This window comes from Raphanus sativus, chromosome 5 (genome assembly GCF_000801105.2).
Source record: "Raphanus sativus cultivar WK10039 chromosome 5, ASM80110v3, whole genome shotgun sequence".
Taxonomy (NCBI): domain Eukaryota; kingdom Viridiplantae; phylum Streptophyta; class Magnoliopsida; order Brassicales; family Brassicaceae; genus Raphanus; species Raphanus sativus.
Genome location: NC_079515.1, coordinates 16,423,994 through 16,495,676, shown reverse-complemented (window position 1 = coordinate 16,495,676; position 71,683 = coordinate 16,423,994). Strand labels below are relative to the sequence as shown.

General features: G+C 35.7%; 8 protein-coding genes and 1 pseudogene across 8 annotated transcripts; 4 read left to right on the top strand and 5 right to left on the bottom strand.

The window, feature by feature from the left end:
* The first annotated feature begins 12,997 nt into the window (after positions 1-12,997).
* Positions 12,998-13,276, top strand: LOC108831039 (ananain-like). Its single transcript, XM_018604610.1, has one exon. The coding sequence runs from the start codon at positions 12,998-13,000 to the stop codon at positions 13,274-13,276; it is 279 nt and encodes a 92-aa protein (XP_018460112.1).
* Positions 13,277-26,933: 13,657 nt separating this feature from the next.
* Positions 26,934-28,441, bottom strand: LOC108831043 (bet1-like protein At4g14600). Its single transcript, XM_018604613.2, has 4 exons — positions 28,255-28,441; positions 28,052-28,175; positions 27,784-27,840; positions 26,934-27,339 (listed from the first exon to the last, which is right to left on the bottom strand). Exons 1-4 carry the CDS (start codon positions 28,299-28,301, stop codon positions 27,178-27,180), a joined length of 390 nt encoding a protein of 129 aa, XP_018460115.1. The 5' UTR covers positions 28,302-28,441; the 3' UTR covers positions 26,934-27,177.
* Positions 28,442-46,617: 18,176 nt separating this feature from the next.
* On the top strand, positions 46,618-48,024 carry LOC108834575 (uncharacterized; annotated as a pseudogene).
* Positions 48,025-48,137: 113 nt separating this feature from the next.
* LOC108831037 (protein trichome birefringence-like 38) lies at positions 48,138-52,719 on the top strand. The gene is made up of 5 exons (XM_056986102.1): positions 48,138-48,540; positions 49,864-50,035; positions 51,485-51,663; positions 51,773-51,931; positions 52,157-52,719. Exons 1-5 carry the CDS (start codon positions 48,200-48,202, stop codon positions 52,443-52,445), a joined length of 1,140 nt encoding a protein of 379 aa, XP_056842082.1. The 5' UTR covers positions 48,138-48,199; the 3' UTR covers positions 52,446-52,719.
* Positions 52,720-52,785: 66 nt separating this feature from the next.
* LOC108831038 (uncharacterized) lies at positions 52,786-53,577 on the bottom strand. The gene has a single exon (XM_018604609.2). It carries the CDS (start codon positions 53,439-53,441, stop codon positions 52,944-52,946), a length of 498 nt encoding a protein of 165 aa, XP_018460111.1. The 5' UTR covers positions 53,442-53,577; the 3' UTR covers positions 52,786-52,943.
* Positions 53,578-56,526: 2,949 nt separating this feature from the next.
* Positions 56,527-57,648, top strand: LOC108831041 (uncharacterized). Its single transcript, XM_018604611.1, has one exon. The coding sequence runs from the start codon at positions 56,527-56,529 to the stop codon at positions 57,646-57,648; it is 1,122 nt and encodes a 373-aa protein (XP_018460113.1).
* Positions 57,649-59,138: 1,490 nt separating this feature from the next.
* LOC108831042 (uncharacterized) lies at positions 59,139-61,613 on the bottom strand. Its single transcript, XM_056985716.1, has 8 exons — positions 61,068-61,613; positions 60,787-60,990; positions 60,629-60,718; positions 60,454-60,561; positions 60,127-60,375; positions 60,006-60,044; positions 59,635-59,934; positions 59,139-59,547 (listed from the first exon to the last, which is right to left on the bottom strand). Exons 1-8 carry the CDS (start codon positions 61,611-61,613, stop codon positions 59,308-59,310), a joined length of 1,776 nt encoding a protein of 591 aa, XP_056841696.1. The 3' UTR covers positions 59,139-59,307.
* A 183-nt stretch (positions 61,614-61,796) lies between these two features.
* On the bottom strand, positions 61,797-65,509 carry LOC108838550 (uncharacterized). Its single transcript, XM_056985715.1, has 6 exons — positions 65,481-65,509; positions 63,727-65,389; positions 63,021-63,646; positions 62,669-62,953; positions 62,516-62,567; positions 61,797-62,396 (listed from the first exon to the last, which is right to left on the bottom strand). Exons 1-6 carry the CDS (start codon positions 65,507-65,509, stop codon positions 61,797-61,799), a joined length of 3,255 nt encoding a protein of 1,084 aa, XP_056841695.1.
* Positions 65,510-68,236: 2,727 nt separating this feature from the next.
* LOC108835731 (uncharacterized) lies at positions 68,237-69,647 on the bottom strand. The gene is made up of 4 exons (XM_018608952.2): positions 69,339-69,647; positions 69,174-69,250; positions 68,879-68,990; positions 68,237-68,629 (listed from the first exon to the last, which is right to left on the bottom strand). The coding sequence occupies exons 1-4, from the start codon at positions 69,590-69,592 to the stop codon at positions 68,500-68,502; spliced, it is 573 nt and encodes a 190-aa protein (XP_018464454.2). The 5' UTR covers positions 69,593-69,647; the 3' UTR covers positions 68,237-68,499.
* Positions 69,648-71,683: the final 2,036 nt, after the last annotated feature.

The window sequence follows — 71,683 nt, the reverse complement described above, 5'->3', positions numbered from 1 at the left end:
CCACCTGCTCCGGTTTCACCTCCGAATCTGCCTTTGGAATTTTCCACAAACACTTTCGCCGGCTACGGAGTCCGGAATGTTCTCCTCCGCCGTTATGCTTCTTCGGTCTCCTCCATTGTTTCTTCACCAAAAGCACCACCAATCTTCTTTATACACCAACGAAGAACATCATAATCTTCTGCCTTCCTATATCCCAAAAAACAAAAACAAAACCAAAATCATAGTCAAAAACAAAACAAAAACAAAATCATAGTCAAAAACAACACAAAAACAAAAACAAATCATAGTCAAGAACATCATATTATTCTGTTATCTAATGTTTTGTCTTCGACCTGTTTCCAAGTGTTTTTATTAAAATCAGTTGAACTGGACATAAAAATCAAGAGAAGATGAAGTGGTGGTGGAAGATAAAAATTAATAACATTTTATTAGAACTCACAGTACAAAACACATATAAGCAACAGTTTTCATCAAAGTTAAAAAAAATGAAAAGGCATGCATATAAATTTAATGTATCAAAGTTTTAAAATATGAGAGAGAAATCTACGTTACCGACTTGATGTTTCAGAGAGTATACTCGAGTTTCATTCTTGCTTTGGCTGAACATTGAACTGTTTTCAGTGCTATCCTAAATCCGTAACCTGACCAACAACACCTGCAATAACGATTTAAAATTTTGAGTTATTTAAACTATTGCAAAAATATTATGAAATCGATGTAATAATTAACAATGAGGAACATGATTAACAAAAACTGTAAAAGATCATAAAGACTAAACAAATCGAAATACAACAACAACAAAAAACTAAACGTATGTATTAAGCACTCATACTCTCATCTAATAAGAGGTGATTTGCATAATAGAATATTTTTGCTTGGGATAGGGAGGTGAAAAAACTTACGGTCACTATTGATGTATATATAGAAGTTAGGCAAGTCGGTTTCAAAGTTCTTAAATGAAAAATATATTCGATAGAATATACCCAATTGAGCATGAGATTTTATTGGTGTGACAAAATCCAATTAAATGACCCGATATATTGTTAGAAACATATAGTTAGTAATATCTCCTATACGCACGATTGTTTTGCATTTAAAGAGGAGTAGTTTAGATATTTTTAAAAAACGAACAGTATATAGTAAGGAATATATTTTAGGAGATTCCGAATATTAAGTGTTTTACAGATCGTTTATAGTTGCCAAAATCTGTTGGGATTGGTATTTGGAAATCTTAGTTAAATCACAAAATCTTATTTCTATATATTATCTTTCACATTTATTGTATCAAATATTCATGGATTTGTTTTGATCTCACCCCGAAAATATGTGAATTTAAACAGAATATATAGTTAATAATAAATATAATTAATACATTTATTGTATCAATTCAAGAGAATATACTCTTTTTAGAAATATCTATCAATAGCATTAAAAAAATATAGATTTTTGTTTCTGTTTGTACCAATTCAAGAGAATATACTCAATACCAACTAATATTTCGATTTTGATTTTGAATTTCTGTTTCTATAAAACATTCCATCGAAATATAGATGAGTTATTAAAAATATTGAAAGCCCATTCGTTGTGAAATTAGAAAAGCAATGTTTTTCTTGGGCCTGCGATTTAGTTGTTACTAAATGAAAAGTCATGTTTTGTAATTAACTTAAGAATGTTAATGAAAAGCCATGTTTTGTAAATAACTTAAGAATATTTCGTAATTTCCTTAAGATTTCAGGGGCAAGTTTCAAAAGTGTCAGCTACTTTAATAGTATAGATTATATGTTACCTTATTATAGGGCTTGGTAAAAACGCTATCATATCTTGCCATCTTATTATAGCGTTGGCTGTAATAGCATTTATGAAAACGCTATAATAATAATAACATAGCGCTAATCGTCTGCTATCAATGGCCATATTTGTTGTAGTGACATTTTGATAACTTATCGGATTCATACACTTGTTTAAAAGCACACTTATTTAACACACTAACGAATACTAAGTTTTTCCTAATTTTGGGTTCATGAAATACATCCGTGAGATCAACGGGTTTTCAAAAACTAAACTCTAACATCACTTTTCCACGACCTAGGATATAGACAGTTGACTTATTTAGTACGAATCCATATTGAACTCGCTCTTTGTCATGAACCATTCTCGATCCCTTTATCAAATTCATAAACTTGTTTAAAACCACACTTATTTAACACACTAACAAATACTACCTTTTTCCTAATTTTGGGTTCATGAAATACATCTGTGAGATTAACGGGTTTTCAAAAACTAAACTCTAACAACACCTTTCCACGACCTAGGATATAGGCAATTGGCTTATTTAGTACAGACCCATATTGAACTCGCTCTTTGTCATGAACCATTCTCGATCCCTGCATATATATCTTGTTGCACCCGAGTCAATCCACCATGCCACTTCATCATCATGCACATAAATATCTCTGAAATATTTGATACATAATTTACGTTGAAATATGATTCAAAATAAGAAATCTGACCTTTGTAAGTGGTGGACTTTTTTCCTAGACCATCGTCCCAAACAGTTTCTCATGTTTTATTCTTATCATTCCCTGCCTGACAGTCACGTCTTAAGTGATCCTGCTTACTACAATCCCAAAAACAACACTGTTAAGCATTTTGGTAGATCCTTCATAACTGTTGTCATTGTAGGAGCGTTTCCTCAAATTATTCTTCTTAGAAATCTCACCTTCTTCTAGTTGTGTTCTCACCCTCTTCTATCATATTGATGGAAGAAGTACCAACCTCTTTATTTTTGTTCTCCTGTTTGCGCTTTTAGAGATTTCTCTAAGCGTAAATAGCTGCTAGTTGTACAAGAGAACCATTTTTTTGGTGTTTCAACATGTTTTTGGAATTATTCCATGAAGGTGGTAACTTATCGATGATACTCGACACCGAGATAAAGTCATCCATCTTCATGTTATGTTGGGCAAGTGAAGAAGTGATTCACTGCATTGCCGAGTAACTGTCCAAAATCAGACATCTTGTAATTATTAAAATTACTCACAATGAACTACTTACTAAAAACATCCTCACCCATGTATTTTGATTCCAAAGCATCCCACAACTTTTTCCTGGATTCAACATTCTGATAAACATCCAAGAGAGGAATTTGATGTACCATTGAGATATGGCCACGACAAATGCAATCACTGTTTTCCCAATTTAAGTTGCTTCATTGTCTATTCCAAAGACTCATTCTCAGTATCCTCAAGTACAATGGGCATTGGCATGCTTATAACATACACTACATTCAGTGTTGCGGACAAAATGCATCTCATTTTTCCATCTCCAAAAGTCTACTCCCTCAAACTATCTAACTTTCCAAATTTTGAAGTGATCCCTCAAAATAGACCATCCATAATTCAAAAGAAAATACTCTTTAATATTGTTGGGTATTTGGGTTTGTAATCCGAAAAGTGTGAACTATGAACTTGGATAGTGACTGAATAGTGCACAATACTTAAAGGGTATTTTAACCATATTCCAAACCTTAAGTTATACGAAATCTCATTGTAGGACAAAACAATTAAAGTCTAATTAACTTTTGTTCTAGGCTAATATCCAAGAGAAACAAATAGAGCTCTAGTGTGCTTATCTGTGTTTCTTCAAAAAGTTATTGGATGATATTGGAGCAATCTCTCTCTCTCTCTCTCTCTCTCTCTCTCTCTCTCTCTCTCTCTCTCTCTCTCTCTCTAACAATTAATTTTTGATTTTATTATGAATTTTCCAATCCCCATAACTCTTTATATATAAAGTTAGAGGTTGCAGTGGTTAACACCCCTGGTTGCAATGGTTACCCAAAAATTACAATGGTTAACTGCTTATGCTTGCTGTTCATGTTGCTGCGCAGCGAGAAGAGCAGCTTGTTGCGCAGCTGCTTGCTGAGCATGGATGGTCTGCTGCATTTCTGCATTTGCTGTTGCATTGCTGCAGCGAGATCATCCTGATTGCCGTGATCACCAATAGTGGTGTTGGTCGGCCTTGGCTGTTGACTATTTTGTCTTTCTAACCTTGCTAGCTCATGGTTGGTAAGCGTACGTAATTCTCCTTGTGCGTTTCTCCGAGTATGTCTACTGGTCATGCACTGGAGCATTAGCTGCAACAAAAAGGGTAAAGTAAGTCAGAGATCTTATACTAAATAAACTAAGATAAGATCAGCGCCTTGCGCGGTATTAGAGTTTATTTAAAAATTATTATGCATTTAACAAATTCTATATATTTTTCACAATTATGACTGATAAAAATGTTTAATATGTCGTGTAATATTGATAAATCAAAATAGTAAGTTGTATTTTCCATCGGTTTGTGTATCGTAAAATTTATTGAAAACAAACTTAAAACTAAACCAAGTTCAAAATTTATAAATTTTACAAAATATGTGTTTCGCTACTTTGTACTTTCTTGATTAGTGTTTTTATTATTCAAACAAAAAAAAGATGAATTATATATACAAATATGGAGACAAAAAGAAATGAGAAAACAAAGATTTATAACTTAAGGCGATAACCTAAAACTTGACTTGAAATACCTCGAATCAGAGATATTATTCATGGCAGCCATTTTTTGTTTTTGAGTTATGTTGCTCAGGTTTAGCGAATGAAGAAATCACTGTGATCGTACGTGAAATCTAAGACAATAAATGGAATAAATTTAGCTTGTCAATCACTTAGAACTCGTCCTTAATATATTATCTGTTTACCATAGATTGGTCATTGATTAAATATTCTCTATAAATTTAGTATTGACTTGCGAAATCAACATAAAGGTTTTCATATATAAGGGATACTAGATTTTAACCCGCGCTTTAAAAGCGCGGGATTACTTTTTGATTAATTTATTTCAGTTTAGAAACTACTAATATTGACTGAATTTTATATTTTAGTTTGAAGTTTATAATTAAAAATAATTTATCTTGATATCTCTTATTAGTTTGTTATCCCATGTTTCATCAAAATTATTTATGTACTAAATTTCAGAATTTACTTTCTAGTTCAAAGGATATACCTGATTAGTGAACGTCATATTTTCGTCATATACCCTACAAACATTTTGCAGTATATACAATTTTCCATATTGATTATTGAAAGTAATATTTCTTTGATAACCTAAAACGGTAACACACATATCATTATGAAAAACATATTGATTATATACTTCTAATTCTCAAACTTATTAAAGAATATACCCCAGTATAATCTATTTATTTTCTGTAAATTTATCTAAAATATATCTATTTGCAATATTTTAATGACACTCCACAATTTTGTAACCACACTATTTATTTTGATTTGAAAGTGAGATTTATATATTCCTAATATGTTATATAGAAAGATACTAAACTGAAATAAATTATATATGAACAAAACAGCCATATATCGATTTATTAAAAGGATTTGAATATTTTTGGTAACAATATTTGTGTCAATAGTCGACAATGGTAACTAATATCTTCCTCGTTTCTACTTTGTCATTAAAAGCGAAAAATACTTTAATATTTTTTACAGTTGTTATAAAATTTTAATATTTATATGGTAACCAAAATTGTTTTATTCATATTATTTTAAGTGACATGATTTAACTTACTGCAATTATAAATATAAGAGTATCTTATTGCAATTTGAAAAAAGTCATAACCTAAAATATATGCTTAAAATATAATTTTATGGATTCTTTTTGATAAAATCTTAATTTTATGGATTATTTTTGATAAAATCTTAATTTTATGGATTATTTTAAATAAATTTTAATTATATGGTTTTTTTTAGTTAAAAAAATAAAACCCTAACTAACCCGAGGAGCAAGACGTCGCCAATATACTGCCGCCGAGATCCCCAAAATCACCATCCCGCTGTTTCCACCGGTTTTCTCAAGTTTTTTCCCGGTCTCCACAAGTTACTTCGGCGAAACTAACGACTGATCGTCAGGGAACACAGCCCAAGAAAACCACCTTCAACAACACTGTGAAACCCACTGGTCTGAGATAGCAGTGCAAACTCACTGTCTTATCAGCTTCCTTGTCGTCCTTTAATGGGGTCCATGCTTGAGAGGAGTAAAGGGTCTCGCACACCTCATCATGGGAGAAGGGAAAAACAAAGCAAAGCAATAACTTGAACTTGTTACGTATAGATAATGAAGAGATATGTTAATTTTGTTTGTATTGTGATGAGTATACACCGTTAGTTAGGGACTATCAGTCGTTGATTTATTAAGGGAAAGGTAAAGCATAGCACATCGTTTAGTATTGCTAGAGAATATTCTCTTGTTCAATTTAAATAAATAATATGGAAATTAAAATTAAAAGAAATGGCATGCCATTGTAAATATTTTGAAAAATCAGTGGCAAAAAACTATTAGGTATTTTACTTTAATAGTATAGATTATAGTTTATAAATAAACAATCTAGTGAATAATATATATACACTTACATAAAATAAAAAGACCACATCGTTCGTATTTAACTGGCATACAATCTAAGGCAATTAATGGAATAAATTAACTTGCCAATCACTTAGAACTCGTCCTATAATATTCTCTATTTACCATAAATAGATCATATATTTTCTATATTAGCATTGACTTGCGGAATCAACAAAAATGTTTACCATGTATAAGGGATATTGTGGTTATAACTAATTAATTTAGTGAAGAATATATATACACTTACCTAAATTAAAAAGGCCACATTGTTCGTATTAAACGGATCACATACTTAGGTAAATTATTAGGCTAGATACATTTTTATATTAATTGCATAAACCGGCCTACAATTGTTTTGCAAATTCAAAGAAAGTGGTTCAAATTCTACCAATTAGGTTTGCGGTTCAAACTTAAAAAAAACTAGATTTTGACCCGCGCTTTTTCGTAATAAAATCTAACTAAAAAGATATATACTGACTGACGATGCATTTGTACTTGGTTCGGATCCAAACTCAAAGCAAAGTATCTAATAAGTACTTTTTGGACCTCCAGGTTTCTGTTTGTATTCAGATCTTACCAACATTCGATTGGGTATCCAAAGTATCTCAAATGTTTGTGTATATTAGATATATTTGGGTATTTCAGATATTTTTCGCACTACAAATATCTTAAAGACATAAGTTTATTTATTATCACTATTTTTTTTGTTCAGCATTTATTATCATATTTTTATGTTTTACATGTCACTATTATTTTTTAAATGTTTTTTATGTCAATATTATATATCATATATGTCTCATCATATTTTTATAGTACTTTTACGCATTATCATATAATTAAATACACATATATATATATATATATCTATATTTTGAAAAAATTGAAATATAAAAACTATATTTAAAATTTGTTTAGAAATTGGCCTTTCTACTGTACTTAATGTTGTTTCTCTTATTTGCATATGATCAATCGGTTTTTGTATATATTGATTTTTGTTTTCCATGTGAATATTATATATTTTAGATGCGTCACGATTTTGTTAAAGAATATAATCGCGTTTTTATTATTAAGTTTTTTTTAAGTTTTATTTGTTTTCCATTCAAAAATGTCTTTTTTACAAAATGTTACATTAAAATTTATATATCATATATATTGAAATGTTAATAGTTTAGTAAATACTTATATGATATAAGTTTTAACGATTTTATGTAAACAAAGTCTATATCTTCCAGATGAAATTAATGTTTTTACAGAAACAAAGAAGAAAAGTATTTTTAACCATATGTATTATATTCCCTAAAATCATTTTTATAAACGATATATTAATAAAAAATCTCAATGAAAAGGAAATTAACATTGTTATTTGGACTGGGATGTTTTTAATGTGATTTGGGCCTAAAAAGCTTTTGTATCAAAACAAACCCATTAGGTATCTGTTAATTTTTTTTCCAGGAAGAAACCAACGGTTTCTTTGTCACCGTCGAAACACAACAGACATGAGTTTTTCGATCAAAACAAAGCTTAGATCAAAACGACATGTTCTTCTGATTGTAAGTGGAAAAGGATATTTATAGCTTATGTTTTTGAGAATCTTTTGGATTTGTTTTATTTCTATAAAGCTTCTGTTTTTGATGTTCTCTAGGTTTGTTTGATTTCTTAGACATAAATAGTTGGCGATCTAAATCAATTAGAATGGGAGGACGGGTCAAGCTAAGAAACTTACTATAGAAGATCTGTTTATAAAAAATCATGTCTTCGGAGGAGAATAAGAACAGAGAAAAGGCCAGTGGCTTTGAGATAGTCGGAGTCTACCTGGTAAGTATTTTTTTTGTTAATTATTCAATTAATTAGAGAATTTGGTAACTGTATATTCATTTGGTGATGATGTTTCTTGTCAAATTTCATTTATGTGTTTGCAAATTCAGCTCTTGGCGCGCCTTGAAAAATCTGTAATTGCTAGGAGGAAAGGTGTTTCTGATTTTTGTTAATTGTTTATTTAGTTTCTTTGTGTGTATATTAATTGGAATTGGCATAACAGCTTCTGTAGAATTCCTGCAAACATAGAAGCAGTTTGTGTAGCTGTAGTGGAGTTGATAGCTCGGGAAGTTCTATCAAAGGAGTGTCATCGGCTTGCTTTTACAGAGTATCGTCTCTTTGGCAAGGCAATGGAGCAGGAAGAAAGTATTTTTGTGATCAGAGCTCAGCTAAGTTGAAAAAAGTAAGTAGAGGTGGTTTTTAATATGTGTATTTACTTATCTATCAAAGTTGCAGAATTTTTTTGTTTATAATGAAAACATGTTGGTGAAGGAACGATTTGAAGCTGTGAAGAAAGAAGTGTCTCTCCCACGTTGAGCAAGCTAGTGCAAGAAACAACAACTCACGGTTAGTAACTATGATCTTAACTCAGATGAAAGCAATGTAATAGGATGTAGATTTAGTAATAGGATTGAACCATTTCCTTAGATAGTACTATATGGCTTTAGTATTGATTGAATAATGATGCATATTTGGGTTCTTGCGAATGAATGTGTTATAAATAACAAAGTCGTTCTAAAGTATATTACTTCAAGAAAAATACAAAGTATAACACTTAAAGAAAAACACTAATCTGTCAAACTAAAACGACCATCTTCTGAACCACACTTATAAATAACATGTTTTCATTAGAGAAATTATAAAATAAGAAACTTGATACCTCGCAGGTACTGAGACAGGAACTGGTCACAATGGAATTCCCTGTGATGGAGATCTTGAATTTATGGCTGGTTGGTCTATCCATCACGGTATCTGTGTAAACAGAGAAGTTCTGGAAGAACCTCCATTGACCAACCTGCAATTCATTAACACGATCAAGGAAGACCCTATTACAGGTATAATGTATCTCGGATCCCTACAATAACAAATAGTCATACATTAGTTTAGTCAAACAAATAACATAAAGTTGTAGAAAACTAATAGTTTAAAATGAAAGACATACCATCTTATCTTCGAGTATGAACTTGAAAGTGTCTTCTCCAGAATAGTTTGAGTTTTGTCCACGAATGAAGAACTTTCACTTCAACCTTACCGGTAGTCTTATAATAGTCTATTTTTTTATGTTTCTGATGCGCAGATAAGTATAGATTATATAGGGAGGCGAGTAATCTAGGTTATTTAGAGATGATTGCTTGCCGAGATATTCTTGTGATAGTCATATATTTTGAATGAATTTTGGATTGTAAAATCTTTTTTTTTGTTATATTGTTGTCTATATTTTAGGTAACTAATTAAGACGATTGGGAAGAATCACGGTCAAGTTAGAGAGATCTTGTGCGCAGAAACAAATGACGTGGGAAGCAAGTTTTTAAAGAAAATCAAGGTTAGTTAAAACAAATGGTTTAGAAGTTAAATGGGCCACGAGATTTTGAATGATTGATTAAAGCCCTATATTTGACAGTTTAATAAGATAACTCTAATTATACCTGTTTCCAAACAAATATCATTAAGAATCCTATCCTTATATCCAAACATCTCTATTTTGTACTACAACTTTAATAATATAGATATATGAACTCTATTAGGCAAGATACATTCGTATCAGTGCAGGCCCGGAATATCTGGTGGCTTAAAGCAACATAAAAATGTAGCCTTTAATATTTTTTCAGAAATTTTGAATTTTTTTTATCATTACTATATTTTTTAACATGAATATAATTTTTTTTTATATATGAAAGTGTATTGTATTGAATCCAAATTTCTGTTATCTTTTAAAACAAACAAATCTAATAGTTTCGTAGTGTTTGCTGTAAATTTTAATCTGGGTTTTTATTAATTTATTTACAAATATATAAAGAACCAAAAAAATCATAAAATATAAGAAAAATGCATTACTATATGTGTTTGAAATATAAAATACGACTGTCTTTAACTATGATAACTTAGATGACAATAATAATTGATAGTTAAAATGAAATATACATGGTTGTAAGTTAAAAACTCATACATATAGATTAGAATTATTTTATAGAAAAAAACACTAAGAATGTATGAGAAAAAGGAAAATAACTAAATATTACATCTTATACCGAAGAGATATAAAACGAACACTTATGATCATTATAGATTTAAAAATTTGTGGCCCTAAAAACGTTAAACATAAATGTGGCCTAAAGCAAAAGCTTTACCACCCTTATGGCTAGGACCGGCCTGATTCGTATGAACAAAAGTTATCTAGTTAAAAATTTATGTTAATATGACAAAGAACAAATGAACGATGAATTTAGTTCGGCCAAATTTGACAAAAAACATTGTGAAGTCATCGTTCTTTCTAAGTACGTTTGTCTATTTGATTATTTTAGAATAAATATCTATAATATATAATATGGCCGCCATGCTAAAGTGTGTAGGTGAAACGGAATACATATGGCTGTGATGGAAGTAATTTTTTGGGCTTTGAATTGTACGAACACCATCTTATGAAAGGAGAATACTCCTCTATTTAAATTCTAATATAAGATAATGTTCAAAAGAAAAAGACCAACGATAATTATATATGGGAATGGCATTGGATGTAATTCCTCTAGTAAATAATGGATAGTTCAATATGTATGCTGAGAGTGATCGTGGTGTTGCCACGCCAGCATGACACCCATGTAAATGTCCCTCTATTAATAATAAAGGGATAACCAAAATGGTAAGAAGTTGTTCTCCGCCGCAATGGTGCCAAAACTTGATACACTAAAATTAAGTATTTTACTACTGTAAAATAACAGTGTAGATGTAGTATTTGAGATTCAATTCTAGAGGATCAGTTTAGACTTTATATCTATGGGATCAAAATTAAGTTAAAATAATATGGTGTTTTTAAGAATAAGGTAGCGTAAAAAGAAAATAACATATTGGTTTTAAGTTTTCAGATAATTAGAAGTTAACCTAGGGTGATTTCAACGGACACTTACAATCATGAGCCAAACAATTATTCAAGTTCGATTAATGAAGCATTCTAGAACTCGGAACACAATGCTAGATCAACCCGCTGTCGTGGTGTTTCACCTTTCATCGATCAGCCTCAAAGACTAAGCTATCGTTTGGTATGAGAGTTGATGATGAACATTAAGAGCAGATCCGATCAGTTCACAAAACACCCTAATATCTACTTTTGCTGATTAGGGATGCAATGCTCATTCATAACATGTCTAGAAACCTATTACACGGTTAATGAATAAATTAAACCTAAGTTCATACATTAAGCGGCCAGTTTAATGCAAGCAATAAGAGCAGTTACGAATCAAGACAATCGATTGATACTTATCTATATTTAGCTCACGATCTAACACCCTAGGCTAACTAAGCTGATTACTCAGACATGATACAAGAAAATAGAAACACCAATATTGAATAATACTGCATGCAGATAATAGAAAATAAAGAGGGTTCAGAATGATCTTCTCTAGGTGAGATAGATGGAGCCGTCTCCTTTTACAAAGTAGCAAAATCCCAATATGAAAAGCTCTCTAGTCTGTTTCTCTCTGTAAGATATCGTAGAATATTATAGAAAAATAGGAAAAACAAGATATATGGATGTTGTTGGTGGCCAAAGAGAAAAATGGGACGATTAGGTCAAATCCCGAAATAAGTTGTAGTTTCCATAAAAATATTTGCTGCTGGAACATGCACTTAAGTGTTTCGCTCGATCGGGAATAACCATCAAGACTGCTCCGCGTGAAAATCATCAAATTGCACTCTTTTATGCCTCTTTTGCTCCAACAGGTCAATCTTCCATCATCCAGTGCAACTTCAAACTTGAAATGACTCAAAAAGAACCGGGAAGACTCGATAAAGATTTGAAAACTAACTAGAAAACATATATACAAGATGTCTAAAAACCATATATCATAGACAAACCTAATTCGGTCAATAAGAAATATACTGTATATTTTAACGATATAAAATATAAGTTTGTCTATAATATTTCAAACGTTACTAAAGTAAATTAACAACCCACTGCTATTCTCACTTTTAAAACTTTTGCCAATTTGAAAGAAAAAATTACCACATTACCATAAAATTTTGAATCTTGCACCTTTTTTGTATACAATCAGTCAACCAACAATGCAAAAGTGATGTCGTTTCCCATTGTTTTTTTTTTGTTTCCTACTCATCATATTTTGGTATAATACAATTTTTTTGTCTCTCTTAGGCAGTACAATTATATTTACACTGGACTGGTGTGAAACCAGTAAAATCTTCAACTATTCAGTTCATTTGTTTCCTCTAAAACCACAACCAGTCAAAGCCAAACATCTTACCAAACGCTTTCATACTTTTTGTGTAAACTTGAAATTTTCATATATTCTTACTTATCCTATCTATCAATACCAAAAAAAAGGTGGTAGTAGCCTATGTGTTCTTGGTTCTAACTATACTTTTCATGGATCTTGTTTTCATGGATCTTAGGATCTCTCAACCCACATCCCGTGTCACTTTTTAGGAAAAAACCACTACTGATTACCACCAACAATGGATGATCCAATTCTCTCAAATTTATAGCGATGGATTAGAGAAACAGATGAGACTTAAAGTATTCAAGAAAAACTTGGAATACATTGAGAACTTCAATAACAAGGGGAATCAAAGCTACAAACTTGGTGTCAACGAGTTCACGGATTTGATCGATGAAGAGTTTCTAGCCACCCACACCGGTCTCAATGATATTAGCGTAACTTCACCATCCGTAACGATGCCACCTAGGAATTGGAACGTCAGTAACCTCGTTGGTGAGAGCAAAGACTGGAGGAAGGAAGGAAGGAGATGTAACACCTGCCAAAAGACAAGAAGGATGTGGTAAGCTTGCTGGAATAAAATACTTATTATAACCAGTCTCTAGGGATTGATAAGAATGTCATAATTTAACTCCACATACAAAATTTAATACCCATGTCCGGGTGATCATTCTAGGTTATAGGGTAACAGATACTAGATTCTCTTCTTTTTTTCTGGTATAAAAAGAGGATACATGCAGCGCATACTATGGACCATGGGCTTACCGGATATATGTTTATACAGTTTCTATTTTATTTAGCCATTATATTAATTATGAGGATAAGTACTAACTTGTGTAGATTAGAATGTAGAGATATACGGTTACGATCTAATTAGCGTAGTATATATAGTTTGAGAAATACTTGGGTTCACCCCTAGAGTGAACCTTTAGGATCGTCCAGCCAATAAGATTTCACTATTTCATATTTATTATTTTTTTAAAACAGAAACAAAATATTGTCAAGTTTTATTATGTTTTTAAAATAAAAAAATAAATAGAAAATAATAGTAGTCGCAAAAAAGTTTTATATTTAAAATATTGTCACCAAAACACTAAATCCTAAACCCTGAATAATAAACTCTAAATCCTTGGTAAATTCTAAACCCTTGGATAAATCCTAAATCTTTGGATTTAAAAAAAATATATATTTTTAACACAATCAGCAAAACACTAAACCCTAAATCCTAAATATTAAACCCTAAATACTAAACCCTAAACCTTTGGGTAAACTCTAAACCCGTGGATAAATCCTAAACCCTAAAGCTTTAGAATTTATCCAAGTGATTGGGATTTACCAAGGGTTTAGGATTTATCCAAGAATTTAGGGTTTAGGATTTCGAGTTTAGGGTTTAGTGTTTGGCTGACGGTATTAAAAATAATTTTTTTAAAAGTGTTTTTGTTTGCAATTAGTATTATTTTTTATTTATTTCTATTTTTTAGTTTAAAAATAGAATATAACTTGACAATATTCTATTTCCTTTTTTAAAGATACTAAATATGAAATAATGAAATCATATTGGTTGGGTGAACCTAAAGGTTCACTCTAGGGTGAACCTAAGAATTTCTCATATAGTTTGATCTATAGCTTTGTAAAGAACATCGATTATTGAATTTATAAAAACCCTAGAACTTTCAGTTCTTCTTTTCTTGTCTTCTGTATTTTTTGGAATCAACGATTATCGTTGAACGGCCATTCTTCGAAATCAACGGTCATCGAGTTCTCGTCGAACGGCCATTCCTCTTGGAATCAACGATCTTCGAGCTTATCAAGCTTGACGCTGCGCCAGTTTAGTATCAGAGCAAGCACGTTCCTGTCCGAATTTTTCTTTCTTTCTTTTGAATCATGGTACATATTGATTATCCATTCACAATGGATCGACACAACAGCGAATCAATAGATGAGTGGACTGAGTTGCATCTCAAACTTCATGAGATTCATCAAAGGTGTCAATCCTCCATTCGCAGATCATTAGATGAAACTATCAAACGAGTTTCACAACATGGAGATCAACACCGAGAGGAGATCTTCATCGTCGGGGGATCAACGACGAGCAACCATATCCCTTTTCCACAAGAGAAGATCATCTTTGGAAAGATATCGAGATCTGGAAAAGATCAAAGCTTTTCCAGCAGCTTGAAGGGGAGAGATGTTGTTGTTGTTGAACATCATCGCCTCAAGTCTGTCAAAGCGGGTGTTGAGCGAGTCGTGTTGGGATTTGACCTCTGCTGCAAGGATGTCATGGAGAGAGCGGAGCTCATCAACTTGTTTAGTCAAAGAGCGTTCTTGGAGCCGTGTTTCCACCATAGCGCCGAGGAAAGAGTAACTTCTGATACCAATGAGACAGTAAAGGTGAGTATGGATGATAAGTCCCGACTATAAGCTATTCTTGATAACTCTAAGAAGGGTGAATGCTAGCCTAGAAGGAGATTATAGGTTTTAGAAGAGTCACCTTGAAGGTCCTAGATCTTTAGTATGTAGAACAGAGAGTTTTGGAGGTTTATGAGATGAAAATGATTCTGATTAAACGTCTGCAAATGCAGGAAAGGAGTACAAATACTAAAGTTTGACGGTCACACTAACGGTCCAAACAATGACATGTCAATGATGACTAGAAAGCATAAAGTGAAAGTAGAAATGAGATAAGCATATCTGCTGAATATGCTTTTGTGATAAGTTTGGCGAGTGTGACTCAGCCTGTGACAGTTTATGACATCTATAAAGATGAACCGATTAATGTTTTTGACCATGAAGAACTATCTCTTAAAAGGGAAGAATTTCATACGGAGTCCATCTACAGTGGATTTTCAACATTTGATGTTGAATATGAAAATCACAATGAAAACGTACACCGGTTATATGTGGTTAATATCGGTTAAGTACAATAGAAGTTTCATATAAATAGAAGTTGTTGTAACAGAATACAGTTTGAGAAATCAATAACAAACTTCTTCTTTTCTCGTTTCTCTCTCGTTTCTCTCTGAGCTCGAGCTCGGTTCACTCGATCTAATATCGTATCAGAGCTCTTGCTCTCTTCTTCCGCTTCATCGTGATCGATTCATCGTTGATTCGAGCTCGACTTCTCACCGCTGGCGAGTCGCGATCATCATTTCTCCGATCATCTCCGATCGCTTCTGATTCATTTTTTCTTCATCGATAGCGTTATCGACGTCTCCGATCATCTCCGATCATCTTTCCTATGCCGATATCTTATGCAAATGCGGTTAACTCAACTCCGAACTCGGCGTCGTCACAGAATCCAACGACGGCGAGAGTCGCAACGGCATCTCTTCAGGATCCGAACTCCAATCCTCTGTATGTTCACACATCTGATCATGCTGGTATCGTTCTTGTCTCTGATAAGCTTACTGGCTTAGCGAACTTCAACGAATGGCGTAGATCTATGATGATGGCATTAGGAGCTCGGAATAAAGTTGTTTTCGTTGATGGATCTTATCCTGAATTAGAGAAAACTCATCCAGATTATGCTTCTTGGTATCGTTGCAACAGTATAGTCTGCACTTGGATTGTTAACTCTGCCAACAAAGCGATAGCCAAAAGCATTATGTATCTTGATACTGCAAGACAGATGTGGTTGGATATCCATGATCAATTCAAGCAAAGCGATGGACCTAGGACGGCTGAGACCAAGCAACAAATATTCTCTGAAGTTCAAGGTTCACAGAGTGTTAGTGAATACTACACGAAACTCAAGCAGCTTTGGGAAGATCTTAAGAATCATGAAAGTTCTTATCGATGTTGCTGTGGTCATGAACACTGTGATAGCTATAAGAGACTGATAGAACGTGATGAACAAGATCATGTCTTGAAGTTTCTTATGGGATTGAATGACACTTATACTGCAACACGAGGTCAGATACTCATGATGGAGCCTAAGCCTTCTCTCAACAAGGGTTTCAACCTTATTTCACAAGAGGAAAGGCAACGTTCTATGAAGCATGGAAACACGAGTGCTGTGGCTTTTCAGACTTCACAATCATCTGCTCCACCTGATCAACTCATTGCAGCTTATAATAGCGGTTACAACAATTCCAAGAATCGTCCTGTCTGTTCTCACTGTGGAGTTGTTGGCCATACTGCGAATAGATGCTACAAACTTCATGGATATCCACCAGGCTATAAGCCTCCTTCTACAAACTATAGAGCTCAGAATCAGCAGAACAACAACAACTCTGCTAAACCACCTGATTCATGGCCTCCGAAGAAAGACAATGTGACCAGCATGGTTGTTCATGATTCTGGAACTCACAACAATCAACGGGATATTATTCTGGACAACCTCACATCAGATCAGCTCCAGCATCTTCTAACATTTCTGAAAGTCTCTCCACAAGTTCAGAATACAGTCTCTCAGGTTTCGGGTTCTCAGTTGACTCTTGCAGATGGATCTACTTCAACTTCCAAACCTCAACCACACCTTACACCACAAATCCAAGCCCCATCTGGTAACTTTTACCCTCTTCCTTTACTTTCTACTAGCGTTGAACATAGTTCTAGTCCTAGAAATTATGCTTGGGTGATTGATACAGGGGCTAGTTGCCATGTTAGTTCTGACCTGAGTCTATTCACTGATACCCAAACCATTAGTAATACCATAGTTACTCTTCCTGATGGGACACATATCTCGGTTACTCTTTCTGGAACAATCAAGTTTTCATCAACTCTCACTCTTCACTCTGTTCTTTTCGTGCCAAATTTCAAGTTCAATCTTCTCAGCATCAGTGCTCTCACTCGAAAGAGTTCAATCACTGTTCTTTTCTCTTCTGATTTTTGCTATATCCTTCCTTATAATCCTTTTCTTTCTCAGGAGTATATTCTGGACTCTTCGATTGGGAGGGGTAGTTTTCGAGAAAATCTTTATGTCTTGGAGTCTTCTCTTTCAAGTTCAGCTCCTTCTTCTTCTCAAATTCATTCAGCTTTTCAAATTTCTTCTGAGGTCTGGCACCGGCGCTTAGGTCATCCTTCACCAAATAAGATTCAAGTCTTGGCGAAAGAGCTTCACATTCTTATTGATAAACCTGTTCATGACTCTGTTTGTAAAGCCTGTCCTTTGGCAAAACAGAAACGTATTTCTTTTTAATCTTCAAATAATATGTCTCCAAACCCTTTTGATCTTATTCATCTTGACATACGGGGACCGTTTCATGAACCAACATACGAAGGATACAAATATTTATTGACCATAGTAGATGATTGTACACGAGCAACTTGGGTTTATCTCTTAGAAAATAAGAGCTCTGTTTCTTCTATCTTCCCTGAATTCATTCAACTCATTGAAACCCAATACCAAAAGAAAATCAAAGCCATAAGATCAGATAATGCTCCTGAACTTTCTTTTACCTCTCTTCTCAAATCAAAGGGCATTATACACTATTTCTCTTGTGCTTATACTCCACAACAGAACTCTGTTGTGGAGAGAAAACACCAACACATTCTTAATGTGGCAAGATCTCTTCTTTTTCAATCAAACATTCCTTTATCATACTAGGGGGATTGCATTCAAACAGCTATATACCTTATAAACAGAACCCCTTCTCCTCTTCTTCATAATAAAACACCTTTTGAGCTCTTAAACTCTAAACCTCCTCTGTACAATCATCTACGGGTCTTTGGTTGCTTATGTTTTGCTTCAACCTACACCAAAGATCGACACAAGTTCTCTCCAAGAGCAAAACCGTGTGTGTTCCTCGGCTATCCTCATGGATATAAAGGATATAAAGTCCTAGACCTTGATACAAATACCATTTCTATCACCAGAAACGTCATCTTTCATGAAACCATTTTTCCTTATGATAAGTCTCCACCAGTCTCTGATATTTTTTCACAGGATGTCCTTCCTCTGCCGGTTCCAGACTCTCTCTTTCCTGCTTCTTTTGACATTGCTCCTGATCCTATCTTTCCTGATTCATCTGTTCCTTCTCATTTACATGACTCTCCTTCTCCTGATTTTTCATTTCCTGAACAGCGTGATTCTTCATCATGTTCTACACCTGTTCAAAATTCTTCATCTTGTTCCAATACTGAGTCAGTTCCATCAGGAAGGATAGATCCTAATCATAGACCTAAGCGTCATACTAGAGTTCCTACCTACCTAGATCAGTATCATTGTTACCTTTTAGATAAAACCTCTGAGTTTCCTGCCCATCTAAACCATACTACTTCCTACCCGATATCATCCGTACTATCTTATCAAAACCTTGAACCTTCCCATAAGAACTTTGTCCTTAACATCACAACAACCATGCCACCCAAAACCTTCCTTGAAGCGATCAAATCTGCAGATTTTACTGAGGCTATGAAATCTGAGATGACTTCTTTGGAAGATACTGGAACATGGACTGTATGTGAGTTACCTCCAGGCAAACATCCGGTTGGTTGCAAGTGGGTTTACACTATCAAGTTCAACCCTGATGGTACCATTGAGAGGTTCAAGGCACGTTTAGTAGCTAAAGGCTACACACAGATTGAAGGTCTTGACTATATTGACACGTTTTCTCCGGTAGCAAAGATGGGCACTGTTCGTCTTCTTCTCAGGCTAGCTGCAAGCAAGAACTGGTCGATTACACAGCTCGATATCAGTAATGCTTTTCTTAACGGCGACCTTGATGAAGAAATTTATATGACAATGCCTCCGGGTTACTCTCAGTTATCTGGAAAATCTTGGCCGAAGAACTATGTGTGCAAACTCAACAAGTCTCTCTATGGTTTAAAACAAGCTTCACGGCAATGGAATCAGAAACTTTCTAGTGTTATTCTTGCAGAAGGTTTTGAACAGAGCCCTTCTGATCATTCTCTTTTCGTGAAGTGCACGTCTCACGTGTTCTTGGCAGTATTGGTTTATGTTGATGATATACTGCTAGTTGGGAGTGATGATTCAGCTGTTGATGGTTTCAAGGATGTTTTGAAAGCTGCTTTCAAGTTGCGTGACCTTGGCCCTGCAAAGTATTTTCTAGGTTTTGAGATTGCGAGGTCTGCTACTGGTATCTCGATCAATCAAAGAAAGTATACTCTTGAGTTACTTCAGGATGCAGGTCTCCTTGGATGCAAGCCTCTCTCTGCTCCAATGGAACCGAATCTCAAGATGTCAGAATCTGATGGCGTGTTACTTGAAGAACCTTCTGTGTATAGGCGCATTGTGGGTAGACTATTGTATTTGACACATACTCGACCTGATATCACTTATGCGGTGCATAAGCTTAGTCAATACATGTCTGCTCCACGTACTGTCCATCTTCAAGCCGCTAACCGGATTCTCAGATATCTTAAGAACGATCCAGGCCAAGGATTATTCTTCTCTGCATCTTCGGATCTTCGTCTTACTGCATTCTCTGATGCTGACTGGGCTGCTTGTCCGGATTCTCGACGTTCTGTCACTGGATATTACGTGTTTCTTGGTGACTCTCTCGTCTCTTGGTGTTGCAGGAAACACCCTACAGTATCTCGCAGTAGCTCTGAAGCAAAATACAGAGAAATGGCGGATACTACTTGTGAACTTGTTTGGATCACAGCTCTCCTGCATGATCTTCACTGTCCCTCTTTGGCTCCTGCAACTCTCTATTGTGACAACCAATCTGCTCTCCATATAGCTTCTAATCATGTGTTCCACGAACGCACAAAACACATAGAGAACGATTGCCATGTGGTTTGTGAACGATTGCAGAGTGGTTTCTTGAAGACATTACATGTGAGGACTGATAATCAACTTGCAGATATTTTTACAAAGGCTGTACAACCTGGTTTGTTCAAACATTTGATATCCAAGATGGGTCTACATAGTTTGTATCTTCCATCTTGAGGGAGGGGTATTAGAGTATAGATGGTTAACACCGGTTATATGTGGTTAATATCGGTTAAGTACAATAGAAGTTTCATATAAATAGAAGTTGTTGTAACAGAATACAGTTTGAGAAATCAATAACAAACTTCTTCTTTTCTCGTTTCTCTCTCGTTTCTCTCTGAGCTCGAGCTCGGTTCACTCGATCTAATAAGAACCAGCTGCTAATTAGTTATGGTTCATGGGGAAAATATTGTAAGCGAGAAGTTCACGAGGAACCGCCAGATCGTAGTGGAAGCAAAAGCTTGTTTCTCCACGATAAGGAACGCTTAGCTGACGGCCGAGTAAGTAACAACACAAATTCAGTGCAAGATGGTGTGCTTGTGAGAATTTTTAATGATCGTGTTATATTACAACGTCAACTCGTGACGACTTTCATGTTCGATTATATCCGTAAGCAGATAGAAGGTGCTTTTAGTGCAGACGATGTTCAGATGGGAGATCTTGGGTATAAAAATTGCACAAGAAATTTTATCTTACCCTATCATCTTATTGACGTGTTGCTTAAGGCATCCACTTTTGTGACACTCTTTATCTTGTTGTCTCAAGCACTATCAAAAAGTACTTTGAAGTTTAATATGTGGGAATGCACAAAGCACCGAGAACTTGATTGCAATGAAAAAGTAAAAGGAAATCTTTATGCCATGTTTGAGCAAAAGGTGAACCAACTTTCCTTCCAAAATGAACATGACAAAGAGACTATTTCAATCCTGGTTTTATGGCGTTTATGTGGTTCTTGGACGAGGATCAAAGCTCTTTGGGTACAGTGGACGTTAATGTTCGGTGGCAAGAGGCTGGGGGCATGGGTTTGAGAAAGATGGCGGTGATGTGTTCTAAATTTTCTTTTCATAATAATTATCAACGAATCCACTGGGAGTTATCAATTGGTAATTATTTTATTGCTTCGCCACATTCATACACATTGATGTCTCTTCTCTCATGGACAATGTTTGACAAAGTTGTTGTTTCTCCAAAGACACAATGCAAGTGGTTGGTGTCAGCTGTGATGGACAACTGTCATGATCACCTTTTCTGGCTGGCAAAACCAGCTCGTACAAATTTCTTTGAAGATAAATGAAAGCATAAGTTCAGCAGAAAAACCGGTGTATTCTTCATTTAAGAACAATGAAACTTCGTGTTGGTTTGATGCAGGCTTAGAGTTGCCGTTTTCATCAAAATGGAGCTTGAGAGAATGCAAAGCTTTCTTTGTCTTATCGTTTCTTCAAGGTGTGTGGAGTCTTCTTTTAGCTCTTGCATGGTTGTCGTATTGGCTGATACGTGGTCACTAGTTGTTGTTGGATAATTCCAGTTAACTTGAGGAGCAAGTTAACTCATTAAAATGGAAGTTTAGTGAGTTAAGGAAAAAGGAAAACATATCGAGCTTAGGAATGTTTCCATATTATTATTAGGAAAGAGATGTACCTTCTTCCTATATAAAAAATTCTCATGGAGCGATGTAACTTCATGAGAAGATCATGAGATCAAGAGAAACACATTGATTTAGTTTTGAGAGAGTTTCTAAATCTGATAAGAAGAGTTAGTTTTTATATTTTGTGTGTTCTTGCAACTTTAATTGGTATCAGAGCTCCAGGTTTCGAAGGTCGTTTACAAGAGGAGTTGTAATTCGGTCAAAACATGGGAGACGATGTTACTTCTCAAGCACGTGATAAAGGTCTTGAGATGAAAAAGGACATACGATGTCCGATGCTAACATCGACCAACTACACCGTATGGTCGATGCGCATGAAAGTGATGCTTCGTTTGTACGAAGTTTGGGATACGATTGATCCCGGGAGCAATGACACAAAGAAGAACAATATGGCGATTGCTCTACTCTTCCAGTCAGTCCCGGAGGCGCTAATACTTCAGATTGGAGAGCATGATACATCGAAGAAGATTTGGGAAGCTATCAAATCCCGTAACCTAGGTGCTGATCGCGTGAGAGAAGAGAGGTTACAGACTTTGATGTCTGAGTTTGACAAACTTAAGATGGCGGATGCAGACACGGTGGATGACTACGCAGGAAGACTTTCAGGCTTAGCATCACGAGCAGCCGCGTTAGGAGAGATAATGGAAGAACCAAAGATGGTAAAGAAGTTTCTGAAGGGACTTCCGAGAATGAAGTTCATTCACATCGTAGCTTCGTTAGAACAAGTGTTGGATCTAAATTCAACAAAGTTCGAAGATATTGTTGGGAGATTAAACGCTTTCGAAGAACGCATCAAAGAAGAAATTCAAGATGAAGATCAATCGAAGCTAATTTTTGTGAAGAACGATGCTTAAGGTCGTGGAAGCCAGAACAACTCGCGAGGAAGAGGCAGAGGTAGAAGTTATGGTGGAAGAGGAAGAGGACGAGGAAGGTCTAATGGTTCTGATGGTCAAAACAAAAGAGGAGAAACTTCGGATAAGACCAAGAAGGACTACTCTAAAGTTAAGTGTTGGAGATGCGACAAGATGGGGCACTTTGTGCCACAGTGTCCTACATGACCTAGAGAAGAAGCTAACCTAACAGAAACACAAAAAGCAGATGCATTATATATGCACGAAGTAGTATTCTTCAACGAAGAGAGGGTGTTTCCTAAGAGATTTGATGAATGCGATGGAAACACGAGTATATGGTATCTTGACAATGGTGCAAGTAACCATATGACAGGCAAGAGAGAGTTCTTTTCAAACCTAGATGAGAGCATCAAAGGCAAAGTCAAATTCGGTGATGGATCAAACGTCGAGATTATTGGGAAAGGATCGATCACGTACATCGGAAAAACAGAGGAGAGAAGAGCACTCAAAGACATCTACTACATTCCTAGTCTAAAACACAACATCATAAGTCTTGGACAAGCAACCGAGAAGGGTTGTGAGGTTAACATGAAAGGAGACTTGCTAATGCTAAGTGACCCCCGTGGAAGGCTATTAGTACAAGTTTCGAGATCACCAAACCGATTGTACAAGACACCGATGGAGATTGAATATTCGAAGTGTCTTCAAATACAAGAAATCGGTGTTACATCGATGTGGCATGCGCGTCTTGGACATGTGAACTTTGGAGTCTTGAAGAATATGGTAGACAAGGAGATGGTAGTAGGGATGCCTCAGATGATACACGAGAACGATGTTTGCAGCGCTTGCTTATTTGGGAAGCAAACTCGAAAGTCGTTCTCATCTAAAGCAAAGTATCGAGCATCACACGCATTGGAGCTGGTACATGGTGACTTGTGCGGTCCGATATCACCATCAACACCAGCAAACAATAGATATGTATTCTCATAATCGATGATTACTCAAGATATATGTGGACGATGCTAATACGAGAGAAGAGTGAAGCGTTCGATCGGTTCAAAAAGTTCAAGGAGTACGTAGAGAAGCAAACAAAGCTAAAAATTAAGACTTTTCGCACCGATAGAGGAGGAGAGTTCACATCTTCTGAGTTCATTCGTTTTTGTGAAGAACGGTGTAGCTAGACATCTCACCGCACCATATACACCGCAACAAAATGGTGTGGTCGAGAGAAGAAATAGAACACTGATGGAGATGACAAGGAGCTTGATGAAAGCAATGAAAATTCATAATGAGCTATGGGGAGAAGCAGTACGTCATTCGACATATCTCATCAACCGCATTGCTACAAAGGCATTGGAAAACAAAACTCCTTATGAAGGCTTATTTGTTAAGAAACCGAACATTGAGCATCCAAGGATCTTCGGTTGCATTGCTTTTACAAAGATCAATACTCCACATCTCAGAAAGCTCGATGATCGATCAAGGATGGTGATCAATCTCGGCACAGAGCCTGGATCAAAAGCTTATAGACTCTATGATCCTGTCACGAAGAAGATTGTTGTTAGTAGAGACGTAATCTTCGATGAGAAGAAAGAGTTGGGATTGGTCTACAACAACAATGACATCAAACGATGAAGCAGGAACTTTCAAGCTTCCTCATATCGATGTTACAGAAGGCGATGGTGATGAGCATCACGATGTTACAGAAGAAAGCGATGGTGATGAGCATCATGATGTTACAGAAGGAGATGGTTATGAGCATCAAGATCACCAACACCAAGAAGAAGCTGTAGATGCAGGTGAACAAGAGCAAGTAGCAGAGAACAACGATGCAAACCAAGACCAGCATATAACATCAAGATATGGTCGTAACATCAAAAAGCCAAAGAAGTTAGATGATTACATCCTACTCGCTGAAGTCGAAGGTGGTAGACTCTTGCTCACCATCGATGGTGAACCAGAAAGTTACATTGAAGCTGTAATGATTCAAGCATGGATCTATGCAATGATGGCAGAGATCGAATCTATCATCAAAAACAAGACTTGGAAGCTCGTAAAGAAGCCTGCTGGTGTTAAACCTTTATGATTGAAGTGGGTTTACAAGATTAAGAGGAATGCAGATGGAACGGTGATCAAATACAAAGCAAAGTTAGTTGCGAAGGGGTATGTACAACAACAGGGCATAAACTTTGAAGAAGTATTTGCTCCAGTTGCTCGGATAGAGACCATTCGACTACTCTTGGCGTTAGCAGCATCTAATGGATGGGAGATACATCACTTAGATGTGAAAACTGCGTTCTTGAACGAAGACTTAGATGAGGATGTATACATGACTCAACCAGAAGGCTTTGTGGAGAAAGGAAAGGAGCATCACGTGTACAAACTCAGCAAAGCACTATATGGTTTACGTCAAGCTCCGAGAGCTTGGAAAATCAAACTTGATCGTGTCTTCAAGGAGATGGAGTTCACGAAGTGCACCAAGGAACCTGCAGTATATCAAAAGAGAGAGAAGGGGAGCTTCTCATTGTTGCCATCTATGTCGATGATTTGTTTGTAACGCGAACATCGCTCAACGTTATCAAGCAATTCAAAGATGATATGTCAAGAAGATTTGAGATGTCAGACCTCGGGAAGCTTACATACTATCTTGGGATATAAGTAATGCAAGGAGATGATGGCATTCACATCAAACAAGGAGGATACGCGAAATGTATACTCGTCAACACGGAGATGGACTCATGTAATCTAGCTTATGTTCCGATGCATACAAGTTTGGAAATATCAAAGGCAGAGGAGGAGCCTGAGATTGATGCAACATCGTATCGAAGCACCATACGAAGCACCACAAGATTCAAGTTGGAATTAAGGAGGAGAGTGTTGGATAATTCCAATTAACTTGAGGAGCAAGTTAACTCATTAAAATGGAAGTTTAATGGGTTAAAGAAAAAGGAAAACATATCGAACTTAGGAATGTTTCCATATTATTATTAGGAAAGAGATGTAGCTTCTTCCTATATAAAAAGTTCTCATGGAGCGATGTAACATCATGAGAAGATCATGAGATCAAGAGAAACACATTGATTTAGTTTTGAGAGAGTTTCTAAATATAATAAGAAGAGTTAGTTCTTATATTTTGTGTGTTCTTGCAACTTTAGTTGTTTTCCAAACTGGATTTTTGAATTTGGGAATAAGAGCTACGTATAGTACACAATTGAGTTTCCGCCACGTTGATCTTATAACCTTGTCTTGGTTAATGGATTGGTGGATGGTTTGAGGATGCGAACCACTAGTTGTGTACAAACCTTGCTTGATGGATTGGTGGCTTTACAACTAGTGGTTCGCATCCTCAAACCGAAAACATGCACAGAGCAGCTTTTCCAGCTCTCACCACAAGCCCTCAGCGTTTCTGGAAATTCGTTCCAATGCTGGTATCAAACGCAATTGATAAACCTTAAAAAAAATACATGGAAACAAAACACGAACTTTGCATGTCTTTGTAGTATCTAAGATATAGAAATCTCTTGTTCCAACTCTCCAAGGGTTTGAGCATACACAGAACATGTATTTAAAGCTATTACAATACTAAACACGGCTAAGCACATACAAGGATTACAGATAGAGATTAACGAGGCTAACCAGAAAATGCATACGATAGCGAGAGGAACGAGGAATGGATGGGCAAGCGAAGCGGAAGGAACACTAATCTTCCCGTTGGAAGCAGGATGCCATAGCACGACGGTGGTGGATAAGGAAGCCATTCAAATTTTCTTTATCTTCTTCCTCCCTAATTTTTTATTCCCTTTCTACCAAGTACATGCAGTGTAGAGAGCTTATCCTCTGCTATTCAAATCATTGAAAATTTTCAAAACTTTTTTGCAATATGCCACAGACAAACGAACAAGTATTATATTGCAAGTCACACGGACTTGTAACATTTTCACAATCGGTGAGACTGAATGTGAGATGGGTAAAGACCAGATGGCTAATGAATCAGGTTAGGTAAGACAAGGAGGCCCATGATTTGTTTCAAGTAAGATCGGATCTAAAAATTGGTCTAACAAAGAAATGAAATAGAAGCTATAAATAAAGCCTACAAGTCTCTCAAGCGGCGGTTATGTGACATAATCTTGCTTTTGCTTCTATGAATGTGTTCAAAATAAGCACTATATATAACAGCGAACGAGAAGAACACACAAGAATGTCTGCAACTAAAAGATATCTCTACAGCTTTCCAACATTTTCATCAAGTATTCTTCCGGGGGGTAGAGAGTATCAAATACGATGATGAGTCTTTCATCTTTTGAACATCTTGGACCACAGGTAGAGGATAAAGAAGCAGAATAGCGCGAAAAGAACCACATGCATGATATGATTGTTGCCACTCTGTATGATGCTCAAGTTTAGTTTCCGTATATTGTTCTTCACTCCTGCTTGCGCTCTCATCAATGTCATTTGCTGTCACAGAAGGAAAATAAAAAGATCGAGTAAAACCACCGAAAGCTTTTATGTTTCACACAGGAACATCATAAGGTCCACATGCTTTTTTAACATCCAAGAGTATCTTCACCATATTCTCATTCATAAGCTGAAACCATTTCCTTATGCATTCACCTAACTAACCAAGATTGAAGATTATCTATTTATTCCTCCTACCCACCAGCTTTCAGACTTCAGACAAGACCAGACCCTGAGTATTAATAAGCCTTCAAAGTTCAAATAGTAAAATAAAAAATAAAAAATAAAAAAAAAAGTTCAAATAGTAAATTTATAAAGATTCATTGCTAAATAAATCTAAACTACTGTGGGAAGCAGCTGTAGATACCAAAATAATTGAGGGAAGAGTAAGTATATAAAGTTGAATCAAGAACTTAAATGACATGAACAACAACAACAAGATACCAGCTCATCTAAGAACTCCCTCTGAAACTTTGCTTCTGACCCAATTTCTTGAGCAATCTGCATCAAAAAATACGCAACCAAAAGATAAGTTATGTGCAAAATTGAAGGTAAAAAAAACACAAGGAATTGCAACTGATTCACAACTTGACACATATAAAAGAAGACCTATGATTCACAATATTATGATCAACTTAGTGGCTCAAACAGACCTATGATTCCTTCAGAACCCCGGATTATCAGATTAATGGGAAAGAGAAGGTTGTGTTACATTTTTCAATTGCCTGACTTGACCATGGAGACCAGTGATCTCATCGTCTAGGTCAGAGTGCATGGGATCAATCCTTAGCTGGATTTCCTCTGACCCAGTACCGGTTCTAGTGCTAAGCCCATCTCTGCAAACCCAAAATACAAAAACCCTTTAGTTTTCTCTATCAAAATGATCAATCAAAAAATCAATTTCAAAAGGGTTACCCGGATCTGTACGGAGCCGCACCGCCTCTGTAAGGATTCGATGCCATCTACGCGATATCAGAACATAACTCGGGTCTCCTAAAGTTTGAAGAATCGAGACAACGAAATTGAAAGAAGAAGAATAATACGTTTACGAATTGCGATGGGATGACGATGAAACGGGCTTTTACGGGCTTTTAAATGGGCTGATCGAAGCTATTATTAAGTGAACAAAGAATCTTTTTGGTTTGATTTCCATCACTGTGAGAATTGAGATTCTTTAAACACTACTAGATTTTGATCAACTCTTCAAAAATATAGATTTCTTTCCGGCTAATAACAATGACTGATGTGAATTAGTGTTTTGGTTTTGATGTACAATATTAAGTTACAAAGTCGCATTATATCAGAAATTTTTGAAAAAAAATAACGGAAAAGAGAGCGATGGCGATGGCGATGGCGATGGCGATTTGATTATGAAGACTCGGGAATCCGATGGCTACTTGACAGATCCGCTTTGGATCGCGTTTTGTTTTCGCTGGGGTGATGGTAGTTCTCTGACGATACAGGGAGATCTGGTTATTGAGATTATTCGGGTTGAACCGATATAGATCGAATGCGATTTAGGGTTTTTAAATTGGGGGCTTTGCGAAGGATGGGGGAGGGACGGATTAGGAAAGGTGATTCGGGCTGATTTACGAGGGAGACTGATGAATCACGATCCCAATTGGAGGAGCATAAAACCGGCAACGGTTCAATTGTTGAGCAAAAGGTGTGACTCTACTTTCCATTTAAGGTTTCTTGAAATATCTGTATCGATGTGGGTTTCCTTTCGATGGAGGTTCACTGATTTTCTGTCTCGATTGAGATATGGTTATCGTTGCCATGAATTTTTAATTTCCTTAAGAGATATCATGATGGATCAAAATGATTTGCATACTCTTATTTGGAAGGGGATTTATCTGTTTATGGTAATAGGTTCTAGAATTGATTTCTCTCGTTTTAGGATTACAAGCTGTCACATAATAGTGTATCTTTGGATTGATCTCTGCAGTATCTTTCTGATTCTACTCCTAGGAGTATTTATAAGTCATTGTAACGAGATATGCTTAGTATCACATAGCTTCTTAGCGTTTGCAATAACTCATTTCTGGTGTCTGACAATTTTGTTTCCTCTTGGTTTTGGTGGTGTTGGTTTAGCGAAGATGTCTCAATCCCAATGGATGATGAAGTCAGGAGGAAAGACGGTGGAAGTGGCCAAGCCGAGGCTGAAGATTTCGGTCCCTCGTTTTGACAATACAGAGATCATTGCTCAGTATGCCAAAACGTTGATAGGACGGTGTATGAACCCGCCTAAGCAAGACATGAGGAATCTGCTGTACATGTTGCCAAGGTTTTGGCTAGTAGAGGGACACGTGGTGGGCACTGATTTGGGCCTGGGAAGATTCAGATTTGATTTCGAAAGAGAAGAGGATATTGTTGAAGTACTGAAGATGGAGCCGTTTCACTTTGACAACTGGATGTTATCCATTGTGCGGTGGAAGCCGGTTCTTGAGCCAAACTACCCCTCTCGGATAACGTTTTGGGTTCGGGTACTAGATGTCCCTATGCAGTTTTGGGCGGCTTCAACATTTCTTGGTGTTGGGAAGGCGCTTGGAGTAGTTCATGGCGATGCAGAACTGGTGGAAGGTAGAGTACGTGTGGAGCTGGATAGTTTCAAGCCGCTGGTGTTCTCAATGGATGTCAACTTTGCTGAGGGTGTGGAGCTCCCCGTGAACCTGAGGTACGATAGGTTGGTGGGTTTCTGCAGACTTTGTGCGCATTTGACGCATGATCAGTCACGGTGCCCTTCAAAGATCAAGGAGGAGCCAGAAGTTAAGGAAGAGAGACCGATCTCTGATCATGGCCTAAAACCGCTAAGCTACAAGGCGGCAGTTGGTAATGGAGGTGATTCGATGAAGGATATTGGGGGAGGCAATGATATGCGACCTAGAGGTGCTAAGGAAGACAATAAGGGTAAGGGTATTGCTAAAGAGGGACAAGGTCCTTATAGACAGGACGGACGCTCAAGGGGAAAGTACGGTGGTGGTTATGGAGAGGGACATGCTCGCAGACAGCATGGCTATGGGGCACCCAGGGAGGAGCAGAGGCGTTTTGCCATTAACACTAGAGGGGTGCAACAGTTAGGAGTTGGAGATGGTAATACTCTTCCTCCTCCTCAGAAGCTCATGATGGATGCATTCAAAGGGGTCCACTACCCGCAAAGGGAGAACCAAGAAATGAGGACGCAAGAGGGGAGTTCTGGGACGAGGAAAGCTCTTCTTTTTGAGGAATCTGTAGCAATGGTGGGGTTGGAGGAAGCAGAGACATCACAAGGTGGCAAGGTGTCGGAGGAGAGACAAATGGATGTTGAAAAGGAAAAGAAAGAAGCGATAGGGGAAACTAAGGGAGTTGGCGTGGTTGCTGAGAACCAAATCTCGCCACTAGATGAGGCCAACTTAATGGTGGAAGGAGTATTGCTCTCGGACTCTGAGCTTCTAGATGACGAATGGGAGGAGGGTGAAGTTCCGGAGTTTATGGAGGAGATGGAACTGGAACCTCCGGCTTCTGAGGAGGTGGTCAACAAAGACAGTGAAACTGCGATAGCTGATACTGGTGATGAAGAAGAGGCTGGAACAAAGGCGCCAAAGAAAAAAGGTTCAAAGGCGGGAGTTGGAGGAGGAGCTGCTGGGACACGCCTAGTACACAAGCTGCTTTCTCCAAGGAAGACAAAGATTGTCAAAGCACCGGTGAAGAATGGAGAGGGCAAGAAGGCTGGAAACAAGCCTTGAGGTAAAGTGCTTTAGTGGATCCATCCTAGAGTACTGTTTTATTTCAAGTTCAACCCCAATAATGTGTGGATTATTATATAAAATCCAGTCCTTTGATGTTGGTTTATGGCCTTTGTTTGACCCGAAATGTAGGGTTGTCTTTCTAATTCCTTCTATTAATAAGATGAAATGTTTCTGGTTTTATGCTGTATGGAGTCGGAAGTCACAATATGGGTTCTTTAGGTGTGCAAGTAGTAGTGGTGGTTTATGTTTGTATTTGAATTATTACAGGCTTAGAAAGGAACTATGCTTTCTGGTATTGCATAATTACTCTGTTGTTGGTTCCTGTTGGTCTTTTTATGTTTGTGGTGGTTCTTGTTGCTCTCGGTTTGAGTGTGAGTTTATGCTGGAACAGAGGCAAATGCAGTGGATAGGTTTTCTGTGGGATAGTAACTGGCTTTGGATTGGTTTCTATGGTAGTGGTATTTCTCACTCGATTGAGTTTGACGGTGGGAACTTATGTGGACGTTCATGTCCGATAGGAGGAAAACATGAGCAGCACAAGTATGTTTTTAAGTCTTGGTTTTGTGGAGTATGGACAACAGATGGGATATCCCTATTTTCTCACGAGGTCATTAAATCAGAGTATCAGTTCTTTGGAGTATATAGGCTCGCTACGAGTACTATGATGTCTTGTAACAATTGGTGCACTATTATTTTTATAATGTTAACCGATTTGGAAGGCCTTATTACGTCTTCTTGGCTCCTAATATCAGGGTTTGGGACAAGGGTTTCTGGTTATTAGTGTGTTAAATAATTTGATTAATGAAAATATTAAGCTGGAATTGTCAAGGGATGGGAAGTCGCTGGACGATTAGTTATCTTCGGGAAATTTGGTCAAAACACAAACCGACATTTCTTTTCTTATCTGAGACGAAACAACAGTTTGATTTTGTACAATCTTTTCAATTTCATTTTGGTTTTACCCACCTTCACACTGTTGACCCGCGAGGAAGAAGTGGAGGGCTGGCTTTGTACTATGATTCTTCCTTAAAAGTGGATATTATATCTTCAAACAATAGGATCATTGATGTGGTAACATAATATAAAGGGAAGAGAATATTCATATCATTTGTGTATGGTGAACCAAATCAAAGCCTTCGGGATCAGGTCTGGGAGAGGCTCACGAGGATGGGTATTATTAGAGATGAACCGTGGTTTGTTAATGGAGATTTAAACGAGATAACGGGAAACCATGAAAAAGATGGGGGACCCTTACGTCATGCTGATACATTTGTGTCGTTTAATAATATGATAGAAAATTGTGGATTGATGGAATTTCCGATTTTAGGAAACACTCTCTCATGGAAGGGTAGAAGAGGAGGACATACAGTAAGATGTCGTCTTGATCGAGCATTAGGGAATAACGAATGGCATAATCTTTTCCCATGTTCTTTTGTGGAGTACCTTGGTATGATTGGATCTGATCACAGACCAATTGTTGCCACCATTGATGATAAGGTTATGAAATTTAGGAAACAATTCCGGTTTGATAAAAGATGGATCGGAGGAGAAGGTCTTATGGACTCTATAGAAAGAGGTTGGACGATGCGGAGAGGTGGCCAAAGAGGGGGTATAGTTGATAAGATCTCTAATTGTCGTCATGAGATCTCGGTATGGCGAAAGAATAATCCCCCATATGGGAAAGAAAAAATATCCTCATTACAAAAAGCTCTTGAGGAGGTTCAGACTGATATGACAAGATCGTATGATGAAGTGCTAGAGGTTTCGCGTAAGTTGAAAGAGGCGTATCGAGATGAGGAGCTTTATTGGGAACAAAAAAGCAGAAATACGTGGCATATGTATGGAGATCGGAATACTGAGTTTTACCATGCTCTAACAAAGCAGAGACGTATCCAAAATAGAATAAGTGGTTTATATAATGAGGCAGGGGTGTGGACTAATTCGGAAGCAGAAATTGAACAGGTGGCAGTTAAATATTTTATGGATTTAATTCAATCTACCTCACCGCCAGATTTTGATGGTTTTTTGGAAGAGATACCAACTACAGTAACTATGGATCAGAATAGGAGACTAATGGCTCCGGCATCGGAGGAAGAGGTACGGACTGCAGTCTTTATGATGCATCCGGAGAAAGCGCCGGGATCGGATGGGATGACGGCTCTGTTTTACCAACAATCGTGGTCGGTCATTAAGCAGGATATTGTTGAAATGGTTAATAATTTCCTACGATCTGGAAATTTTTATGATAGAATAAATTTGACAAATATTTGTCTTATTCCGAAGGCGGTTCGACCAAATCGAATGACGGAGTTACGGCCTATTAGCCTTTGTAATGTAGCTTATAAAATTATTTCCAAAGTTTTGTGTCAGAGATTGAAAGGCTTACTTCCAGCGCTCATTTCAGAAACACAATCTGCCTTTGTTTCAGGGAGACTTATTTCAGACAATATTCTTATTGCGCAAGAGATGTTTCATGGATTACGTACTAATAATGCATGTAAGGAAAAGTTTATGGCTATTAAGACGGATATGAGCAAAGCTTATGATAGGGTAGAGTGGGCGTTCATGGAGCGCCTTCTTTTGAAAATGGGTTTTTCGCCCATATGGGTTTCCAGAATTTTGAAATGTATTTCATCGGTTCAGTATAAAGTATTGCTCAATGGTCAACCTAAAGGTTGTATTGTCCCAAATCGGGGACTACGACAGGGGGATCCCATGTCACCGTATCTATTTATTCTGTGTACGGAAGCTCTTATTGCAAATATTAAGAAAGAGGAACGGAATAAAAAATTAACGGGGTTAAAGGTTTCACGAGGGAGTCCTGCGATCTCACATCTTCTTTTCGCGGATGATAGTTTGTTCTTTTGTAAAGCCAATTCGATGGAATGCGAAGTCATCCTCAAACTACTCAAGGATTATGAGGCGGTGTCTGGGCAGCTAATTAATTTTGATAAATCATCATTGCAATTTGGCCACAAGATACCTGAAAATATTAGGGAAGAAATTAAAAACCAGCTAGGAATCACAAAAATTGGCGGAATGGGAAGTTATTTGGGAATCCCGGAGAGTCTAGGAGGACCAAAAACTCAGGTTTTTGGTTATGTAAATGAGAGAATTAACCAGAAGATCAATAACTGGACGGTCCGATTTCTTACTAAGGGGGGAAAGGAGGTAATGATAAATTCCACAGCCACGGCAATGCCAAATTACGTGATGTCTTGTTATCGGTTACCTAAGGCGGTTACTAAGAAATTAACAGGGACAATTTCCCATTTCTGGTGGGGCGGAAGCGGTAATAAGAGGGGTATGCATTGGTTATCTTGGGACAAAGTTTGCAAACATAAAGCTGAAGGAGGATTAAGCTTTCGAGATTTGCAAAATGTTAATACGTCTTTATTGGCAAAACAGTTGTGGAGATTAATTGATAAACCAGACTGTTTGTTCTCTAAAGTATTTAAAGGTAGGTATTTTCGCAATACAGATCCGTTGGATCCACACAGATCTTATTCCCCCTCTTATGGGTGGCGAAATATATGCTCTGCTAGATCTCTGGTTAATAAAGGGCTAATCAAAAGAGTAGGAAACGGGAAATCCATATCCGTATGGACAGATCCATGGCTTCCTGCTCCTCGCCCGAGATCAGCAACTCCAAAAAATCAACTCATGGACCCACCTGATATTAAGGTGGACTTTTTTATTGATCCGGTCAATTGTTCTTGGAAGGTGGATTTGCTTAATGCATATATCCAACCAGAGGATGTAATTCTCATTCAAGGTTTGGCAATTAGCCCATTTGGTCGACCAGATTCTTGTGGTTGGGCATTCACAGATACTGGTCAATACACAGTTAAATCGGGATATAAAGTAGAATCAAAATTCCCAGATAAAGGTACTCAGATGACCCCTTATGGGCCAGATACAACCGCGTTGTTAAGTTTTACTTGGAAAGTGAATTGTTCGCCCAAGCTAAAACATTTTATTTGGCAAGCTATTAAAGGAATCCTACCGGTGGCAGAAAACTTACGGTCGCGAGGTATTACGTGCGACTTAAGATGCAGTCGATGTGGAGCAGAGGAGGAATCAATTAATCATATTCTTTTTGAATGCCCACCGGCATTACAAATATGGGCATTGTCAAAAATACCTTCGGCACCGGGACTCTTTCCCAGTGTGTCTCTGTTCTCAAATTTCGATTATTTATTTTGGAGACTTCCGAAGGATTATAATTTTGATTCATTCTCTTGGATATTATGGTATATTTGGAAAAATAGGAATAGTAAGATCTACACAAATAAAGCGAGAGATCCGCAGGAAATCCTTAGAAGAGCGGAAGTGGAAGCGGAGGTTTGGGCAGATGCTCAAAAGATGATACCAACAAATGGTCTAGTTGATAACCCGTCGTCAGACTGGCTATCCGCAGAGACCTCTAGAGTTTGCCTAACTGATGGTGCATGGAGCCTAGAAGATCAATTCACCGGCCAAGGCTGGTTCTGCAGGAAAAATGGAGGAACCGAGAAGATGATGGGCGCTATGAGTCTCCGCCGAAGCTTATCTGTTTTACATGCTGAATGTGAAGCTCTGATATGGGCTATGGAGTGTATGAAGGCCCTCAACTACTCAGACGTAGTCTTTGCAACAGACTATTCTCAACTGGTGAAGATGGTGTCATCGTCGGGAGAATGGCCAGTTTTTACTACACACTTGGAGGAATTTCAACGCAGTAAGACTTTCTTCCTTAACTTCACAATTCGACATATTCCGAAGGCGCAAAATCAAGTGGCGGACAAGCTGGCACGAGGTGCTAGACGTTCCCCTTCAGCTATGTTCTATGTCGACTCTATGCCTCCGGCTTGGTTCTCTGAGTCCGGTGCGCATACATCGTAGTTTTTTTTTAGTCTTCATTTGTTGTCAAAAAAAAAAAAAGAATCATGATAGGCTTTCCCTAACTTTACATATTCGAATGATCAAAATCATGTCTTTGAGCTATTGTTTTAGGGGTTATCTTTGAATTAGTTTTGTCTTCTTCTACAATCAAAGAGGTGTAGGACAAAAACTAACAGTTTTAAGTCAGTTAAAAAATTTCGGTTTCTACGTAGGCATGGACGCATGGTCTAAATTTATTTAAGAAATGGCTGTCATTAAACAAAATAGTTATACAGAAAATGGTATTTTTGTTTTTGACGTATCTAACAAGTCTTGTTCTATCATACTTTTGTCTTATCTATTTTGGATCTCGTCTGACAACCAGTACATTATACGGTTTCATGTTGCATCCGACTGCCAATCTATTGTAATAATAATATTTTATTTTTATTTCAGCAAAAATGGTTCATACTGTAGATAAATTTAATTCGAAAAGTATGAAAAGAAATTTATTTGTTAATAATTCGGAAACAAAGCAAAAAGGAAAACAAAGGAAAAAAAAATAATAGTATGCTTTCAAACGACATGTATATTGGTCTTTGTAAACCACTGATGCAAAGGTTGTTGACCGAATGTCCATTTAGAAAACATACATATAACAAGGTATCGAACGTCTAATCAAGTAATCAATAAAAAAAGAAGAATTGATAACAAGTAAATTCGATTGACAGTCCGATGGTCACGTACGTCGTCCAGAAAGAGAGGTATTGTCATGTATAGAGTCATAGGTACGTAACAAAGACACTCATTATCATATGTTGATGTATTGTAAGTTAGTTAATAAATCCCACCACATACTTCCAGTCTTCCACTACTTCACAACTTGATTGACTTTTCGTTCTTTTCATGCGATTTGTCATCATTACCTTCCGATTTCTAGTCCACAAGGTCATATCTAAGAGCTCCAAATGATATTAATTTACGCAAACCAACATAATGATACTTCATTCCTTTATTTTTAAGTAAAGCGAAAAAAAAATGATTCATGTGCTATATCGACTTCATATTTGCATTTTGGCTCACCTACAACTAACTCATGTTCAAAAATATCTCACTTAATTTATAAAACGTCATTTAGGATTCGTTTTTAAGGAAAAAACGTCATTTAGGATTGCATGATCGTACTTTATTGATCAAACTTACGATAGTCGAGCCTTGGCCACAACGGATTTAACATCCCTTCCGTTGGGGCGCTGGATCCCCTACGGGGGATAGTTGAGAATGTGGCTGCCCAGATACCAGAGTTACCAAAAAAAAAAAAAAAAAAAAAAAAAAAAAAACTTACGATAGCCTGAAGCCAAGTTTCTAAGCATGTTGAATTCTCCATATTTTGATTTTCATCAAATCACTATAGTCTATAGAATTATCATGATATCATTAAACTGAACTACTATATTAAAGTTTACCGAGTTTTTCATATATTTTGGATTTCTTTTTGGATTTCAGATTGTATAGCATTTCAAACAAAGTTTAGATTTTGAAGTAAAATATGAAATACTCTAGTTATTCTATCAATATATATGAACTCAAGCCTTTATATATAGAGATATGAACTCGATAGCGATATATCGATCGTTGAAGGAAGATGAACAACGGAACCAAGCTTGTTCCATAACTGGTAACATTATGTTTCCACTCAACAAATCACGATTAGTATAATACAATCATTTAGTAATAATTGTCAAATATTTGTTTGTGTGAAGATAAGCATATCTTATCTAACTTGCCAACGTGTTTAGCACAGCCAGCCAATATGGAATGACAAGGAATCTTTCCTAAGTCACTATCCTTCTACAATTATGCACGATTTATTTTAAATTTCATAGATATTGACAGATTGTGGCTATAATACGTATTAAAATTAAATATATGTTAAACTGAGCCCTGACATAGTGTTTTTTTTTTTAAACATCAATTGGCCATTCTATTACTCAAACTTGAGGTGGTCTGGATAACCATACCGGAATAGAACAACCAAAGTAACAAAGAGAACGTTGAAAAGTACGAGCAGTCCTAGCTACCGAGTCAGCTACTACATTTTGGTTTCTTGAATTGTAGTGGATGGAAAAATCCGTAAAGCATATTTTCAAAGTGTTTATCATTTCTAGCTCCGTAGAGAAGGTTGGCCATGTCTGTGGTTCCATTATTATTGTGATAAGATCCTCGCAATCTGTTTCAAATCTTTGGCAGTCCGAGTGTTGCAGTATTGTCTTCATTGCCCATTTTAAAGCTTCAAGTTCCGAGTGTAGTGGCGATTCACGTCTCTTCAAGTTTCTTCTCCCTATTAGTTGGATCTTTCCCATGCTATCTTTCCAAGCCCATCCTACTCCAGTAAAACGGTCAGTAGAGGTCCATGAGCCATCCACCATACAAATGTCATCCAAACTTAAGACTTGAGGTTGATGTAAACTTTGTCCAACTGGAGCTTTCGATATCATCTCCCTTGCATTGTGCCAAGCCCTGACATAGTGTTATGTCCATCGAATCCTCTAACCATATGATAAGATCTTATAACAAGAACACCAAACCAATCACTTCATCCAATTTCATGATTGTAATGTATTTAAGAAACAAATAAAATGTTATTGATCAACCCATTGAATTAATTTCCCTTTTTTTTCTGACCAAACCCATGGAATTTCCAAATATATAAAACGAATGTGGTAGTGGGATACGGAACTCGGGTTAGCATTGCCTGGAAGCAACTTCGGCCACCAAACCAAAACCCACTCATTGGAGCAACGTGTGTGGACCCAATAAACGAGACCCATGGGACCTATACGGGTCTATCTATTTCATTTGTATCTTTAGTTGACCGAAATGTTATGGACTTGTATGGTGCACTTGGAGAACTTTTTTTTCTTGACATCAAGTGTACTTGGAGAACTTTTTGTTTTGGTAAACTACTATATTAATATATGATAATACATAATCAGTCACATATAATACCCAATTTGTGTTTTGTTAGCGAAAGTTGAGTTCAACCCAAATTAATTGTATAAGTGAATAAATCCAGAGTAGTTTATTAACTGAAAAATTCATTGCAAGACTGGAATTATGTTGGCAATTATGGTTTCCTTACATAGTAAAAATATTACTTTTTTCTCAAGAGATTAGTATGTAATTTTCTCTTACTCAATCGCAATGAACAAAGTGAACTTGTAAATTAAGTGTATTGGAATCGGTTGAGAGATATATTAAAACAACTGGCTTCCTAACTTATCATAGAGAACAAGTTGTTCGACCCAAAAGTTCGAAAAATAACAAGTTGTTAAAATACTTATTCGAACTATCATGTCATTACATTGTTAAAAAGTGATTATTGAAAGATCATATCACCATTCACTGATCCTTTTTGAACTGTTTGGCTTTAAAAATCTATATCCCACATATGGTATGTTTTGCCTCATGTCAAGATATTCACCATATTTCTGCTATATATTTTTGTGATCCGTGTTTCTAACCTAACGAGTAATACTAGGGCTCGGTTCAGTTTTTTCAGCTTTTCGATGTTTTATTTTAAAAAATTTAGTCACCATATTAAAAGTATATATAGTTTGGTTTGGTTCGATTTATGTATTATTAGGTTTTAGATTTATAAATGCCAAAAACCATATATATAACATTTTGTCAATTTTAGTTTATATGATCAAAATTAGATTTATTAAAACATAAACATATACTCAGTATTCTAACTTATAAACATTTTTTCTATTTTATTTAACCATCAAAAATAAATAGTTAAAAAGATATTATAGATTTAATTAAAATAAAAATTCGTGGGTTATATCATAAAATTATTAAATAAAAGACAAATATCTTTCAACGAAAAGCTTAAACTTAAAACAAATTATACAAATTAACGTTTTAAATATCAAGATCATATTAATAAAATAAAGTGTATATATATATATGTTATGAGTTATATTATATAATTGTTTCAATTTTACTGGATTAAACACCTTCAAAATAATCATGGCATTGCAAATTGGTAGCCTCTCACAAAGTCTTGAAAAGCTAACAAAATCATGTGAAGTATTATATGACAAGTATTTGATTTTTCTTAACAATGTTGTATAAGTTATACCTTTTACACATATTGAAGTTGAACTACATTTTTTTTTCAAAAAAAAAGAAACTACATTTTTTGTCAACAACTGACCCCAAAGCTAATTTTATCCTTCGTATATAAAGTCTGACGTGATCTGCTGTCCGTGACACAAAGCGACAACATAGTACGTACTCTAATTCTTATAAATCTTTTTTGGGAAGTCAGCATACTTGGCAATAACGCAGACAAAAGAAATGACTTGAAACATCCAAAATTCCCTACGTGTCAACTTTTGCAAACGCTTCCGTTGAAGACTCCTTCACAATATCTTGTTAACAACTCGGTAACGATGTTATAATGCCTTGTGATGAATGACATCCCAAAATATATAATTGATAAACCATCCAAAAGAAATACACATGAAATTTTGTTTCCCTTGAATTAACAAGTATATTTTCAATAAAAGAGAACGTTACATATGTAACTTTATCTTAGTAGTGTAGTGGAGAAATCCAAATACTAAAATCATGGATTACTGAGTTATTTAGCTTTCTTTTGCTGAAATCAGATCGAGTCCCTTGAATTAGGATGGTGTTGACTTTCGAGCGGACATTGTGTCGAGAAGAAATATATAATCATTGACAATATATCATGTAACATTGGTATTAGGCTTGGATCTCCTAACGATAACGACACATGCTTTGTTAAAATTATGTAGTGACATTTCGAGTGGGTTTCTTTTACAAAAAATCGGATCTCAGATTTTAGAGATAAAGATAAATAAAAGCATAAATCATATCGGAACGATCATTTATATTTATATACTAATACAGTAGCACTTCTATAAATTAATAATATTGGTATTTTGAAATTTAATTAATTTATATAGATATTAATTTACAAAAATTTCCTTATTTAGATTTCTTATTTTATGATATAATTAATTCAAAGATAAGAAAATATTTGACTTCAGTGTATAGACATTACTTGTTATCTTTTAATAGTTGAAAATTATATTAATTATATTATATTATTTGTTGTATATATTATATATTTCATAGAACTTAAATGTGGTTTTAGATATATATATATATATATATATATATATATATATAATATTACTAAATCTCATCAAAAATATGTTAATGTGTTAAGCATAAAAATAGTTTCATTGTGAATATAAAAAATAATATAATAATAAGTTCTTATTTATATGAAATATATATACATATAAATTATTAATTTATAATTTTAGTGAGACCATACATTTACATAGCTTTTTAATTATTTTATTATTTTATTGATTTGTGCTAAATTTTGAACAGATCCAAGTTGAAACCGATAAAATTTATTAATTTATAAAAATTATTAATTTATAAAATATTAATTTATAGAGGTTTTACCGTGTAAAACAGTTGTCCTGGTTCAAGAGCTAGGAAATCAAAGTTGAAAATATTGCGTGAGTATTAGTGTCGAAATAATTAGGCAATATATAAATATGATTGTTAACAGGAGGTGGTTACTTGGCAGAAGTTTATGTTTGCTTGATAGGAAAGAAATTATTAGGGTGTATTGCGGTCAAAAAGAATCTTAAAGTCCGAGGGTTGAAAGGGGATATTGGTTGTGATAGATGTGGGTATACTGAGGAATCTCTAAACCATGTCTTCTTTGATTGTCCCCCAGCTCAGCAGGTATGGGCACTATCAAAGATACCAACAAATCCAGATGTGTTTCCTTCGGAGGCACTGTTTGCTAATATAGATCATTTATTCTGGAGAGTTTTACCGAAGATGAATGATCATCAATTTGCATGGATATTATGGTATATTTGGAAGGCACGGAACAACAAGGTGTTTAGCAATCTGGATGTGGATCCACTAGATACTTTAAAATTGGCGGAAACGGAATCTACCATGTGGGCGGCGGCACAAGAATTAGATGTACGTCGATCTCTACCGCCACAAGTAAATCATCCAATCACAATTCCAGGGAGATGGTGTTTTACAGATGGTTCGTGGAAGGATAAGGATCTTTTTTCGGGGCAAGGTTGGTATAGCACTTTGGAAGTTTTGAAAGACTAATGGGGGCACGAAATGTTCGAGCCAGCTTATCACCCCTTCACTCGGAGGTGGAGGCCTTGATTTGGGCAATGGAGTGTATGAAAAATTTGCGACAGTTTCAGGTTACGTTTGATTGTTCTCAGTTAGTGAAGATGGTTTCAGAACCAGAGGAGTGACCAGCATTAGAGTCTACAAAGTAGTTTCCAAAGCTCACAGTTCATTCATGTACCACGGACGGAGAATTCAAGGGCGGATCGTTTAGCACGTAGTGCCAGACAACAATCGTCTTTCGTCGTTCACATGGATGCGAAGCTACCAATTTGGTGTGTAGAGTCTATATGAGTCTGTGTTGTTGATGACAAAAAAAAGATAGGAAAGAAATTATATGGTTTTGTAACATTTAGAAAATGCATATATTAATAGTAGTAGAAAACACTTTTCGTCATTAAATTTGTTTATTAAAAGAATCTAAATATTTTGAAGACATGAAACTCTGAATCACAGCTAAATAAGTTTATGGTTCCGGGAGGAATGGTTCCTGTAGATCTTGGTTTCTTTACAACTCTAAAGTTTTAGCTTTCCATAAAACATTCGGATTATTGTTGTTGTTTTTTTTTCTCTTTGTACTATTGTGTTTGTAATATTTGTGGTTAATATATATTCTAAAGTGAAAAAATCAGTTTATGAGCTATTGTGTCATGATATTCATGTGTCTGTATATACAATTATTAAATATTTAAATTTAGATACAGGCTAAATAAAAAAGATTAAAAAAAAAAGATTTGTCACTAGGAAGACAAAACCTGCTCCACTTTCCACTCGTGAAATATTCTCCATTTCCTTCCAATATCGTTCTCTTTGCCATTCACACACATGTATTATCTTATATATACACTCTAACATACGTGTTTTCTTCATGTGACTTGTGAACCCACGACGGTGAAAACTCATATTTGTCTTCTACCCTCAAAAGTGTTTCTGTTTAATAAAAATTAATTTTTAACACAAATAAATAATAATATAAATAAATAAATAAATAATTTTTAACATTTTGACCAAAAAATTATCTATACTATTATTTATGAAGTAAATTTGCTTAGTTGTCATGTTCTCCATGATTTTAGGTAATTTTGCTTATTTGTCATATTCTTATTAAGTTTAAGCTAAATTATCATTGATGTATTATTTGTTTTGAGCTGAGTCACTAAATCATTAATTTAAAATAATAGTCTTGATGAATATTCTATATAATAAATAAAATAAATTTTATTTTATTAATATTAAATATATATGTTATATTAGCTTTTCTTATTTATCATATTTTTATTAGGTTTTAGACTTTTAGATAGGTTATTAATTTATTATTAGTTTCTAACTATTCACTAATTTATTTTAATGATATAAAGTTTATATGTTATATGCTATATTAAATAATTGATTACAAAATAATATTTTAGAATTATCAAAAAAAATATAATTCTTCTATATATATATTTTTGTGCCTATCTGAAAACAATATTTTATTATAAAAGTTAAACAAAAATTAAGATACAAAACAATTTATTATTAAATATTAATCAACCAAAAAATATAAATATATTTTCTAAACTATCTCTAAGATATGAGTGTTTTAAAAAACTTAACACAATAATAAGTATATATTTTGATTAAAAGTATTTGACATATATAAATATTTTGATGTTTGATTTAACTATTTAAAACATAAATAATAATTTATTATGCTGGTTTTAGATTAATAAGAAATAAACTAATAAGTATTTATAAGAAATTTGTGCCCGCATGTGCGGGCAAAACACCTAGTTATAAATAATTAAAAGATTCAAATAAGCTCAACATGAACTTCCTACGCTTATTAAAAATGTACTGTGGATGTAGACCGTCAGATCCGAAAAATTTTGGTACAAAATTTCGATGTCTAAGTTTGTATTTATATTAAAAGCTAGATATGAACATAAATTATCTAGTAATTTAATATTACCACAAATAGATGCATACCTAATTAGTTTATGTTTTACTATGAATTCGTCTCATATTAAGTAATTTTTTTAATTAGGCTGATTTAACACTAAAATAATCATTGAGATGGACTTAACATCCACGATATATAATTTAATGTCATTTTCTTCGAAAGCATGATTAAATTTTGTTTGCTAAAGGGATCAACGACATAGTCACGTCCGTCTGAAATCCCCATAATTATAAGTATTACATCTTTTATTTAATTATTAAGAACACACACGGAAGCTGATCGTAGCAAGTTGTGCAATCTTTATGTAGCTTCCTAGGAGCATCTAAATAGTAAATCTTTTTTTTTGAAGCAACTAAATAGTAAATACAAAAACACTAATATTCATGTGTGTGTGTGTGTTTTTTTTGGTTCTCTTCATTGTCTAATTAGTCTTGTGAGAAACATATCTTAAGACATTAGACATAAATTCCAGCTATTTCTTTTTATCCGGCAAGCTCAATATCGCTATACGAGTTTACGTCATAATCTATTATACTAAAACAGAAGTCATGACTTTTTTCATGTGTGATATTTTTAAATGAATCATCAAATCTTACATAACTTAATCATCATATCTTTTAATATATTTATATCTTTATTTAAAATACACATAAATATTGTTTAAGAAAATTCTAGGAAAATCTTTTCAGAATCATTTCAAAACTTACTTCCAGAATTTATTTAATTTAAATTAAATTATCATAGAATATAACTAGAGTTTCAAATTATTATTTTTATTTATGAACAAAATTACAATATTTTAATGATTATAACAATTTAAACTGATTAATTTTAAAAAAAACATTTTATAAAGATCTTGAAAATATTTTGTTAGAAAGAAATATTCATTCCTGTTTCAAATAAAACAATCTTACCCAACTAAAAATATTATAATTTCTCTTTTTAAAAATACTTTTTTGTAATTTTCTAAAAACAATTGTTGTTTTAACGGTATCCCAAAATATTTCTTCTCTCTATTATGTAGATCCAACTTAATTCAAATTCCATATACATTTCAAATTTAGAAATAAAACCAAATTATGTAAAATGGTATTGTTATCTAATATTCTCAAAAATAGTTTTTACAATATTTATAAAATTTATTGTAATAAAACTATAAACCAAAAATATAGATATTTAGATTTATATAATACATATAAATTACATTAATTTAGTGATATTTTGTTATATGAACTAAAATGTTATAGTATGTAAAAATAAAAATACGCACGGTTGTGCTGGTCAAGATCTAGTCTATTCTATTAAAATAGAGTCATTATTTTTATCTACTATAAAAGAGTCTATGTTAGACCAGATCTAGATTATTCATATGATTTTTTAGGTTAATATACTAATTTAAATTCTGAACATATTGTGAACAAAAATAGTGGGATATTAAATAACAAATGAAATATTTTTACTTAGATAATCAAAATGCTTCCCCTGGTATATAGTACATTTATTTATATTTAAACATTCCACCTTAGTAACAACTGTATTTCATTCAAATATTTCTATAACACGTTATATTGTGTTTATGTTAATCATGATTCCATACTTAATAAAATAAAGATCGGATGTAAAAAATCAACTATTTTTTGGGGGTAAAGGGTTAAAATGTAAATAATATAAAAATCTTACAAAACTATTAATCAAATACACCACATAAGATATAGTACATTATATAATAGAGTTTTTGGAACCAAAATATTATATAATAATGGATCTTAATGATATTTATTCCATTAGCTAAAATTGTAAAATCAATAAATTAATAATAAAAAAGTTATCATTCAGTTTTAAATTTCTACTAAAATTGACATGCATTATATATTATAACAATAATAATAACAACCCTATTACTCTAACCAATTCACCAATAAAACAAATTAATTACAATAATCACAATGGTGGTAACATAACCGGGTAAAATTAAATTTTTCGTATTACGCAATCGATCGACATTTATATCTTCTAATTTAATTTAATCAAACATAAAATAAAAATAGTATTTGGATTGAATTGATAAAACAAATATAACTTAAATTTTAATCCGCGTTTTAACACGGGTTAGATTCTAGTTAGCTTTAAAGCCGGGTTCACCATGCCAGGAGACGGTTTAAATAATGACATAATTGTGTCCATTAATATATATATATATATATATATATATTTATTTATTTATTTATTTATTTATTTATTTATTTATTTTGTCGAAGATAGTAAGAGCATCATTAACCATATAACCTCTTATGGGTTTCTTAAATTTTGTTTTTTTTTTCTTGTCTGATTAAAAAAAAGTTAATTAAAAGGCGAACCAAGCACGGATCATCACGTGTCGGTGGGGTCTACGAACAATTCAAGAATTGAAAAAAGATAGGTCCTTATTTTGTGGTTTCTATGACCGGTTTCTTTTATTTTGGTGGGGCCCACCCAATATTCTATATTTTTTTAAAGACCCTATTGTTAAAGATCTTGTTAAAGATAGCCTATCCCAAAATTTTATATTTTTTTCCTAAGGACCCTATTGCTAAAGATCCGCGTTAAAGATGGCCTAAGGAATATGTCGAAGCTCCACGACCTACCGAAGAATCTCGCTCCTCCCGACGATGGCTATCTCTCCCGACGAGACCTGTTACGCCGTCAACTCACTTGCTTCCGACCACCACTCCATTCCTCGGGTCAGAAGGCTGTCGCAGTCGAGCTGTCCTTCCCCACCAGTAAAGCTGGATCTACCGGAGCTCGTTTTCAAACATCATTCGACCACCAGATCTAAAAGTTCAAGCTATATAAGGGTTGTCTCTTTGCGGTTTGTCACCAGCTCCTCCGTGCTCCTGCGACTCAATGATGGTTCTCTCTCACCGGAGCAACTTCTATTGCCGGACCCGCCGGACCCTCCTGACTGTACTTCCATTGAGATTTTACAACCTCTCTCGCCGTACGTAAGAGTCATCGTCCAACCTACTCCACCCTTCGACGCTGCTCCTCTCTATGAAAACAGAACCACCAGATCTACTCATCCTGAGCATGGGCTCACCGGATCTGGGGGATTATGTGTAACTGAAGCGTCTCTCTATCCCGTCTCTTCCCATCTCAACTCTGTGAACCGCTGGTCATGCATTCTCTCAGCCAAATCAACCCCGTCAAATCTCTTGATATGAGTTTTCGTTGTGTTGCAATGGGATTGCGACTTAGTTCAGGTCTCGACAAGAGCTATGGATCCCGATACGGTAATATCGGAGTTCACTTTCTCAGCTGGATCTCAGTTTGCATTCCCTCATGGTTGATCGTCAAGAGCATCACCTCACCTCCGCCGCGTTCCCTCGTTACTCCAGTCCCTTCCGAGAGTCGTTGGTACTCAACCAAGACATGCTTTGGTTTGAACCAAAACCATTTATGGAGCTTAAACTTGCTGATTGTTATAAACTTGAACCATCATTCCTCCTCCAAAGCATCATGTCTGTCCACGGTCTGTAGTTGCACCTCAGTGCAAAGGGTTCACCTAGCCCAAAGCTGTGATGTTGTGTTTAAATTGCCATTATTTGTGCATCCATCACAGCTTCACCTAGTCTCTTCGGAGATCCTTGGTGTCGGAGTTAGAGCTGTTCATGCTCGCCCCACCTCCTTCCAAACTTTGCCGTTTGGTTTAATCAACGTCGCGTGCGACTATTTCATGCTCGTGGTAGTAACCTATTCAGGGACACAACAAATGCTTCCCACGGTTCTCCAATTGTTGGAGCAAGACTCTCTCGTTAGCTTTGTTATCCCATGTTTTAGTGTTCTGTTTTATGTTGTTCTTCAAACCGTCGAGGATCCTTCCGGTTATTATTTGTTATCGTGGAGTTTAGTTTCGGATGTAATCGTTTAAACTCGTTTTAAATTTAATATAATTGTTTGTGGGACAAAAAAAGGAATATGTCGAAGCAAAGTAAGGAATGTATATAAACATTGTATCGGTATAATTATATATGTATATATACGTACAGAAATATGTGTATATAAGCTTGAACCCATCAGCAAGCTTCGTCACAAAAACCCAAAACCTTAGATTTTTGTTTAAAAAAAAAAGATGGGTTTCAACTTCATCTCTCTCCTTCTTTTTCTTCCACTTCTATCAGTCGCAATCTTGTCGGGACTCGAGCAGGCTTTGGCTTCCGACAATACATTCCTCGTGAACACCAACCACCGCAACAGCACGGCGGACGGTGGGATGTCGTCGCTGAGAGGGAAGAAGCAGAGGAGTGGATGTAACTTGTTCCAAGGCCGATGGGTCTTCGATGCTTCCTATCCTTTCTATGATTCGTCCTCGTGTCCATTCATCGACGGCGAGTTTGACTGTCTCAAGTTCGGTCGACCAGACAAACAATTCCTCAAGTACTCATGGCAACCTGAATCTTGCACCATCCCAAGGTCTCTACTTAACTATACAGTAATATATCCAACTTAATAAAGAAACATTAAACTTGAGTTATCAAAGATAAAACATTAAACTTTAGCTAACCAATATAGTTCACAAGAATTTGATCGGTGGGTATTTCTAAATTCTCATTGCATGCATTATTTAGAACTTTTCTCTTATTTAGTACGAAACTGTTTTACTAAAAAATTGTTATTTGAATAAATGGAATTTTACTATGTGCGTTATGTATTGTACATTTATTAGAAGTTAGTGTTGATATGTATATATGTACTTTGTTTGGTAAACCGTAAGCGTGGTTGTACAAAAACATACTCCCTCTGTTTCATAATAAGTGTCACTCTGAACTCATTTTCTTGTTACACAAAGAGTGTCACTTTACAATTCCAATGTAAATTATACTAACTTTTAGCTGAAAATTAATTGCAAACTGCATTGATTTTATAAATAATTTTATTTATCTAAAATACTATTGGTCAAAGAAATATAATTAATTACAACTTACATATATTTCAACAACTTTCTTAATCTGTGTGAAAAATGTCACAACGACACTCTTTAAGAAACGGAGGGAGTAGCATTGAAGATCTTTAATATTCTCCTTACATATGAAAAGGAGTGGAGTATATGATAAAAGTGATCAAGTGGATTTTCTATAAAAAAAAATCTAAAGTGGCAACGAGCATCTCCAACCCTTCTCTATATTTGCCTCTATAATAGCATTTAAAACCAAAATCACTCCAACCATACTCTATTTCTTCCTCTAAAATAGAGATTGCTATATTTTCTTCTATTTATAGAGGAAGAAATAGGATTCCTCTATATTTTACTCTATATTTTGGAGATCTCTATTTTAGGGAAATACATTGGAACAAATCACATCTCTATTATTGAGTTCCTCTATTATAGAGGAATAAATAGCAAAATACATTGGAGATGGTCTTAGACCATCTCCAAACCACCTCTATTTTAATCTCTATATTTTCCTCTAAAATAGAGAAACTCTATTATAGAGGAGGATTTGCTCCAATGTATGACTCTATAATAGAGTTTCTCTATTTATAGAGGAAAATATAGAAATATGCTATTTCAATCTCTAAATATAGAGGCAAAAAGTAAAATTCCTCTTTATTTTCCTCTAAAATAGAGAAGCTCTATTATAAAGATATACATTGGAACAAATCCACCTCTATAATAGAGTTTCTCTATTTTAGAGGAAAAAATAGAAGTTTACATTGGAAATGCTCTTAGCTGTGATAAAAAATGTAAATGCATGATGAATGTTAATTACTTTTTATTGTTTATTACGTAATTAGGTTCGACGGTGCGGCGTTTCTGAGGAGATGGAGAGGGAAGCGAGTCATGTTCGTCGGAGACTCACTGAGTCTGAACATGTGGGAATCGTTTGGTTGTATGATACATGCGTCGGTACCAAAAGCCAAGACAACTTTTGTTAAGCGAACCCCACTCTCTACTATCACTTTCCAGGTCTCTTTCTTTTCTTAAATAAAATTATAAAACTGTGTTCTTCGGATAAGTACAAAATCTCATTACAATCCTCACGAGGAATAGTTGTCATTAACGAAAAATGAGTTGGCTTTGTCAAAAATACTGAATGCTTATTAATTCCGGACTATTTAATACTATTCGTATTTAGAAAAGAGTTGGAAAGGCTGTATGGTGCTAATAATGCTTATTATCATATTGTTGTTTGTGCTCGATCACACCCACTTTTGCCTACATCTCTTTTTTTATTAATAAAGTTTATTTGATTTTTCATCTACAATTCTACATTATGAGAAAAGTGACACATACATGAGTATTAATACGTCTAAAAGAAGATATTCGATAGAAACATATAAACTTTTCCATTTCGTGAACATTTTGATTTGTTATTTTCATCCGAAAGCTGTTTTTTATTTTTACCTTAAATGTGCAAAGTTCTTTATCATTCATCAATTGTGAAACTAAAAACAATTTGAAATGACACGTCTTCTTCACTTGATGTGGACGAAAAGAAAGCTACGGACCTCCAATTTTTTCCTTTTATTTGCTTAAAGTTTAAATAATGTTTACATTTGACCCAAAAAGAAAGAAAATGTTTACACTACTTTTTACGTTTTTACCACTGTGCCAAAATTTTGTTTTTATATTCTTGATACCATGTATAATAAAAACAAATATAAAGAACGTAATACCCCTGTTCTAAAACTCGGCCGCCTAGCCGATTTAGCGGCGGAGTAAACGTTACGGTGACCAAGCGTGGCGGATTGAACCTATTCGGTCAGAAAATCGGATCTGAAAAAAAATTAAGTTTTTGATCATTTCAAGTTATAAATCGATTTATCTCCTTAATATCTATGAAGATTGAGCAAAAACAAGAAGTAAACCCAATGTTTGAAGCTTATAGAACCGTAAATCTACACAGCCGTCGTGTTTTTAGTTGCAGAAAAATAGAAATACCTAGGAGGAAGACGAATGGTAAATGACATGTTTACCCTTCATTAAAGAAAAAATGTTAAAAAGCAAAAGTTGACTAAGTTGGGTATCAAACCCGGGCTGTTACGTTTTATAAAAGTGGTGTAGACCGCCACGCCACATCTGATTTATAACATAGTAGCCGAAACATACTATTAATAACCAAAATAAATCGCCAATTAATCTACCGCTTTCTCTCCGATTTGTGATTCGGTGCTAGACTTTATCCGACCGCATGCGTTACGCCTAACGAGTTTCCGAACAGGACGTAATACGTAAAGGAAGTACACTAACAACAACTCCAACAGTCCAGCTCGTTCTTTACTTTTCCCTCTGACTATTTTCAACTGTTCTCTTTGTTCTGCAAACCTTTTTTTCCTTTCATATAATAATTTTCTTATTTTTCAATGGGAATAGATATTCCGAAAACCTGATTTTATTTCATTTTATGAAAAATAGGAATATGGAGTGACGTTACACCTATATAGAACCCCATACATAGTGGATATATCCAAAGAGAAAGTAGGGCGTGTGCTTAACCTTGGAGCCATTGAAGGAGGTGCTGATGCTTGGAAAAACATGGACGTCCTTGTCTTCAACTCTTGGCATTGGTGGACTCACAAAGGCCAATCTCAAGGGTCCGTACCAATGATTAACCACATTTTTAATGTAAACCCAATATATTTTATCCTTTATAACTTAATGTTGAATCTTTTATCTTTTTTCTTGATGTTAACTTAAACTTAGGTGGGATTATATTAGAGTTGGGTCTTCTTTGGTAAGAGATATGAACCGTCTTGACGCTTTTTACAAAGGACTTACCACTTGGGGTCGATGGGTTGATCAAAACGTCGATACCACCAGGACCAAAGTTTTCTTCCAAGGCATTTCTCCCACTCACTACGAGTAAGTCCGTCTAAATTGCGGTTACTAGAAAACGTCATTTCTGCGTTTTTGTTAATTTTGCAAGGGTAAAACTACATATTTTGTTCAGAACGGTAAATATCGAAATGAACACGCATAAGCAAGCTTGGAAACAATCAAGATGTATTTGTGTAACAATTATCTGTGGTTTGAGAAAATAACGTTCAATAGAACCTAAATCAATTTTGTATTTCTTGTGGGTGACAGGGGAAGGGAATGGAACGAGCCAAGGAAAAGTTGTAATGGGCAAATGCAGCCGTTGGATGGATCAAATTACCCAAGTGGTCAGCCTCCATCTGCAGGAGTTGTGTCCAAAGTGTTGAGTTCGATGAAAAATCGTGTGTTCTTACTAGATATCACCACTTTGTCTCAGCTGAGAAAAGATGCTCACCCTTCTACATACGGTGGCGACGGAGGGAATGATTGTAGCCATTGGTGCCTCCCCGGGCTGCCTGATACTTGGAACCAACTTCTCTACGCAGCACTTTCAATGTGAGTTGAGTAAAGAATCTCTACAAAGAAAGTTCAAACACACACCTTTTATTCTATGTAAATTACATTCTTGGAGGTGCAAAGAATCTGACAGTTTGCTTTGGGTGGAGAGTTAAGTGAAGACTAGAGGCATAAAGAAGATGGATTGTAAATCGCCTCTATATAAAATTAGTAAGGGAGAAACAATAATCTGAAATTGTCTAGTGTTGTGTGACTATATAGAATTTAATAACAAAAGAAACATTATCAATAATAATACACAACTATTTTGTGGCTCACTTTGATTTGAAGAGCGACGCTATACTTATGTAAGATCTCCATTGAAATAGCTTTGGATCACCATGGAAGCAAGAGTTATGATATTCTCATTACCAACACCAATAGCATATCAATATATACCATGAAACATATGTAATTCACATCCAAAAGCTAGCTGAAGAGGATTACCATACACTCATACATTCTTATATATTCTCACTCAATTCTCCATGTTTGGCATCCCTCAAGGGAAATTGAATCCCTTTTCGATAAGGATCTGCACACAGCTCCTCTTCTTCTTCTTCTCAATCCCTCTGTCTTCGTCCTCCTCTGTGCTCCTCGAGTTCATAACGATGGCTTTCACAACATCCCTCAAAGGAACTTTAAGCCTCTTCTTGGCTGGAGATGATGACAACAGATTAGCTGATTGAAGAGGAACCGTAGGATCCTCCTCTGAATCAACGGTATCAGGGCTTTCGGGGGGAGAGACGAATCGAACCGCATGGCTCTCCACTAATTCCTCTTGGTAATCCGAATTGATTACACTATCCGTCTGGGAATCACGGCGAGATGCGATTTCATTTAAAGGCGAGGAGGCTCCGGGGAGGAGGACGGAGGGATCGGAATCTGGAATAACGCCTCGTTGAGCGAAGCCGCAGCTCCGTAGAAAAATCTCCTGAGAAGCGGTTTCGTGGCAGTTATCGAAGATGGAACTCATCTCCTTCTTCTTCTTCCCTTGCATCTCTCGGAGACTCCTTTCTTTCACTGGGATGGGATTTACAAGTTTCTAGGGTTTTAGGACGAAATCTTCCCTTCTCCCCCGTTCACTTTTAGATTCGGTGCGGTCTGCTACCAAAGCGTTCATTCAACGCAATTTCAGGCATATTTTATATTTTTATATTTTTTTCAAAATTTTAAATAAATTTTAGGTGGAAGTTTGATAAAAAAAAAATTTTAAGGTGGACAATTCTCTTAAATACCCTATTTAAAAATTTTATGTTACAAAAAAAACTTTCAAGGATATTTCATTAAAAAAACAAATAAAACATTTATACAATTTGCTTGATATAAGGTCGGGTGGTGATTGCAGGGTCAGTAAACAATTATTTCGAACCTTGGAAAATTAACGACCGACTGTCGGATGGGATAAGGCCCACGGACCGAGAGAACGGACGTGGGTGGTCCATTAGCAGTGGGTGGATCGGGGCGTTACAAATGGTATCAGAGCTGATTAGCCCTCTCAATTCTAACCTGAGAGGCGTCTTGAGACCTGTCGTGGAACGCAACGAGGACGTCGCGTTCTTTGAGAAGAGGTGAATTGTAACATCTCGAGTTATGATATGTGAAAAGGCTTAGGTGAATTGTAACATCTCGAGTTGTGATATGTGAAAAGGTTTAAGAGAATTAATTTGGCTACCAATATCACCAAAGTTGACTTACCTTTTTCATCACACATCCCTTTAGAACTCTAGAGTTAAGCGTGTTTGATCTAGAGTAGTGGAAGGATGGTGACCTATCGGGAAGTGATTCGCGATACCGTGTAAGTGAGGCTAAAACACGGGGAAAGGTCGGATGGTGATTGGAGGGTCAGTAAACAATGATTTCGAGTCTTGGAAAATTAACGACTGACCGTCGGATGGGATGAGGCCCACAGGCCGAGAAAGCGGACGTGTGTGGCCCATTAACCGTGGACGGACCGAAACGTTACAATTATGGTCTCTCAAAATCCACGATCTCCACTATAAGCATTTGGTCTCCCCCATGCTACCCTAGAGTTGCATTTTAGGGTGCCAATCGGTGGAGGGGACCACTTTGAAGAAGTTCTGAGATCACAAAGCTGGATTGCGGAGTCTACCTTCACAGGCATGTTGACATCAAACCAAATGTTAGCATTCTCTAGAGCTTTAGAAAAGATTGAAACCGGGCTTGTTTGTTTTTTTCCAAATACCAACTCATTTATTCCCTTTTAAATCTGCCAAAAAATCCATAAGAAACTCTTGTTCTGCAAATCATTACCTTTTATACCATTAAACGATCAACAGGTAAAAAGGATATTACCCTTATATTAAACAATTTATCAGCCTACGAAATTTTTTATCAAATAACAATTTTTTATCAGCTAATAAACTATATATCAGCTAGCAAAACATATAACATGTTTCGCTAGCTGATACATGATTTGTTAGCTGATATGATTTGTTACCATGTATAATAAAGAAAAAATGTATCTATTATGACAAAATGAATCGGTTAACAAATAATGTATCAGCTAGTAAGTCATGTATTATCAATTACCGACAATTATATAGTAGCATTTAACAAAAAAATTATCTCTAATGAATACATAAACTGAAGATTAACATAAATAAAATCGGGAGACGAGTTAAATGTTTGTTACCCTAAATGTTATGAATTACGAAAATAAAATCAGAAATTTGCTCACCTCCTCTCAGTCTTCATCTTCATTCTTTAAGAACTTCTTAATTTTAGGAAATTTTTTATCAACTACGCCGATTCTAAATCTGACGCAACTTTCACATATGCAGCCAAAAATAGCTTAGACTTTTATATGATTTTGATGTATACAAGCAGAGAACTAAATAACCATAACGCAAAGCATATACTCACTCATCAATGACTTTGAGGATAATCAAACAAATTAAATAAATTCAATGGAATAATAAAATCTAGTTCGAATCAAGGTTCGTAAAAATCATTTCCACTGAGTTTATATCAAGAACATAATATGAAAAAATAATGTAATGGATAATTCAAAAAAGTATGAGATGACGTCCTCTGCTATTTCTTTCGATTATCAAGATTTTCAGATTCGAAAAGTGAAATAAAAAAAGAGACAGAAAACTAAAGGGATTAAGATATGATTATCAAAAACCATGATACTAACATGATTTGTTCTCACAGTAAGAACTGTAGATAAAGTTTTGCCTTCTTCCTTGATACGATTAACAAAAAAATAGTCGCTAAAACCATGAGCAAAATAGCTGAAGATGTATATGCTGGGTTAGTTCGTGAAGTACTACAGGAGGTAGTACATGTGTGTGTCATGAAGATGAGCTAAGTTGGAGTTCGTGTTTTGTGATGTCGGTTGGCTTGTTAAGCTTGGAGAAGAAGTAATATATTTATCAGAAAGTTTACATTAAAGGTAAATGATATTACTTGGAGAAGAAAATGCAAGAGAGTTATTTCCTAAAGAGAAAAAGGAAATTGCTTAAGTTGTTTTTGAAAGAACTTGTGGAACAAGTTCTGGTTATCTACATAAGGAGGACGTGCCTCTATGGAGAGGTGTCTCTGCTAAAAAAGAAAAACAGTTGAGAGATCGTTCTAGTGTTGCTTGTGTGATCAAGCCTTTGGTGTCACTTCTCTGCGTTAGGTGTTGACGTAGTTGGTGAAGTACTTCCGAGAAGTGGAAGATTGAAGCCTAGAGTCAGGGGGAGTTTAGCTCGGGGTTTGGAGGATCCTGATAAACAGAAGTCTAGACTCTAGGGGGAGTTTTAGCTTAGGATTGAGGCTAATCCTAAAGGATTCTTGTAATAGAAAAGATTGGTGTAAGACTCTCTTGTTCTAGTGAATTCGAAAAGAAAAACTCGTGTCTTTTACTTTCTGCACTTTATTTCTCTGCTCTCACTACATTAACAAGTGGTATCAGAGCGGGTCACCTAAGTTACTGGTGTGTGATCTGGAAGAGTGAGAAGAGAAACTGGTTCAGGAAGAAGGACATAGTTTCAAGTAGATCTTGAAGATCGATGGAGAAAGCTAAGTTGCCTTTCAAGAAGCGTTTTTCTAGGAATGGATCTTCTATGTAGTTCATGGTTGATGATTGTATGAAGGAGAAAGGAACAAGAGGAAGATTTGGTAATTCCCCAAAGGTTCTACAGTGCCTTGAATGCAAAGGTTTTGGGCATGTACAAGCTGAATGTACAAATCTGCAGAAGCGGAAGAAGAAGATAGTCACCAAGAGTGCTTCTGATGATGGTAAGGAGTTGAAGAACTTGGTGGCGTTCACAACTTTTGTTCCTGGTTCTAAGAAAAAATCTGCGACGGGATCTGCGTCAGCGTCTGCGTCAGGGTCTTCATGTGAAGGTGATGATGATGCTGTAAGTGATGATGATGATGGAGACTTTGATCTTGCTGGGAAATATGAGAGCCTATATGAGAATTGGCTCAAGCAGGTTGATACTAATTCACAGTTTGCTAAGGAGAAAGCTAAGCTAGAAGCTGAAGTTGCTGAAGCACTTAAGTATGCCTCAGAGAAAGAAGAAGAAGCACGACAGGCTGTTGCTCAACTTGCAGAGACTCAAAAGGGTTTGAAGATGCTGAATGGTGGGACGAAACAGCTAGATCATTTGCTCAGTATTGGAAAGAGTGATCGATGTGGCCTTGGATATCAAGGAGAATGTTCTAAAGCTGAAGGTGTTTTTGTATCAGTAGGAAAAACTAGGGGTTTAGCTACGTCTGCTACAGAGCCAGAGGTTAAGGTGTCTGCAGAGAAGGCATCCAATGAAAAGACTGCAGTAAAGACTGCAACTGATGTGAAGAACGCGACTGCTACGCGTACTGCTACGGCAACTGCTACGGCGACTACTCCTTTGAGAGGTTCTGGATTGAAGAGTGCATCTCAACGAAAGTGGCGGCCTGTTTGTCATCACTGTGGTGTTGTTGGGCACATTAGGCCAAGGTGTTTCAAGTTGCTGAGGGAGAAGAATCAGATGGTGCAAGCTTATGGTGCTTATGGTATGAGGAGTCATGGTCCTATATGTTATTCTTGTGGAGTTCAAGGGCATATTCAACGTGAGTGTTTCAAGCCAGTTCAAGGAGCTAATCATGGAGGATTTGGGCTCAGGAATATGTGGTCTAGGAGATATGATCAGTATAGAGATGGTGGAATAGGATTTCCTCCTTACTTTGGAGGCTATAGATCTTCATATTAGTTTTTGACCATGATGTGACTCATAGGGGGAGATTGAAGACGTGGTTGTCTGTCTTGAGGTAATGAGTTCACATGCATAATCAAAAAGGGGGAGATTGAAGATGTATATGCTGGGTTAGTTCGTGAAGTACTACAGGAGGTAGTACATGTGTGTGTCATGAAGATGGGCTAAGTTGGAGTTCGTGTTTTGTGATGTCGGTTGGCTTGTTAAGCTTGGAGAAGAAGTAATATATTTATCAGAAAGTTTACATTAAAGTTAAATGATATTACTTGGAGAAGAAAATGCAAGAGAGTTATTTCCTAAATAGAAAAAGGAAAGTTGCTTAAGTTGTTTTTGAAAGAACTTGTGGAACAAGTTCTGGTTATCTACATAAGGAGGACGTGCCTCCATGGAGAAAGGTGCACTACAAGAAATATGCTCATTGTTAGCGCGGGTTATATGCTATGTTAGGGGTTTGATAGCGTTTTCATAAATGCTATGTATACGGCAGCCATCATAGGTACCCCCCTACAATAGCGTTTTTTCTTGACGCTACGAAAAGTGTAATTATGATAGCAATACCTAGGTGTTGTTATTAAGAAATATATGGCACGATTATTAAGTGTTATAAACTGATTACGGTACATATTTGGTGCTATGGTATAGACTTCTACAATAGCAATAATTTATTTTGGTAATTGCTATTCAGAAATGCTATACTAACCTATTGTAATAGCTTCGAAATGTATTATGATAGTTCAAATTGTATGTAATTTTAAATGCTATGATCTTAAAGTATAACTCTTCTTTTAAAGCTATTGTATTGTGTCGAAGAGCTATGATTTGAATCTTGTTTCACCAAACCAGAAATCCATGACGAAACAAATTCATTCATAAAATAGGTTCCACATACATAAGTCATTACATAAGTCATTACACAAGAGTTACTGATGCCGTTTGAAAACAGATACAAAAGACAAGAAATAATATCATACATTAACTTGATTTGTCTAAGCTTAAAACTAGCCAAGTCCGGACCTAAGTTGTTCATCCCCCTGCAGCCTGCAACAATATAAACTCTGATCAGTTATGCAATAAAAACTCTCATCAGTTTAAACACACAAAACACAACACTTACAGTATCTAGAATATGACCAATTTTTCAAGTGGCCATGCAATCGATGAACCATGTGCATCTTTCAAACACTCGATTTCATCTGTCTTCCTCCAGACTTCTGCATCATCGACTATCACAGCATCTACCCACACTCTAGCCGCTTTCGGACCCAAGCACACAAAGTGGACCATTTGAGATGGGTCTGTTGAATGCACACGACCTTCAGCTACTACTTGTTTCCTCTCACCAAGGTCCATCAGTTTGCACTTCTGATTCTGCTTGATTGGTTGAGATCCATGCTTATGCAAACATTCAACAGACATTTACATTACTTAAAACTCAAAGATTAATATAAGCAGATGAATGCAAATAATAAGTTATAAATTTACCTGATCAGATGGTGGAGACTCCTCAGTAGGAGTTGATGTTGTTGCTACAGATTTGGAACCAACAGATGTATTTTTGATACCTGTTTCTCTTCCTACTGAAGAGACGGTTTTTGGAGTAGGAGATTGTTGTGATGTTGCTTCTGGTGGATTGTCAAAGACAACTTTCCGAACAGGCTATGATATAAAAGAGTGTACGCAGTCCTCGAGGTATGCAAGATCCATCGTAAGCCTCCATAAATATGTTCCCTGCTCATGTACAACATCCAGGAAAACTTTTACCGCTTTAGGTCCGAGAGGAAGTCCATTGACCAATGCTTTTGCTTCTTTTGTCTGCCAACGCCCTTCACCCACAACGACATCATCATCAGACAAATCCAGTAGTTTGCATTTGTTGAGAGAAGTTGCTCTAGAGCCCTGTCAATCACATTCAGAAAACCAAAATTCTCTTTAGCAGGAAATAATTAAATTAGTTTATAGGTGAGTGCAATAGAATGAGATTACCAGTGGTGCAATGTCTTCTGGATCAAGCCCCAGACCTAGTTCCACACATTTATTCTTCGGCCATGCAATAATATGACCCACTGCTTCCTTAATTGTGCACATGTTACTCGCAGGTCGCCAGAGGAATGCTTCTGGTTCAGTAGCAGCTTCAACCAAGACTTTAAGATCCGAAGGGCCTAAGCGACTGTCATTGACTATGTCATTTGGGTCAGAAGAGAGGATACAGCCTTCACCAACGTTCCCTTCTTCATCAGCCCAATCAATCAAAAGACACCTCTTCTGGGATATCTTGTTCACACTCTGTTAAATGGACAGTAGTAAAAAATGTGAGACTGTCATATAGCTAATCAGCTTATATGATAACAACTTACTCTAGCAGCCGAGTTTTCCCCAACCTCATTGTCTTCTCTCTGAAACATAAACACAACACATCATAATTTTCTCAATATAACCACTTATATGTCTTAATCTATTCTTCAAGATGTAACTAACCTGGTTTTTAACTATTGCAAGTTCAGACTGTAACTCGTTAACCTTTTTCTGGAGATGCAATTGCTTCTCTTGCATTTCAGAAATAGACTTGTGGTTGACATTGAAGCAAGCTAATTTTGTCTTACTGACATTCCTCCCCATTGCTCTCATACGACCAGGATTATCAGGTCCTAAAACCTGGATGAGTGTGTCTTCATCTTCGTTTTTACCAGTCTGCTTAGCACCGGTAGCAATCTCAGCAGCCTTTTGCTGCAAACCACAAAAACATTAACCAGAAACATTAGAAGTATATTGTAATAAGAGTTACCGAATATGTATGTAACTTACAATCTTCTCAGCGGCATTAGTGTTTATAGGAGTTCCATCTTTTCTTGTACGTGACTTCACCCAGACTTTAAGTCTTGACACTTCAGATGGGTCTTCAGAACTATTTTTCTATGGAAAATATTATATGTCAACTTGCATTGTCAAAACATTTAAAAGGACAAGATAGTGTGCTTACCATTTCTTCTGCTAGTCGAACCATTCCCTTTCGACTACAAGTGTGAGGAATCTGTTTGCGTCTCCTCTCCTTGTAGCTATCACTCAGAACCTATCATTTTGTATGTTAACATGTAATCTAGATAGTAATGTATAGCTTAAACAACTCGGAATGTATACCTTGAATTCTTGGCTTGTCTTTAGCTTCACAAATTTACGCCATTCAACTGGAGGCACATTCTTGGGTCTGAGATTCATCCTTTGTTGGTTATTTTCAGCTTCATTGATTTGGGTTACTAGTCGTGACTTGGATGACCTCCATAAAGCTCCCATCTGCTTCAGAACTGCAACTCTTTGGTACTCCTCATCAACTTCAAACCTTGCCTGCAAAAATAATTAACAAACCAATAATCAGTAACTTCAATATATAATTCTACTAATCATTGTATACAAACAATTACCTGGACTGATTTCCAGAGCACTGTCTTCACTTCTTCAGTGATTTTTTTCCAAGTCTCTAATGTAACAGGGACGTGTTCCCTTACCAAGGGACCTAAATATGAAGACAACTTCACTGAACCAGGACCATATGCTTCTCCCATAAAAGTGAAATCCACATGAACTCTGGTATTTGGATCTTTGGCCAAGTCTCTCATCATGGTTGGTCCACGCTTTCTCTTACGACAGCTTCCAACCTCAGGCTCCAGAGTATGTTCTATCTCACCTTCAGGTTCGTTAGAAACTTGCTGCTCTTGTTGTCGCTCCTGATCATGCTCCTTTTCTTGCTCCTTTTCATGATCACCATCATGCTCTGGGTCGTGCACATCTTGCTGTTGGTCCTGCACTTCTTGTGGTTGGTCCTGCACATCATGCTCTGATTCGTCACCATCCTGCTCTTGCTCTGTTTGCTGACGTGGTTTGACAGTACAAACAAACTCAACTTCTTTATCTACCGTTTTTGACTTCTTATTTCCTTTCTTTCCACCTTTCTTTCTTTTACCTCCCATGTCAATTTACCTGAAAATTATAAGAAAACAGAGTTAAATCAACTCAACACAACATTAAAGCAATCACACGACAATCTCAAACAAGCACACAATGACAAAGCAAAGAATCACTCAAAAAGACAAAGCAAAGAACCACTCAAAAAGACAAAGCAAACTAGCACTCAAATACAAAAAAGCTACGTTTCACACATATATCCCTTCGCAATCAGTTCTAGCATTCTCAGCTTCATCAATGTCAACGTCCATGTCAACATCTGACGGTAATGGCCCAATGTCTGCATTTCCTTCTTGCATATCTTCCTTACTGTATCTTCTAGAAGGACCTTTCATGACAATATACCAGTTTGATGACTCGTCTTCTCTTGAGTAAAAAACCTGCTTCGCTTGAGATGCTAGTATGTATGGGTCACTTGCAAATGAGGCTTGACTATGAGACAAGTTAACAAGTGTGAACCCATCTTCTATCTTCACTCCATTGCCCTTTACTGCCCATTGACAACGGAAGAGAGGAACATAGAAGATATTATAATCCATCAAAATAATATCTGTGACTCTGCCGTAGTAAGATACCAAATCTACCACCTGTGATGTATCTTTAGCACTAGCTCTACACACTGCAGTAGCCTCATAGTATACCCCACTATTCTGACTTTTCCGATCCACTGAGGTTGTGTGAAACCTCTGCCCATTAACAATGAACCCTGTGTATGACCTTGCAGAAGAACGTGGACCATAAGCTATCCACTTAAGTGTGTCGCTATGTTCTGTAGAATCAAGAGGCACCTGATAAAGCAATGTCAATCATTAATCAGTTCAATACGCAGTATGTAAGAGGAGAAAATTAAACAAATTCACCATTACCTTTTGTTTTAGCCACGAAGCAAAATTCTTTGTATGCATACTCCATAAGGTTGATGCATCACGACGACATCTCCCATTTGTGTCTTGTAAATACTGTAGATGCTCACTTGTAAAAGACAGAAAATAGGAACAAATTACTAAAAATAGATGCTAGTATATATAAACTGTGAACTCAAAGAGTAATATATACTTACTCTACATAAGGTTCGACGAGAGCCATGTTTTGGATGATAGCAAGATGTGCAATCCTCTTTTCCACCTCAGTGAGACTAACGTATGTATCAGTGGATATAGGCCGACCCTCTAAGATTGAATTGTTCTCATACTCCATGTTTCTTTCTACTTTTTCTTGAACATTTGTTGTCTTCTTCAAGAATTCACTGCAGAACCGGATACATTCCTCCGCTAGATAGCACTCAGCTATGCATCCCTTTGGTCTTGCAGGATTTCTCACAAAATCTTTGAGGACTTTCATGTACCTGAATCAAATGTCAGATTAGTCGGACTGGTAAAATAATTAAGCTAAATAATTCATATACATCTTACCTTTCAAATGGGTACATCCATCTAAAGTGGACTGGTCCACCAAGCCGAGCCTCTCTTCCTAGATGCACAGTCAAATGGAGCATGATATCAAACAAGCTTGGAGGAAAAAATCTTTCAAACATGCACAGAGTCTCAACAATCTCAGCTTCCATAACCAGCAGCTTCTCCATGTCAATCACTCTCTGACACAACAGATTGAAGAAACCGCATAACCTAAAAATGGTGAGCCTCGGTCCTTTTGGTAGCAACCCTTTAAGTGCAATCGGCAGAAGTTGTTGCATCAAGACGTGGTAGTCATGTGATTTTAGCCCACTGACTTTACAGTCATCCATTGAGACGCCTCTTGATATGTTAGAACAATATCCATCTGGCCCTTTGAAATCAAATAGACGCCTGCAAAATATCTTCTTCTCTGTCTTCGACAATGACCACGGTGCTGGAGGGAGATAGGTTCTTTTACCTCGCATTTTTGGGTGCAAATCAGGCCTAATCCCAAGCTCTTCCAGATCCTTACGAGCCGCAAGACCATCCTTTGATTTCCCACAGTGCAACAAGGTTGAAACTAAGCTAGCAGCAACATTTCTCTCCACATGCATTACATCTAAGTTGTGCCTCACCGGAAGTTCCTGCACATAAGAAACAGAAAAATATATTTAAAAACTGTGACAATGAAAAACAATTAAAGTAACAGAAAGAAGCATCTTACCTCCCAATAAGGTAGCTTGAAGAATATAGACCTTTTCTTCCATCTAGATAACTCATCCTCATCGACTTGTACTTCTTCCTCTTCCTCTTCCTCTGATTCGCTAGAGAAACTCTCACTATCAGACCCTTTCTCAGTTGAACATTGAATCCTTTTTCTCTTACTTGCAGATCGTTTAAAATTTCCAAAATCATTGTGGAAATTTCTCAGATGTTGAGAAATGTCACGACCAGTGAGTATTCTTCCCCTTCTCCCTTGTTCAGCTTTTCCATCAAACCATCTCTTCTTTCCTCTAAATCTGTGAGTTGGTGGAAGACCCTTTCTGTGGCACATGTAAACATGTTTTCTACTGAACTTCAGCCACATGCTATTTGTATTCTTCCCACATAAAGGACACCCCATTTTCCCTTTCACCTTGCATCCTGCAAGATTACCATAAGCCGGAAAATCGCTGATCGTCCATAGCAGCATCGCCTTGAGTGTAAAAGTAGATCGACTAAGAGCGTCGTATGTTACCTCTCCAACGCTCCACAGACTGTTCAGATCGTCTATTAGGGGTTCTAGATACACATCTATGCTGTTACCAGGCTGATGTGGACCAGGAATCAACAAAGAAAGCATAATGTTCTCCTTCTTCATGCATAAATCAGGTGGTAGGTTGTAGTTAACTAACAAGACCGGCCAGCAACTGTACATCGAATTCTTCATGTTGAATGGATTGAAGCCATCCGTTGAAAGTCCAAGCCTCAGGTTCCTCGCTTCAGCTGCAAATGAAGGGTATTTCGCATTCATATGCTCCCATGTCACTGAATCAACAGGATGACGCAGCTTTCCATCACTGCTTTTGTTGGTAAAGTGCCATCTTAATTCCTTGGCCATTTCCTCAGACCGGAACATTCGCTTCAGTCGTGGTATTACAGGAAAGTACCGTAAGACTTTCTGTGGAACGCCTTTCTTCTTCTCACCAGTGTGCTTATTAGTCTTCCATCTCGAAGCTTTGCATTTAGGACACTTGTCTAGCTTCGTGAACCTCTTTCTGTAAAGGATGCAGTCATTGACACAAGCATGGATCTTATCGTAACCCATGTCAAATGACTTCAGAAACTTCTTAACGTCGTAGAGTGATGTGTGCAGGACGTTTTCTTCAGGTAACATGTCCGGCAATGTCTCTAGCAGATCATTGAAACTCTTGTCTGACCATCCATTCTGAGTCTTCAATCTGAACAATGACACAATTGCAGACAACTTGCTATGGCTTGCACAGCTCGGATACAGTGGTGTTTCAGCGTCAGCTAGCTTCGCCAAGAACTCATCCTCTTTCTTGTCGTCTCCCTCTGCCATCTCATTTAAACCCCCAATATCAGCTAAGTCTTCATCAAAACACTGAGCAGCTCTGAACAACCCAAAGATCTCATCGTTCCATTCACTCACTTTGTTTTCATCTGCAACCTCTGTGTTCAATTCACCATGTAGATACCAATCAGCCCTCATCTTATAACCCTCCTCCATACCCCTGGTAACAAGATGATCAAGTACCACACTTGCTGCATGACGATCTATGTTACGGCAGTCTATGCACGGGCATATAATCATATCAATCCCTCCCATAGATGAAGCCACATCTCGGACAAACTGTGAAGCCCCTCTCTCGTATCCAGGATCAACTCTTCCATTAACAATCAAAACGAAAACAAAAGAAACAAGTTAAGCCTCTAAACACCAAAATGAAACATAATATATATGCTTAAGATCAGTACCTGTTTAGATGTACCCAAGCTTTGTCCATCATACTGTGTTCAAACCTAAGTTGAAATCTTTTCGTAACAGAAAGAACTTGACAAGTTGTCCTCAAAATCGGAACAAATAACACATAAGTTGGCTTCAAATAAATAAAAATATCAGAATCATTTAGACAATATAACGATACCAAACAAGAACTCAAAGCAACCAAGAACACAAAGCAACAGAGAAATCAAAACAGGAAAAAAAATAATACAATCTATTAAAACTAATAATGTAAATCGATTTGAGCTCAAACATTGATAGATATGTCAAAATTAGGACTTCCAATACCTTCGAGATGTAGAACCGGAGTTGAATCGAAGATATGTGGCGGCTGGGAGAAGCGGCGACGATGGTTCGCGAGGATATGGAGATTGGTTTCGAGATGGGAATGACGGCGGATTTCACTTAGGGTTTTGGAGATGGAGCTTGATGGAGATTGATTTCGAGTTGATAGGTTTGCAGATTTGTTTCGGGAGAGAGAATCGATGGAGATTTCATTTAGGGTTCATTTGAGAAAGAGGGAAAATGAGAGAGATGAGAGGGAACCTGATTAGAGTGAGGGAAAAATAAATTAGAACTCTAATTTTCACTAAGTGTTTCGCGGAAAAGCTAAATTTAGGTTCCCGCTTACTAAAAATCTATCATAGCATTTATCTAATGCTGTTCTATAAGTAAAAAAAAATTCGCTAATCAACGACAGCAGTTCAGTGAAACGAGCTATAACAATGTGCTATGAATAGCAACTTTTTTTGTAGTGGTGTCTCTGCTAAAAAAGAAAAAAAGTTGAGAGATCGTTCTAGTGTTGCTTGTGTGATCAAGCCTTTGGTGTCACTGCTCTGCGTTAGGTGTTGACGTAGTTGGTGAAGTATTTCTGAGAAGTGGAAGATTGAAGCCTAGACTCAGGGGGAGTTTAGCTCGGGGTTTGGAGGATCCTGATAAACAGAAGTCTAAACTTTAGGGTGAGTTTTAGCTTAGGATTGAGGCTAATCCTAAAGGATTCTTGTAATAGAAAAGATTGGTGTAAGACTCTCTTGTTCTAGTGAATTCGAAAAGATAAACTTGTGTGTTTTACTTTCTGCTATTATTTCTCTGCCCTCGCTACATTAACAATAGCTACTTGTAACTTTTGTCTTCTGATGCATCTCATCAGATTGTTAAACTCATCTTTACAAATCAAAATTTAATAATAGAAACAAATAAAAAAACACTAGAAAGTGAATAAAGAAATAGAGAAGAGAGCTCTTAGATTAAGATGCAGTAGACTGCACATTCTAGTTGACACAGCTAGAAGAGAGGGAGCTGACATAGCTAAGAAATAAGGCCGAATAGAAAGGATATCTATATTATTAAAATTGAAGTACAAATTAGGTTTGTCTAGATGGATAACAGTTTTAAAAAAGAAAATTATTTAAAAACATAGATAGCAGATTAAAAAAGATTTGTTTGGAAACATGAATATCAGTATATTAAGAAAAAAAATAGATTTATGTTATTAAGAAAAATTAAAAATCTATCATATTATGAGAAATTATCTATTTGAACAAATTTTAAAATATACGAAAATGAGCTAATCTAGTTATCTAAAATAACTATATAACAAAATTTAAATTTATGTACAAACTTAAAATCAAAATAATAGTTTAAAGTTTATTTATATCAAGAATTGTTTCAGAAATATGCATATATTCAAAAACTTATTTTTACTAAATATATTTTCCAAAAAACCATTTTTAAAATATGTTTTCAATATATGTAAGAAAAATACAATACAAAGTCCAATTTCATATACCAACTTAAATTATGGTTTTTTATATTTCACACTAGGTTTTAAAAATATAATATATGTGATTATTTATATGATAGTAAGTATAAAATACTATTAATTATATGATGGTACATATAAAATACGATTAATTACTTGTGTGTGTTTATGTTACTAATGTTTTGAGTAACGATCAGTAAGGATCTGTTTAGATTTCGGGTTTCCAGGATCAAAAATTTAGTTTCATTCGGATATTTTTAAATTTTGGTTCGGATTCAATTCAGATCTTTGCGGGTTCAGATCGGGTTCAGATAATCTATTTAAATTATTTTAATTTTTTAAAAATTCATTATATACTACAAATTTCTCAAAATCTATAAACAAAATAATATATTACTTATAAATTTGAATAACATATATCAGAATACCTAAACTTAACATATAACTTGATTCTATTTAATTTTATCCAAAGAACCAATAATTATTTTAAGTATTTTTGATTTTTTGAGTATACTTTAACTATTTTAGATTTTTACTTTTGACTATTTATATATGTTTTAAAGTATTTAAACTAACTTAAAAGTACCATTTATATTCTGGATGTTTTTATATACATTTAATCTAAAATTAATTAATATATAAGTATATAAATCTATTTCAGATATATTCGGGTATCCAAAAAACTTAGATTCGGATCGGACTCGGTTTTAGTTCTGTAAATACAATTTTTGAATAATTTGGATATCTAATCAATTTTAGTTCGAATTCAGTATTACTTTTTGAATCTGGATTAATTCGATTTTTGTTCGGGTTTTTTGCTCTACTCTAATATTAACATGAAAAATGAATAGCAATATTTTTCGTAAATATACCGTGCGGGTCAAAATCTAAAATCTAGTTGTTTTAATTAAGAACTCGGCATAAAAGCCAATTTTCCCTTAAACTAAACATTCAGTTATTGCTGCATAGTCTACAAACAAAAAGCTTTGTTGTGTAAACAAAACATACAACTAAAAGTGACTACAATGTTTTAATTAAGGACTCAATCTATGGCATAGAAGCAAATTTTCCCTTAAACTAAACATTGAGTTATTGCTGCATAGTCTACAAACAGAAAGCTTTGTTCTGTAACCAAAACATACAACTAAAAGTGACTATAATGTTGTCTTCTTCTTCTTCTTCTTCTCATTTCTTAACTTGGGCGTCAATTACCCAAAGAACAAGAGACACTAGTAGCCAACGTAAACGGCGACGTTCACAATGTAGCAGTCCTCGTTTTTATCACCCATTTCTTCAACTAGAACGCCACTCGAGCAGATCAGTCCTCCATCCACCACCTCCACGTTTACAATCTTCCCACTTCAAAGAAAAGCACCAACAGTTAAATAATGAACAATCTTGATGAGAGATGTAGACTCCACGATTAAGTAGCCCAAGAAAAAGATTTGATGAGAGATGTTATCAAGTTCTTCTCTATACGAACAATCTTGAAAAACATGGTTTCTATCTAACCTCAAAACTTCCAAACTCCAGTGGTTCCACAATACTACTTGGGAACATAAACTCAAATTTCTTCTAAAAAACACAGCAACTTTGTTTAGAACTTACTAGGGGAAGATAGACTTGACCTTGTCGAGATCCAGTTGGTGGTGAAGACAACGAGGCACTCCAAGCTTGATCTGTAACTTCATTTCTCCAAATGAAACTCCAGGAATCGAACCTTCAACACACAACATTCAATGCCACACACATATTAAAAAAAAGAAAACACACACACACTATATTTTCAGACAAAAGCCAATTGGGTTTCTATAGGAATTGCTAAAGAAACATTTTCATTTTTGAGTGAAGAGTAATTATAGATTAGTTTCAGAACTATACTAATCGATAAGAAGAATGACACCTCTTCTAAAAGCAGGAATCGAATTGGAAGAAATTGCATTCTTACAAGCCTTCATCGCCGCAGATGTCACGTCCTGCCTGTTTCACCATTTTTGAACATTCAAATCTCACATCGGTCTCTATGTTTTGAGAGTAGGAAAAAGAAAAAAACTGAATTAGCCCGTACCCGTGCTGATCGTAACCCACACCCATCTCGACGAACAGTAGCTTCATCGTGTTGTTGGGAACACCACCGGAAATTGTCTCCGCCGTCGTCTCCATGGCGGTGACTTTGATCAGACGTGATGATATCTCGCGGTGACTACTAGAAGAGAGAGAAAGCGATCGCGATGAAGAGATTGTCAAAGACGAGGGAGATTGACGGAGACGAAGATCGGGGCAGATTAGAATTGAGCCAGCAGTAATCAAGGAAAGAGACATTATTGAATTCAGTTTCACTGTTCTAAAATGTCTGAGACAAATTTGAAAGAAATGATAAATAAAGGTGTCGTTTTGTCAAAGCTAACGTTTAACAGGTAATGGGTGAGAAAAGAGAAAAAAAAAAACCCAATGGAAGTCTGTAAATATGGCAACTAACCGAGACTGAATAATAATTTTGGACATATGAATAAATTTTTTTTACAAACCCAATAGACTGATTAAAAGATTAATTTTATGTGAATGAGTACGAGGATTATTGGACTAATTTCACAAGCCAAATGAGCTGAGTAAATTTGATGTGTATGAGTTTTGATTTCCAAAAATAAATTTGGATTCAACTTGGTAGCCAAGTTAGCCAATTTGGTGACCAAGTTAAGCCAACTTGGTTTTCAAGTTTAGTTAACTTGGTGACCAAACTTAATTCACTTATAAATATTCTATGATTTCTCGATAATCTCACATATTTTAAGATGATACAATCATCTTTCTCACTACCACTTTCTCTCACTAAAAAAAATACTCTTTAGATATTTTTCTTTAAAGTTTGTGTCTCGAGAGTATATAATAGTTGTTAAGTTCCTAGCTTATGTTTTGGGTGTTGTGAAACGGTCTCATCATGGTTGTATCTTAAGATTCAAAAATCGCATCAAACCGTCATACATTACGGGAGATTTATTGAGTTAAGGAAAGAGATCAAATCTCGACTCCGTGAATTCGTCTATTTCCTTACGATATTTTAAATGTTTTTAGTATTTATATTATTGTTTTATATGCTTTATGTTTCGTAATTTTCAATCCGGATTTTTGCCGTCCTACAATCTTAACTCAATAAATCTACTTCCTGCTTATCGCTTGAATCAGATTGAATATTGCGAACAATATTTTTAAAATGATTTTACAAAATGTTTATAAACTAATCTGAAACGGTTCCATGAACGCTCTTTAGCTACTCTCTAGAACGTTTTGGAAGAAAAGACGAATAATCTTTAGAAAATGATTTACGTGACATTCATTGAAAGGTTCATGATCTCATTTTTCGAAAAAAGCATTTAAGATAACCATGTGGCGAAATCTGAAAAACGAATATTAAAAGTTCAAGAATGCTTTATGCGATTCTCAGGACGGATATTAAAAGTTCAAAAACACTTTAAAGTGATTCTGCTAATGAATAATAGAAGTTCAATAACACTTTTATGCGATTCCGAGAACTACTACTAAAACATTTAAGAATGCTTTATAGGTGATTTCCGTGGACGACTATTAACGTTTAAGAACACTTATTATTCCACAATGACTAATAATGTCTCTGGCATTAAGTCAATAAATGTGTTACAAATTTTAAACTCAGTAAAATAAGTATTGTAATATGAATAAATCTTATAAGATTGAGTTCATAAAACTCTTGGATAAATCTTATGAGATTGAGTCCATAATATTTGGATAAATATTTTAAGATTGAGTCCATAATATTTGGATAAATATTTTAAGATTGAGTCCACAATATTTAGATAAATTTAAGTCTAATGATTGAGTCCAAATAATTTTTAATGAAAAAATTAATATCTAAAGATTGTGTCAATGGATAAATTTTATTATCAACACTGAGTCTAAATGATGATTAAATATTTACTTTTTGAATAACTGTAATTTACATCTAGATTTTGTTCAAGGATTTTTTTTTTTGGAATAAATCGGATTAAAGATTGCCTTCAAATAATCATAAAATATTTAGTGAGACGACAACCCTAATTGGGAATGGTCATTCACTTGAATCGATTTGTCTATGCATAGTAAAATCATATATAGAGTTAAATACTTCCATGAAACTTTAAGTTTTTATAGGGAGAAATCAAGACTAAGAACACAAGCTCAAAGAACTTTGTAATGACAAACAATCTAATCAAAGAGTTGTGATTCTTCATGCATGAGATAAAGAGTGCATGTATGACAATTTATTTGCATACTAAGTTTATAGTTAAACTGGAAAGTTTACATAAAAAAAACTATCTCTCATAAGCAAAGACAAAGTGCTATAATATGACTTGATTATCAGGTAAGACAAAAATATGAAAATCACAAAGCATATGTCAA

Coding starts and splice junctions, on each gene's coding strand:
- LOC108831039 (XM_018604610.1), top strand. CDS start 12,998: ATGAGACTTAAAGTATTCAAGAAAAACTTGGAATACATTGAGAACTTC.
- LOC108831038 (XM_018604609.2), bottom strand. CDS start 53,441: ATGCAAGGGAAGAAGAAGAAGGAGATGAGTTCCATCTTCGATAACTGC.
- LOC108831042 (XM_056985716.1), bottom strand. CDS start 61,613: ATGGGAGGTAAAAGAAAGAAAGGTGGAAAGAAAGGAAATAAGAAGTCA. Junction 60,991..61,067: donor TGCTCTGGAAATCAGTCCAG/GTAATTGTTTGT, acceptor TTATTTTTGCAG/GCAAGGTTTGAAGTTGATGA. Junction 60,376..60,453: donor CTAATGCCGCTGAGAAGATT/GTAAGTTACATA, acceptor TGTGGTTTGCAG/CAAAAGGCTGCTGAGATTGC.
- LOC108838550 (XM_056985715.1), bottom strand. CDS start 65,509: ATGGACAAAGCTTGGGTACATCTAAACAG. Junction 62,954..63,020: donor TGGATGTACCCATTTGAAAG/GTAAGATGTATA, acceptor CATTTGATTCAG/GTACATGAAAGTCCTCAAAG. Junction 62,568..62,668: donor CTCGTCGAACCTTATGTAGA/GTAAGTATATAT, acceptor GAGCATCTACAG/TATTTACAAGACACAAATGG.
- LOC108831037 (XM_056986102.1), top strand. CDS start 48,200: ATGGGTTTCAACTTCATCTCTCTCCTTCTTTTTCTTCCACTTCTATCA. Junction 50,036..51,484: donor TCTCTACTATCACTTTCCAG/GTCTCTTTCTTT, acceptor TATGAAAAATAG/GAATATGGAGTGACGTTACA. Junction 51,932..52,156: donor ATTTCTCCCACTCACTACGA/GTAAGTCCGTCT, acceptor TGTGGGTGACAG/GGGAAGGGAATGGAACGAGC.
- LOC108831043 (XM_018604613.2), bottom strand. CDS start 28,301: ATGGCATCGAATCCTTACAGAGGCGGTGCGGCTCCGTACAGATCCGG. Junction 27,841..28,051: donor AAGTCAGGCAATTGAAAAAT/GTAACACAACCT, acceptor TTTTTGATGCAG/ATTGCTCAAGAAATTGGGTC. Junction 27,340..27,783: donor GGGAGTTCTTAGATGAGCTG/GTATCTTGTTGT, acceptor CTTCTGTGACAG/CAAATGACATTGATGAGAGC.
- LOC108835731 (XM_018608952.2), bottom strand. CDS start 69,592: ATGTCTCTTTCCTTGATTACTGCTGGCTCAATTCTAATCTGCCCCGAT. Junction 68,991..69,173: donor GATTCCTGCTTTTAGAAGAG/GTGTCATTCTTC, acceptor TGTGTGTTGAAG/GTTCGATTCCTGGAGTTTCA. Junction 68,630..68,878: donor GTCAAGTCTATCTTCCCCTA/GTAAGTTCTAAA, acceptor TTTTCTTTGAAG/TGGGAAGATTGTAAACGTGG.
- LOC108831041 (XM_018604611.1), top strand. CDS start 56,527: ATGGTTGATGATTGTATGAAGGAGAAAGGAACAAGAGGAAGATTTGGT.